At 45.2% G+C, this 60948-nt stretch overlaps 1 protein-coding gene across 1 annotated transcript; it reads right to left on the reverse strand.

Annotated features, from left to right (window-relative positions):
* Positions 1-38018: 38018 nt before the first annotated feature.
* cep76 (centrosomal protein 76) lies at positions 38019-60099 on the reverse strand. Its single transcript, XM_084155612.1, has 12 exons — positions 59868-60099; positions 59390-59545; positions 57537-57624; positions 57207-57431; positions 56354-56539; positions 51815-51912; positions 51561-51689; positions 49253-49447; positions 46209-46375; positions 44133-44466; positions 38757-38974; positions 38019-38546 (listed from the first exon to the last, which is right to left on the reverse strand). The coding sequence occupies exons 1-12, from the start codon at positions 59928-59930 to the stop codon at positions 38408-38410; spliced, it is 1998 nt and encodes a 665-aa protein (XP_084011738.1). The 5' UTR covers positions 59931-60099; the 3' UTR covers positions 38019-38407.
* Positions 60100-60948: the final 849 nt, after the last annotated feature.

Genomic DNA, 60948 nt, shown 5'->3' on the forward strand with positions numbered 1-60948 from the left:
GCGTACTGTAACAGTGTCAGTATCTGGCAGGCTGTGATGACAGCGTACTGTAACAGTGTCAGTATCTGGCAGGCGGTGATGACAGCGTACTGTAACAGTGTCTGGCAGGCGGTGATGACAGCGTACTGTAACAGTGTCAGTGTCTGGCAGGCGGTGATGACAGCATACTGTAGCAGTGTTAGTGTCTGGCAGGCGGTGATGATAGCATACTGTAACAGTGTCTAGCAGGCTGTGATGACAGCATACTGTAACAGTGTCTAGCAGGCTGTGATGACAGCATACTGTAACAGTGTCTTGCAGGCGGTGATGACAGCATACTGTAGCAGTGTCTGGCAGGCGGTGATGACAGCATTCTGTAACAGTGTCAGTGTCTGGCAGGCTGTGATGACAGGGTACTGTAACAGTGTCTAGCAGGCTGTGATGACAGCATACTGTAACAGTGTCTAGCAGGCTGTGATGACAGCATACTGTAGAAGTGTCAGTGTCTGGCAGGCGGTGATGACAGCATACTGTAACAGTGTCAGTGTCTGGCAGGCTGTGATGACAGCATACTGTAGCAGTGTCAGTGTCTGGCAGGCGGTGATGACAGCATACTGTAGCAGTGTCTGACAGGCGGTGATGACAGCGTACTGTAACAGTGTCAGTGTCAGGCAGGCGGTGATGACAGCGTACTGTAACATGTCTGGCAGGCTGTGATGACAGTATACTGTAACAGTGTCAGTGTCTGACAGGCGGTGATGACAGCATACTGTAACAGTGTCAGTGTCTGACAGGCTGTGATGACAGCGTACTGTAGCAGTGTCTGGCAGGCGGTGATGACAGTACACAGTAGCAGTGTCAGTGTCTTGCAGGCGGTGAGGACAGCGTACTGTAGCAGTGTCAGTGTCTGGCAGGCTGTGATGACAGCATACTGTAACAGTGTCAGTGTCTGACAGGCGGAGATGACAGCATACTGTAACAGTGTCTGGCAGGCGGTGATGACAGGACACAGTAGCAGTGTCAGTGTCTGGCAGGCGGTGATGACAGCATACTGTAGCAGTGTCAGTGTCTGGCAGGCTGTGATGACAGCATACTGTAACAGTGTCAGTGTCTTGCAGGCTGTGATGACAGTGTACTGTAGCAGTGTCTGGCAGGCGGTGATGACAGTACACAGTAGCAGTGTCAGTGTCTTGCAGGCAGTGATGACAGCGTACTGTAGCAGTGTCTGTGTTGGCAGGCGGTGATGACAGCGTACTCTAACATTTTGGCAGTGTCTGGCAGGCGGTGATGACAGTTTTCAGCTTTTATCGTCTGGTATGTCCAGCCCGCTGGTGCCCCCACCACTACACTTAGGGAGAGATGCTGTCCTGGCTGGGGACCTGACAGGGGAGAGATGCTGTCCTGGCTGGGGAACTGACAGGGGAGAGGTGCTGTCCTGGCTGGGGAACTGACAGGGGAGATATGCTGTCCTGGCTGGGGAACTGACAGGGTAGAGGTGCTGTCCTGGCTGAGGACCTGACAGGGGAGAGGTGTTTTCCTGGTTGGGGACCTGACAGGGGAGAGATGCTGTCCTGGCTGGGGAACTGACAGGGGAGAGGTGCTGTCCTGGCTGGGGAACTGACAGGGGAGAGGTGCTGTCCTGGCTGGGGACCTGACAGGGGAGAGGTGCTGTCCTGGCTGGGGACCTGGCAGTGGAGAGATGCTGTCCTGGCTAGGGACCTGACAGGGGAGAGGTGTTGTCCTGGCTGGGGACCTGACAGGGGAGAGGTGTTGTCCTGGCTGGGGACCTGACAGTGGAGAGGTGTTGTCCTGGCTGGGGACCTGACAGTGGAGAGGTGCTGTCCTTGCTGGGGACCTGACAGTGGAGAGGTGTTGTCCTGGCTGGGGACCTGACAGTGGAGAGGTGTTGTCCTGGCTGGGGACCTGACAAGGGAGAGGTGTTGTCCTGGCTGCGGACCTGACAGGGGAGAGGTGTTGTCCTGGCTGGGGACCTGACAGTGGAGAGGTGTTGTCCTGGCTGGGGACCTGACAGGGGAGAGATGCTGTCCTGGCTGGGGACCTGACAGGGGAGAGATGCTGTCCTGGCTGGGGAACTGACAGGGGAGAGATGCTGTCCTTGCTGAGGACCTGACAGGGGAGAGATGCTGTCCTGGCTGGGGAACTGACAGGGGAGAGATGCTGTCCTTGCTGAGGACCTGACAGGGGAGAGATGCTGTCCTTGCTGAGGACCTGACAGGGGAGAGATGCCACTATACAGGCCCTGACAGGGACAACACATACACCTCTGGAAGACTGCTGGAGTTGGGTGTGAGTGAGTGAGTGAGAGAGAGAGAGTGAGAGAGAGAGAGAGAGAGAGAGAGAGAGAGAGAGAGAGAAAGAGAGAGAGACTTAAAGGGTGTTTGGAGACAGTATTTTCAAAAGCTTTTCACTACCTCACTGATCGCACCTGTAGTCATGGTAGAACAGTGACTTCAGGGAGTTGCTTTTCCTTGTGATAGCGCAATCCAAAATCCATTCAGCTGTAAAGCTAATGAGAGACAAATAGAACTGCAGGAAACATCTGAGTGGAGCATCTGCTGCTGCTTTCAGGGGAATGTGTTCAGTCCCTCACAGAGCCATGTATAGATACAGCCCTGGTCCCTCCAGATGCACCAAGCCTGCTGGAGGCCCGCCTCCCTCTCCCTGATTGGTCCAGCATGGTGGTATTCTCTCCCTGATGGGTTGTTGTGCAGCTGGGTGACATTAACCAGGTTCCATCAACACTACTTTCTGCTGATTCAACTGAAACTTTATTGAGACAAGGAAGCATGCAATTCTCATTGAGCAACAGTGACTTCTACAGTGCTTGGTACAATGCTAGAGATGTTTAACCTCCCTAACACACACCCACAGCTAGCCAGGACAGTGAAGAGTGACGAGTGGTTACAGTCAGCAGTGATATCCACCAGACAGCAGAATGAGACCCAAACAGCACCCTATTCCCTATATAGTGCAGTACAGAATGAGTCACAAACGTTACCCTATTCCCTATATAGTGAAGTACAGAATGAGTCCCAAACAGCACCCTATTCCCTATATAGTGCAGTACAGGATGAGTCCCAAACGGCACCCTATTCCCTATATAGTGCAGTACAGAATGAGTCCCAAACAGCACCATATTCCCTATATAGTGCAGTACAGGGTGAGTCCCAAATAGTACCCTATTCCCTATATGGTGCAGTACTTTTAGACTACTACTAGTACATGGTGATGAGCAGGTTATGTAGACTACTACTAGTACATGGTGATGAGCAGGTTAGGTAGACTACTACTAGTACATGGTGATGAGCAGGTTAGGTAGACTACTACTAGTACATGGTGATGAACAGGTTAGGTAGACCACTATTAGTACATGGTGATGAGCAGGTTAGGTAGACTACTACTAGTACATGGTGATGAGCAGGTTAGGTAGACTACTAGTACATGGTGATGAGCAGGTTAGGTAGACTACTACTAGTACATGGTGATGAACAGGTTAGGTAGACTACTACTAGTACATGGTGATGAGCAGGTTAGGTAGACTACTACTAGTACATGGTGATGAGCAGGTTAGGTAGACTACTATTAGTACATGGTGATGAGCAGGTTAGGTAGACTACTACTAGTACATGGTGATGAGCAGGTTAGGTAGACTACTACTAGTACCTGGTGATGAGCAGGTTAGGTAGACTACTACTAGTACATGGTGATGAGCAGGTTAGGTAGACTACTACTAGTACATGGTGATGAGCAGGTTAGGTAGACTACTACTAGTACATGGTGATGAGCAGGTTAGGTAGACTACTACTAGTACATGGTGATGAACAGGTTAGGTAGACTACTACTAGTACATGGTGATGAACAGGTTAGGTAGACCACTACTAGTACATGGTGATGAGCAGGTTAGGTAGACTACTACTAGTACATGGTGATGAGCAGGTTAGGTAGACTACTACTAGTACATGGTGATGAGCAGGTTAGGTAGACTACTAGTACATGGTGATGAGCAGGTTAGGTAGACTACTACTAGTACATGGTGATGAGCAGGTTAGGTAGACTACTACTAGTACATGGTGATGAACAGGTTATGTAGACTACTACTAGTACATGGTGATGAGCAGGTTAGGTAGACTACTACTAGTACATGGTGATGAGCAGGTTAGGTAGACCACTACTAGTACATGGTGATGAGCAGGTTAGGTAGACTACTACTAGTACATGGTGATGAGCAGGTTAGGTAGACTACTACTAGTACATGGTGATGAGCAGGTTAGGTAGACTACTACTAGTACATGGTGATGAACAGGTTAGGTAGACTACTACTAGCACATGGTGATGAGCAGGTTAGGTAGACTACTACTAGTACATGGTGATGAGCAGGTTAGGTAGACTACTACTAGTACATGGTGATGAGCAGGTTAAGTAGACTACTACTAGTACATGGTGATGAGCAGGTTAGGTAGACTACTACTAGTACATGGTGATGAGCAGGTTAGGTAGACTACTACTAGTACATGGTGATGAACAGGTTAGGTAGACTACTACTAGTACATGGTGATGAACAGGTTAGGTAGACTACTACTAGTACATGGTGATGAACAGGTTAGGTAGACTACTACTAGTACATGGTGATGAACAGGTTAGGTCGACTACTATTAGTACATGGTGATGAGCAGGTTAGGTAGACTACTACTAGTACATGGTGATGAGCAGGTTAGGTAGACTACTACTAGTACATGGTGATGAGCAGGTTAGGTAGACTACTACTAGTACATGGTGATGAACAGGTTAGGTAGACTACTACTAGTACATGGTGATGAGCAGGTTAGGTAGACCACTACTAGTACATGGTGATGAACAGGTTAGGTAGACTACTACTAGTACCTGGTGATGAGCAGGTTATGTAGACTACTACTAGTACATGGTGATGAGCAGGTTAGGTAGACTACTATTAGTACATGGTGATGAGCAGGTTAGGTAGACTACTATTAGTACATGGTGATGAGCAGGTTAGGTAGACTACTATTAGTACATGGTGATGAGCAGGTTAGGTAGACTACTACTAGTACATGGTGATGAGCAGGTTAGGTAGACTACTATTAGTACATGGTGATGAGCAGGTTAGGTAGACTACTACTAGTACATGGTGATGAGCAGGTTAGGTAGACTACTATTAGTACATGGTGATGAGCAGGTTAGGTAGACTACTACTAGTACATGGTGATGAGCAGGTTAGGTAGACTACTACTAGTACATGGTGATGAGCAGGTTAGGTAGACTACTATTAGTACATGGTGATGAGCAGGTTAGGTAGACTACTACTAGTACGTGGTGATGAGCAGGTTAGGTAGACTACTACTAGTACATGGTGATGAGCAGGTTAGGTAGACTACTACTAGCACATGGTGATGAGCAGGTTAGGTAGACTACTACTAGTACATGGTGATGAGCAGGTTAGGTAGACTACTACTAGTACATGGTGATGAGCAGGTTAGGTAGACTACTACTAGTACATGGTGATGAACAGGTTAGGTAGACTACTACTAGTACATGGTGATGAGCAGGTTAGGTAGACTACTACTAGTACATGGTGATGAGCAGGTTAGGTAGACTACTATTAGTACATGGTGATGAGCAGGTTAGGTAGACTACTACTAGTACGTGGTGATGAGCAGGTTAGGTAGACTACTACTAGTACATGGTGATGAGCAGGTTAGGTAGACTACTACTAGCACATGGTGATGAGCAGGTTAGGTAGACTACTACTAGTACATGGTGATGAGCAGGTTAGGTAGACTACTACTAGTACATGGTGATGAACAGGTTAGGTAGACTACTACTAGTACATGGTGATGAGCAGGTTAGGTAGACTACTACTAGTACATGGTGATGAGCAGGTTAGGTAGACTACTATTAGTACATGGTGATGAGCAGGTTAGGTAGACTACTACTAGTACATGGTGATGAACAGGTTAGGTAGACTACTACTAGTACATGGTGATGAGCAGGTTAGGTAGACTACTACTAGTACATGGTGATGAGCAGGTTAGGTAGACTACTATTAGTACATGGTGATGAGCAGGTTAGGTAGACTACTACTAGTACATGGTGATGAGCAGGTTAGGTAGACTACTACTAGTACATGGTGATGAGCAGGTTAGGTAGACTACTACTAGTACATGGTGATGAGCAGGTTAGGTAGACCACTACTAGTACATGGTGATGAGCAGGTTAGGTAGACTACTACTAGTACATGGTGATGAGCAGGTTAGGTAGACTACTACTAGTACATGGTGATGAGCAGGTTAGGTAGACTACTACTAGTACATGGTGATGAGCAGGTTAGGTAGACTACTACTAGTACATGGTGATGAGCAGGTTAGGTAGACTACTACTAGTACATGGTGATGAACAGGTTAGGTAGACTACTACTAGCACATGGTGATGAGCAGGTTAGGTAGACTACTACTAGTACATGGTGATGAGCAGGTTAGGTAGACTACTACTAGTACATGGTGATGAGCAGGTTAGGTAGACTACTACTAGTACATGGTGATGAGCAGGTTAGGTAGACTACTACTAGTACATGGTGATTAACAGGTTAGGTAGACTACTACTAGTACATGGTGATGAACAGGTTAGGTAGACTACTACTAGTACATGGTGATGAACAGGTTAGGTCGACTACTATTAGTACATGGTGATGAGCAGGTTAGGTAGACTACTACTAGTACATGGTGATGAGCAGGTTAGGTAGACTACTACTAGTACATGGTGATGAGCAGGTTAGGTAGACTACTATTAGTACATGGTAATGAGCAGGTTAGGTGGTTACCTCTGCAGCAGAGGTAACTCTGGGTCTTCTATTCCTGTGGCGGTCCTCATGAGAGCCAGTTTCATCACAGCGCTTGATGGTTTTTGCAACTGCACTTGAAAAAACTTTCAAAGTTCTTAAAATGTTCTGTATTGACTGACCTTCATGTCTTAAAGTAATGATGGACTGTCGTTTCTCTTTGCTTATTTGAGCTGTTCTTGCCACAATATGGACTTGGTATTTTACCAAATAGGGCTATCTTCTGTATATCCCCCTACCTTGTCACAACACAACTGATTGGCTCAAACGCATTAAGAAGGAAAGAAATTCCACAAATTAACTTTTAAGGAGGCACACCTGTTAACTGAAATGCATTTCAGGTGACTACCTCATGAAGCTGGTTGAGAGAATGCCAAGAGTGTGCAAAGCTGTCATCAAGGCAAAGGGTGGCTATTTGAAGAATCTCAAATATGAAATATATTTTGATTTGTTTAACACTTTTTTGGTTACTGCATGATTCCATATGTGTTATTTCATAGTTTTGATGTCTTCACTATTTTTCTACAATGTAGAAAATAGTAAAAATAAAGAAAAACCCTTGAATGAGTAGGTGTTCTAAAACGTTTGACCGGTAGTGTATATGTTTTTGCTGTATATATGTGATGGAATGTATACACATTATGGACAGTATGTGGATAGAATATTTAGTATATCTGGAGAATACATAGGATAGAATAGTATATGTACAGCAATAGTTAAATAGGATGGCATTGACTAGAATACAGTATATACATATGAAATTAGTAAAACAGTATGTAAACATTATTAAAGTGACCAGTGTTCCATTATTAAAGTGGCCAGTGATTCCATGTCTATGTATATAGGGCATCAGCCTCTAAGGTGCAGGGTTGAGTAACTAGTGATGGCTATTTAACAGTCTGATGGCCTTGAGATAGAGGCTGCTTTTCAGTCTCTCGGTCCCAGCTTTGATGCACCTGTACTGTCTCCGCCTTCTGGATGATAGCGGGGTGAACAGGCCGTGGCTCGGGTGGCTGAGGTTCCTGATGATCTTCTTGGCCTTCCTGTGACACCGGGTGCTGTAGATGTCCTGAAGGAAAGCAGTGTGCTCCCGGTGATGCGTTGGGCTGACCACACCACCCTCTGGAGAGCCCTGCGGCTGCGGGCGGTGCAGTTGCCGTACCAGGCGGTGATACAAACCAACAGGATGCTCTCAATGGTGAATCTTTAAAAGTTTGTGAGGGTCTTAGGAGCCAAGCCGAAAAATGCTCAGCCTCCTGAGGTTGAAGAGGCCCTGTTGCGCCTTTTTCACCACACTGTCTGTGTGGGTGAACCATTTCAGATTGCCAGCGATGTGTACGCCGAGGAACTTGAAGCTTTTCTCCTTCTCCACTGCGGCCCCGTCGATGTGGACGGAGGCGTGCTCCCTCCACAGTCAGCTCCTTCGTTTTGTTGACGATGAGGGAGAGGTTATTTTCCTGGCACCACTCCACCAGGGCCATCACCTCCTCCCTGTGAGCTGTCTCATTGTTGTTGGTAATCAAGCTTACCACTGTTGTGTCGTCTGCAAACTTGATGATTGAGTTGGAGGTGTGCGTGGTCACGCAGTCATGGGTGAACAAGGAGTACAGGAGGGGGCTGAGCACGCACCCTTGTGGGGCCCCTGTGTTGAGGATCAGCGTTGTGGAGGTGTTGTTGCCTACCTTCACCACCTGGGGGGCGGCCCGTCAGGAAGTCCAGGATCCAGTTGCACAGGGTGGGGTTTAGACCCAGGGCCCCAAGCTTGATGATGAGCTTGGAGGGTACTATGGTGTTGAAGGCTGAGCTGTATCCAATTAACAGCATTCTTACATAGGTATTCCTCCTGTTCAGATGGGAAAGGGCAGTGTGCAGTGCGATTGCATCATCCGTGGATCTATTGGGGTGGTATGAGAATTGCAGTGGGTCGAGTAAGGTGGAGGTCATATGATCCTTAACTAGCCTCTCAAAGCACTTCATGATGACAGAAGTGAGTGCTACGGGGAGATAGTCCTTTAGTTCAGTTAACTTCGCTTTCTTGGGTACAGGAACGATGGTGGACATCTTGAAGCAAGTGGGGACAGCAGACTGGGATAGGGAGAGATTGAATATGTCCGTAAACACTTCAGCCAGCTGGTCTGTACATGGTCTGAGGACGCGGCTAGGGATGCCATCTGGTCTGTACATGCTCTGAGGACGCGGCTAAGGATGCCGTCTGGTCTGTACATGCTCTGAGGACGCGGCTAGGGATGCCGTCTGGTCTGTACATGCTCTGAGGATGCGGCTAGGGATGCCGTCTGGTCTGCACATGCTCTGAAGACACGGCTAGGGATGCCGTCTGGTCTGTACATGCTCTGAGGATGCGGCTAGGGATGCCGTCTGGTCTATACATGCTCTGGGGACGCGGCTAGGAATGCCGTCTGGGCCGGCAGCCTTGTGAAGGTTAATACGTCTAAATGTCTTACTCACGTCGGCCACGGAGAACAAGAGCTCACAGTCCTTGGAGCGGCCGTGTCGGCGGCACTGAAGGTGGGGAAGGGCCTTGTAGCCATCCCGGAAGGGAAAGTACAATGGTCAAGAGTTTTTGAAGCACAACATAGACAACCTCCTCTACCAGCCAGACAGTTACATAGACAACCTCCTCTACCAGCCAGACAGTTACATAGACAACCTCCTCTACCAGTCAGACAGTTATATAGACAACCTCCTCTACCAGCCAGACAGTTACATAGACAACCTCCTCTACCAGCCAGACAGTTACATAGACAACCTCCTCTACCAGCCAGACAGTTAAATAGACAACCTCCTCTACCAGCCAGACAGTTATAGACAACCTCCTCTACCAGCCAAACAGTTACATAGACAACCTCCTCTACCAGCCAGACAGTTAAATAGACAACCTCCTCTACCAGCCAGACAGTTATAGACAACCTCCTCTACCAGCCAAACAGTTACATGGACAACCTCCTCTACCAGCCAGACAGTTATAGACAACCTCCTCTACCAGCCAAACAGTTACATGGACAACCTCCTCTACCAGCCAGACAGTTACATAGACAACCACCTCTACCAGCCAGACAGTTACATAGACAACCTCCTCCTCTACCAGCCAGACAGTTACATAGACAACCTCCTCCTCTACCAGCCAGACAGTTACATAGACAACCTCCACTACCAGCCAGACAGTTACATAGACAACCTCCTCTACCAGCCAGACAGTTATATAGACAATCTCCTCTACCAGCCAGACAGTTACATAGACAACCTCCTCTACCAGCCAGACAGTTACATAGACAACCTCCTCTACCAGCCAGACAGTTACATAGACAACCTCCTCTACCAGCCAGACAGTTACATAGACAATCTCCACTACCAGCCAGACAGTTATAGACAACCTCCTCTACCAGCTAGACAGTTATATAGACAACCTCCTCTACCAGCGAGACAGTTACATAGACAACCTCCTCTACCAGCCAGACAGTTACATAGACAATCTCCACTACCAGCCAGACAGTTACATAGACAACCTCCTCTACCAGCTAGACAGTTATATAGACAACCTCCTCTACCAGCCAGACAGTTACATAGACAACCTCCTCTACCAGCCAGACAGTTACATAGACAACCTCCTCTACCAGCTAGACAGTTACATAGACAACCTCCTCTACCAGCCAGACAGTTACATAGACAACCTCCTCTACCAGCTAGACAGTTACATAGACAACCTCCTCTACCAGCCAGACAGTTACATAGACAACCTCCTCTACCAGCCAGACAGTTACATAGACAACCTCCTCTACCAGCCAGACAGTTACATAGACAATCTCCACTACCAGCCAGACAGTTACATAGACAACCTCCTCTACCAGCTAGACAGTTATATAGACAACCTCCTCTACCAGCGAGACAGTTACATAGACAACCTCCTCTACCAGCCAGGATCTGAAGACAGATCCTCTGTCCCTATATGAAGTGTATCACAAGTGCACCCCAGCAAATAGCAATTCCTTTTACAATGTCAAATAAATCTTACCATTGGTGATACAGTGCTGTGACAAAGAGATGGAATGATACAGTATACAATATCTCTCTTACTCTGAGTAATACTGTAGAGGGGAGAGGAGAGGGAGCGGAGGAGGAGTGGGAGAGGAGGAGGAGAGGGGAGGAGGAGGAGGAGAGGGGGAGAGGGAGCAGAGAGGGGGGGGGGGGAGGAGAGGAAGAGGAGGAGAAGGAGCTGAGAGGGGAGGAGGAGGAGGAGGATAGGAGGAGAGGGGAGGAGGATAGGGAGAGGGAGAGGAGAGGGGAGGAGGAGGAGAGGGAGAGGAGAGGGGAGGGGAGGGGAGGGGAGGAGGAGGATAGGAGGAGAGGGGAGGAGGAGAGGGAGAGGAGAGGGGAGGAGGAGGAGAGGGGAGGAGGAGGAGGAGAGGGAGAGGAGAGGGGAGAAGGAGGATAGGAGGATAGGGGAGGAGGAGAGGGAGGAGAGGGGAGGTGGAGGATAGGAGGAGAGAAGGAGGAGAGGGGAGGTGGAGGATAGGAGGAGAAGAGGGGAGAAGAAGGAGAGGGCGAGGAGAGGGGAGGAGGAGGATAGGAGGAGAGGGGAGGAGGAGGAGGAGGAGAGGAGGAGAGTAGATGGACAGCTCTATGATCTGAGAGGTCTGTCTGTTACAACAAGACAAAAGTGAATGAGGTCTGAACGTTGCTGCAGCGGAGGCCTTGTCTTCTCATCTCCTCCCTCCCTCCCTCCCTGCGTCCTGCCCTTTATTAACAGCATAATACAGCATGGGCCTTAAGTGTGCAGCTGCAGAGAGAGAGAGAGAGACAGCGAGACAGACAGAGAGAAAGAGAGAGAGAGAGAGAGAGAGAGAGAGAGAGAGAGTGAGAGAGAGAGCGAGAGAGAGAGAGAGAGAGAGAGAGAGAGATAGATGGAGGGCAGTGTCTCCTAGTAATTGGGGTCTGGTTGTAAAGATAGTAATTGGGGTCTGGTTGTAAAGATAGTAATTGGGGGCGTTCCAGCTCCGCTCATTATCCTTCTGTTCTGAACGTCAAGAAGAAGAAACACCCTGTAATCACCTGAGGTAGAAACACACCAGCAGATCTCTAGTGTAGTACAGTTATCCTCCGTCAAGTACAAATAGCAGTCATCCATTCCATCCAGACCCCCTGCTGTCAGTAGACGGTCAGTCTTCATCCTTTCCCTCTACGCGGAGGTGGCCTATATTTCAGGAGAAATATCACTGAAACACAGATATGTAATATATGGCACAGACAGGGGAATCCAGGCAGAGCAGATCAGCCATTTTAGGGCCCATGTTTTTCACATCCAGCACTTGTAGTTCTTGTGTCTAATAAACAAAAGTGAAATAAACAATAAAAAAAGTTCAAAAAGAATAAAGACATTTCAAATGTCATACTATGTGCAAATAGTTAAAGTACAAAAGGGAAAATAAATCAACATAAATATGGCTTGTATTTACAATGGTGTTTGTTCTTCACTGGTTGCGCTTTTCTTGTGGCAACAGGTCACAAATCTTGCTGCTGTGATGGCACACTGTGGTATTTCACCCAATAGATATGGGAGTTTATCAAAATTGGATTTGTTTTCGATTTATTTGTGGGTCTGTGTAATCTGAGGGAAATATGTGTCTCTAATATGGTCATACATTTGGCAGGAGGTTAGGAAGTGCAGCTCAGTTTCCACCTCATGTTGTGAGTAGTGTGCACATAGCCTGTCTTCTCTTGAGAGCCAGGTCTGCCTACGGCGGCCTTTCTCAATAGCAAGGCTATGCTCACTGAGTCTGTACATAGTCAAAGCTTTCCTTAAATTTGGGTCAGTCACAGTGGTCAGGTATTCTGCCACTGTGTACTCTCTGTTTAGTGCAAAATAGCATTCTAGTTTGCTCTGTGTTTTTGTTGATTCTTTCCAATGTGTTAAGTAATTATATTTTTGTTTTCTCATGATTTGGTTGGGTCTAATTGTGTTGCTGTCCTGGGGCTCTGTGGGGTCTGTTTGTGTTTGTGAACAGGACCAGCTTGCTTAGGGGACTCTTCTCCAGGTTCATCTCCCTGTAGGTGATGCCTTTGTTATGGAAGGTTTGGGAATCACTTCCTTGTAGGTGGTTGTAGAATTTATTGGCTCTTTTTCTGGATTTTGATAATTAGCGGATATCGGCCCAATTTAATAATAATTTTAATTTAATATGCCATTTAGCAGACGCTTTTATTCAAAACGACTTACAGTCATGTGTGCATACATTGTTACGTATGGGTGGTCCCGGGGATCGAACCCACTACCCTGGCATTACAAGCGCCATGCTCTACCAATTGAGCTACAGAGGACCACGATTCTGCTCTACGTTGTACACAGAGGATATTTTTGCAAAATTCTGCATGCAGAGTCTAAATATGGTGTTTGTCCCATTTTGTGAATTCTTGGTTGGTGAGTGGACCCCAGACCTCACAACCATAAAGAGCAATAGATTCTATAACTGATTCAAGTATTTTTAGCCAGATCCTAATTTGGTATGTCACATTTTATGTTCCTTTTGATGGCATAGGCCCTTCTTGCCTTGTCTCTCAGATCATTCACAGCTTTGTGGAAGTTATCTGTGGCGTTGATGTTTAGGCCGAGGTATGTATTGTTTTTTGTGTGCTCTAGGGCAATGGGGTCTAGATGGAATTTGTATTTGTGGTCCTGGCAACTGGAACTTTTTTGGAACACCATTATTTTTGTCTTACTGAGATTTACTGTCAGGGCCCAGGTTTGACAGAATCTGTGCAGAAGATCTAGGTGCTGCTGTAGGCCCTCCTTGGTTGGGGACAGAAGCACCAGATCATCAGTAAACAGTAGACATTTGACTTCAGATTCTAGTATGGTGAGGCTGGGTGCTGCAGACTGTTCTAGTGCCCTTGCCAATTCGTTGATATACAGCTCTGGAAAAAATTAAGAGACCACTGCACATTTTTCTTAAATCAGCATCTCTACATGTATGACAGCCATTCCATTCCAGTGTCTGTTGAATTCCTACACAGGCACACCTCATTCTACTGAATTAGGTACTGATTAGGTGATCACCTGAACCAAATCTTATTTAACGAGGGAAAGTATAAAACCCACTGCTGTGGTCATCACTATCCTCTTGCAATAGGACCAGCTGGATGGCAAATACAATGCTGATAGTACCTCAAAAGTAATATTAATAAAAAAATAACTATTGACCATGCCAAAAGAGTTGAAAAAGAAAGTTTTGAGTGAGGAAAAGAAGGGTTCAATTCTGGCTTTACTGGCAGAGGGATACAGTGAGCGTCAGGTTGCTTCCAAACTTAAAATTTCAAAGACGGCGGTTCATAAGAACAAGGTCAAGCAGCAGACATTGGGGACAACAAAGCTACAGACCGGCAGAGGGCAAAAACAACTCTCTACTGATTGGGATGACCACCAACTCATTCTAATGTCACTCAACAACTGTAGGATGACATCAAGTGACCTACAAAAAGAATGGCAAATGGCAGCTGGGGTGAAGTGCATGGCGAGGACAGTTCGAAACAGGCTCCTAGGGGCAGGGCTGAAGTCGTGCAAAGCTAGAAAAAGCCCTTCATCAATGAGAAGCAAAGAAGAGCCAGGCTGAGGTTTGCAAAAGACCATAAGGATTGGATCGTAGAGGACTGGAGTAAGGTCATCTTCTCTGATGAGTCCAATTTTCAGCTTTGCCCAACACCTGGTCGTCTAATGGTTAGACGGAGACCTGGAGAGGCCTACAAGCCACAGTGTCTCGCACCCACTGTGAAATTTGTTGGAGGATTGGTGATGATCTGGGGGTGCTTCAGCAAGGCTGGAATCGGGCAGATTTGTCTTTGTGAAGGACGCATGAATCAAGCCACGTACAAGGTTGTCCTGGAAGAAAACTTGCTTCCTTTTGCTCTGACATTGTTCCCCAACTCTGAGGATTGGTTTTTCCAGCAGGACAATGCACCATGCCACACAGCCAGGTCAATCAAGGTGTGGATGGAGGACCACCAGATCAAGACCCTGTCATGCCCAGCCCAATCTCCAGACCTGAACCCCATTGAAAACTTCTTGAATGTGATCAAGAGGAAGATGGATGGTCACAAGCCATTAAACAAAGCCGAGCTGCTTGAATTTTTGCGCCAGGAGTGGCATAAAGTCACCCAACATCAATGTGAAAGACTGGTGGAGAGCATGCCAAGACGCATGAAAGCTGTGATTGAAAATCAGGGTTATTCCACCAAATATTGATTTCTGAACTCTTCCTAAGTTAAAACATTAGTATTGTGTTGTATAAAAATTAACATGAAGTTATTTTCTTTGCATTATTCGAGGTCTGACAACACTGCATCTTTTTTGTTATTTTGACCAGTTGTCATTTTCTGCAAATAAATGCTCTAAATGACATTACCTTTATTTGGAATTTGGGAGAAATGTTGTCAGTAGTTTATAGAATAAAACAAAAATGTTATTTTCACCCAAACACATACCTATAAATAGTAAAACCAGAGAAACTTATATTTTTGCAGTGGTCTCTTCATTTTTTCCAAAGCTGTATATGTTGAAGAGGGTGAGGCTTATGCTGCTTCCCTGTCTCACCCCACGGTCCTGTGGAAATAAATGTTTTGCCAATTTTAACAGCAGACTTGTTGTTTGTGTACATGGATTTTATAACTTTGTATGTTTTTCCCCCAACACCACTTTCCATCAATTTGTATAGCAGACCCTCATGCCAAATTGAGTCAAAAGCTTTTTTGAAATCAACAAAGCATGAGAAGACTTTGCCTTTGTTTTGGTTTGTTTCTTTGTCAATTAGGGTGTGCAGGGTGAATACGTGGTCTGTCGTACGGTAATTTTGTAAAAAGTCAATTTGACATTTGCTCAGTACATTGTTTTCACTGAGGAAATGTATGATTCCCAAGACGCATATCCCATGGTAGTTATTGGGGTCAAATTTGTCTCCACTTTTGTGGATTGGGGTAATTACATTTACATTTTAGTCATTTAGCAGACGCTCTTATCCAGAGCGACTTACAGTTAGTGCATACATATTTATTTTTTTCATACCTCAGTCCTTGGTTCCAAATATTGGGGAAGATGCCAGAGCTGAGGATGATGTTAAAGTATAGCCAATTGAAATTTGTGGTCTGTATATTTTATCATTTCATTTAGGATACTCTCTCTCTCTCACCCTCTCTCACTCTCTCTCACTCTCTCTTTTTCTCTCTCGTTAGAAGACATTTAGAGAACAGAGGATGGGAAGGGCCCCCTCTGTCTCTCCATCTCCTCCAACAGAACAGAGGATGGGAAGGGTTTCTCCTTGACGGACACAGACCATTTAAGCTTTTATTTTCTTCATTCGATAAATGACAAACTGGGCATTCTTGAATTAGTCAGTAAAGATATAAAGGAGTTGAAAGCGAGCCTCGAGATGAGTGATGACAAAGCTGCGATAATGGAGAAAGAAACAAACAAGGTAAAAGGTCACTAAGATAATAAAGTCAATAAGATAATAAAGTCAATAAGATAATAAGTCAATAAGTCAATAAGATAATAAGTCATTAATATATTAAGTCGATAATATAATAAGTCAATAAGATAATAAAGTCAATAAGATAATAAGTCAATAAGATAATAAGATAATAAAGTCAATAAGATAATAAGTCAATAAGATAAAAAGTCAATAATATAATAATTCAATAAGATAACAGGTCAATAAGGATGTTTATGAACTTAAAAGGAGACTTTTAGTTTTCTACGTTTCTTGTAGTTGGCCACCAGGTTTGCACACATCTCAGGAGGGATTTTGTCCCACTCCTCTTTGCAGATCTTCTCCAAGTCATTAAGGTTTCGAGGCTGACATTTTGCAACTCAAACCATCAGCTCCCTCCACAGATTTTCTATGGGATTAAGGTCTGGAGACTGGCTAGGCCACTCCAGGACCTTAATGTGCTTCTTCTTGAGCCACTCCTTTGTTGCCTTGGCCGTGTGTTTTGGGTCATTGTCATGCTGGAATACCCATCCACGACCCATTTTCAATGCCCTGGCTGAGGGAAGGAGATTCTCACCCAAGATTTGACGCTACATCTCCCCATCCATCGTCCCTTTGATGCGGTGAAGTTGTCCTGTCCCCTTAGCAGAAAAACACCCCCAAAGCATAATGTTTCCACCTCCATGTTTGACGGTGGGGATGGTGCTCTTGGGGTCATAGGCAGCATTCCTCCTCCTCCAAACACGGCGAGTTGAGTTGATGCCAAAGAGCTCGATTTTGGTCTCATCTGACCACAACACTTTCACCCAGGTCTCCTCTGAATCATTCAGATGTTCATTGGCAAACTTCAGACGGCCCTGTATATGTGCTTTCTTGAGCAGGGGGACCTTGCGGGCGCTGCAGGATTTCAGTCCTTCACGGCGTAGTGTGTTACCAATTGTTTTCTTGGTGACTATGGTCCCAGCTGCCTTGAGATCATTGACAAGATCCTCCTGTGTAGTTCTGGGCTGATTCCTCACCGTTCTCATGATCATTGCAACTCCACGAGGTGAGATCTTGCATGGAGCACCAGGCCGAGGGAGATTGACAGTTCTTTTGTGTTTCTTCCATTTGCGAATAATCGCACCAACTGTTGTCACCTTCTCACCAAGCTGCTTGGCGATGGTCTTGTAGCCCATTCCAGCCTTGGGTAGGTCTACAATCTTGTCCCTGACATCCTTGGAGAGCTCTTTGGTCTTGGCCATGGTGGAGAGTTTGGAATCTGATTGATTGATTGCTTCTGTGGACAGGTGTCTTTTATACAGGTAACAAACTGAGATTAGGAGCACTCCCTTTAAGAGTGTGCCCCTAATCTCAGCTCGTTACCTGTATAAAAGACACCTGGGAGCCAGAAATCTTTCTGATTGAGAGGGGGTCAAATACTTATGCCGTGCTTCTACACCTGCATTACTAGCTGTTTGGGGTTTTAGGCTGGGTTTCTGTACAGCACTTCGAGATATTAGCTGATGTAAGAAGGGCTATATAAAATAAAATTGATTGATTGATTGACTTATTTCCCTCATTAAAATGCAAATCAATTTATAACATTTTTGACATGCGTTTTTCTGGATTTTTTTGTTGTTATTCTGTCTCTCACTGTTCAAATAAACCTACCATTAAAATTATAGACTGATCATTTCTTTGTCAGTGGGCAAACGTACAAAATCAGCAGGGGATCAAATACTTTTTTCCCCTCACTGTATACATACAGTGGGGAGAACAAATATTTGATACACTGCCGATTTTGCAGGTTTTCCTACTTACAAAGCATGTAGAGGTTTGTGATTTTTATCATAGGTACACTTCAACTGTGAGAGACGGAATCTAAAACAAAAATCCAGAAAATCACATTGTATGATTTTTAAGTAATTAATTTGCATTTTATTGCATGACATAAGTATTTGATCACCTACCAACCAGTAAGAATTCCGGCTCTCACAGACCTGGTAGTTTTTCTTTAAGAAGCCCTCCTGTTCTCCACTCATTACCTGTATTAACTGCACCTGTTTGAACTCGTTACCTGTATAAAAGACACCTGTCCACACACTCAATCAAACAGACTCCAACCTCTCCACAATGGCCAAGACCAGAGAGTTGTGTAAGGACATCAGGGATAAAATTGTAGACCTGCACAAGGCTGGGATGGGCTACAGGACAATAGGCAAGCAGCTTGGTGAGAAGGCAACAACTGTTGGCGCAATTATTAGAAAATGGAAGAAGTTCAAGATGACGGTCAATCACCCTCGGTCTGGGGCTCCATGCAAGATCTCACCTCGTGGGGCATCAATGATCATGAGGAAGGTGAGGGATCAGCCCAGAACTACACAGCAGGACCTGGTCAATGACCTGAAGAGAGCTGGGACCACAGTCTCAAAGAAAACCATTAGTAACACACTACGCCGTCATGGATTAAAATCCTGCAGCGCACGCAAGGTCCCCCTGCTCAAGCCAGCACATGTCCAGGCCCGTCTGAAGTTTGCCAATGACCATCTGGATGATCCAGAGGAGGAATGGGAGAAGGTCATGTGGTCTGATGAGACAAAAATAGAGCTTTTTGGTCTAAACTCCACTCGCCGTGTTTGGAGGAAGAAGAAGGATGAGTACAACCCCAAGAACACCATCCCAACCGTGAAGCATGGAGGTGGAAACATCATTCTTTGGGGATGCTTTTCTGCAAAGGGGACAGGATGACTGCACCGTATTGAGGGGAGGATGGATGGGGCCATGTATCGTGAGATCTTGGCCAACAACCTCCTTCTCTCAGTAAGAGCATTGAAGATGGGTCGTGGCTGGGTCTTCCAGCATGACAACAACCCGAAACACACAGCCAGGGCAACTAAGGAGTGGCTCCGTAAGAAGCATCTCAAGGTCCTGGAGTGGCCTTGCCAGTCTCCAGACCTGAACCCAATAGAAAATCTTTAGAGGGAGCTGAAAGTCCGTATTGCCCAGCGACAGCCCCGAAACCTGAAGGATCTGGAGAAGGTCTGTATGGAGGAGTGGGCCAAAATCCCTGCTGCAGTGTGTGCAAACCTGGTCAAGACCTACAGGAAACATATGATCTCTGTAATTGCAAACAAAGGTTTCTGTACCAAATATTAAGTTCTGCTTTTCTGATGTATCAAATACTTATGTCATGCAATAAAATGTAAAAGAATTACTTAAAAATCATACAATGTGATTTTCTAGATTTTAGTCTCTCACAGTTGAAGTGTACCTATGATAAAAAATGACAGACCTCTACATGCTTTGTAAGTAGGAGAACCTGCAAAATCGGCAGTGTATCAAATACTTGTTCTCCCCACTGTATATGGGGGATACAACCTTTTCAGCTCTGCAAATTTTGCTGCGAAGAGACATTAGATAATTAATTTTGGTACTGTCCATATGTAGCTTGTTTTTGGTCACAGGTCCAGAAATGGCTGAAGAATTGCAACATTTACCTGGAGCTAACTCTGCAGATAGCAATACTGGGTGATTTGAAAAGTCAGAGTCAATCGATCAATAATATAATAATAGTTTTAGCAAAAATGTTTATCTTTAATTTACCATATGTAGAAACTATGAGAATAGAAAGGTTCAGAACTTTTGTGAAGCATCACAGCACAGTTGAAAAATATATGACAAATAGAAATCAAATATGGATGGTGTTAAGAGATCTATGGGAGGGGTTGAATGGAGCTGAAGGGTGGGACTAATAACAATAAGATAACAAAAGTAAAATATACTGTGAAACAGCACAGTTAAAAATATATGTAAAATAGAAATCAAACTGGATGGACATCAGATATAGATGGGAGAAGTTGAAGGTAGAGGAAGGACAGGACTAAAAACAAACAAAATATAACCATTGTAAAATCAATTGTGTCCGTAAAATCTATATAGTGTGTATAAGCTGGAAGTAAAACCCTTAGTGTTGTTGTTCATTAGTTTACTCCAATTAGGGGAGGGGTGGTAGGGTTAGCGGAAAATAATAAAGGAAAATATATTTTAAAAAGATGTATATATATACACTACCAGTCAAAAGTTTGGACAGACCTACTCATTCTAGGGTTTTTCTTTATTTTTAATTTTTTTTGCATTGTAGAATAATAGTGAAGACATCAAAACTATGAAATAACATATATGGAATCATGTAGTAACCAAAAAAGTGTTAAACAAATCAAAATATATTTTAGATTTTAGATTCTTCAAATAGCCACCCTTTGCCTTGATAGCTTTGCACACTCTTGGCATTCTCTCAACCAGCTTCATGAGGTAGTCACCTGGAATGCATTTCAATTAACAAGTGTGCCTTGTTAAAAGTTAATTTTTGGAATTTATTTCCTTCTTAATGCATTTGAGCCAATCAGTTGTGTTGTGACAAGGTAGGGGGGTATACAGAAGATAACCCTATTTGGTAAAAGACCAAGTCCATATTATGGCAAGAACAGCTCAAATAAGCAAAGAGAAACGACAGTCCATCATTACTTTAAGACATGAAGGTCAGTCAATATGGAACATTTCAAGAACTTTGAAATTTCCTTCAAGTGCAGTCACAAAAACCATTAAGCGCTATGATGAAACTGGCTCTCATGAGGACCACCACAGGAATGGAAGACCCAGAGTTACCTCTGCTGCAGAGGATAAGTTCATTCGAGTTACCAGCCTCAGAAATTGCAGCCCAAATAAATGCTTCACAGAGTTCAAGTAACAGACACATCTCAACATCAACTGTTCAGAGGGGACTGTGTGAATCAGGCCTTCATGGTCGAATTGCTACAAAGAAACCACTACTAAAGGACACCAATAAGAAGAAGAGACCTGCTTGGGCCAAGAAACACGAGCAATGGACATTAGACCGGTGGAAATGTGTCCTTTGGTCTGGAGTCCAAATTGGAGATTTTTGGTTCAAATGGCCGTGTCTTTGTGAGACGCGGTGTGGGTGAACGGATGATCTCCACATGTGTATTTCCCACCGTAAAGCATGGAGGAGGAGGTGTTATGGTGTGGGGGTGCTTTGCTGGTGACACTGTCTGTGATTTATATAGAATTCAAGGCACACTTAACCAGCATGGCTACCACAGCATTCTGCAGCGGTATGCCATCCCATCTGGTTTGGGCTTAGTGGGACTATCATTTGTTTTTCAACAGGACAATGACCCAACATACCTCCAGGCTGTGTAAGGGCTATTTTATCAGGAAGGAGAGTGATGGAGTGCTGCATCAGATGACCTGGCCTCCACAATCCCCCGACCTCAACCCAATTGAGATGGTTTGGGATGAGTCGGACCGCAGGGTGAATGAAAAGCAGCCAACAAGTGCTCAGCATATGTGGGAACTCCTTCAAGACTGTTGGAAAAGCATTCCAGGTGAAGCTGGTTGAGAGAATGCCAAGAGTGTGCAAAGCTGTCATCAAGGCAAAGGGTGGCTATTTGAAGAATCTCAAGTATAAAATATATTTTGATTTGTTTAACACTTTTTTGGTTACTACATGATTCCATATGTGTTATTTCAAAGTTTTGATGTCTTCACTATTATTCTACAATGTAGAAAATAGTAAAAATAAAGAAAAACCCTTGACCGGTAGTGTATATGTGTATGTATTTATATGTATGTATATGTATATTTATATAATTGTGGGTATGTGTGTATATATATATAAAAACTAATATATATTATGGAGATTGGAAATGATGTAGACAATTACATTGAAGGAAACTACGATCTATCTGCAGTATTAAAGCTGATCTCCCCCCTAAAACAAAAATAGAGAGTAGTAGGAGTGGTCTGAATAACCAACAAGGTCTCTGTCACTGCAGACCTTCAAGAGGACATCTCTCTCTCCACTCTCCTCCTCCACCAGCACCACCTCACCATTCATCTCTCTACTCCATGTGTATCACTGCTCTCCCCCTGCAGCACATTAACAGCCATGGCTTGTGTTGTGTGTGATTGATGATCAGAATCATGCATGCTACACCAAACAATGAGTGCTGAACACAAACTAACAGTGTTACCTGGCTGGGCTGCTCTAAGGACAAACTAACAGTGTTACCTGGCTGGGCTGCTTTAAGGACAGGCTGGTGTCTGGACTAATGAATTCACCAAGGCTACAGTCAGGGAACCAGTCAGTACTGGACTAATGAATTCACCAAGGCTACAGTCAGGGAACCAGTCAGTACTGGACTAATGAATTCACCAAGGCTACAGTCAGGGAACCAGTCAGTACTGGACTAATGAATTCACCAAGGCTAAAGTCAGGGAACCAGTCAGTACTGGACTAATTAATTCACCAAGGCTAAAGTCAGGGAACCAGTCAGTACTGGACTAATTAATTCACCAAGGCTACAGTCAGGGAACCAGTCAGTACTGGACTAATGAATTCACCAAGGCTAAAGTCAGGGAACCAGTCAGTACTGGACTAATTAATTCACCAAGGCTACAGTCAGGGAACCAGTCAGTACTGGACTAATGAATTCACCAAGGCTACAGTCAGGGAACCAGTCAGTACTGGACTAATGAATTCACCAAGGCTACAGTCAGGGAACCAGTCAGTACTGGACTAATGAATTCACCAAGGCTACAGTCAGGGAACCAGTCAGTACTGGACTAATGAATTCACCAAGGCTACAGTCAGGGAACCAGTCAGTACTGGACTAATGAATTCACCAAGGCTAAAGTCAGGGAACCAGTCAGTACTGGACTAATGAATTCACCAAGGCTACAGTCAGGGAACCAGTCAGTACTGGACTAATGAATTCACCAAGGCTACAGTCAGGGAACCAGTCAGTACTGGACTAATGAATTCACCAAGGCTACAGTCAGGGAACCAGTCAGTACTGGACTAATGAATTCACCAAGGCTACAGTAAGGGAACCAGTCAGTACTGGACTAATGAATTCACCAAGGCTACAGTCAGGGAACCAGTCAGTACTGGACTGATGAATTCACCAAGGCTACAGTCAGGGAACCAGTCAGTACTGGACTAATGAATTCACCAAGGCTACAGTCAGGGAACCAGTCAGTACTGGACTAATGAATTCACCAAGGCTACAGTCAGGGAACCAGTCAGTACTGGACTAATTAATTCACCAAGGCTACAGTCAGGGAACCAGTCAGTACTGGACTAATTAATTCACCAAGGCTACAGTCAGGGAACCAGTCAGTACTGGACTGATGAGGGGCTGTGGTTGTCTGTAGAGAACCAGTCAGTACTGGACTGATGAGGGGCTGTGGTAGTCTGCAGAGAACCAGTCAGTTCTGGACTGATGAGGGGCTGTGGTAGTCTGTAGAGATTACAGGTCCAGGCGGCAGGCTGGCACGGGTGGCAGAGAGAGAGAGGTAAGCAAAGGTGAAAGGTCAAACTATGATCCTTCAACCAATAAGCCTGTGTTACACTACATCACTGTGATCTGCTCTTTGAGTTTAAACGCTGGGTTTCTGTTTCAGCACTTTGTGACAACTGCTGTCAAAGACAAGAGGTGAGTAGCAGCAGGGTCAAGAGAGAGCTATGAAGACCAATCTGCTACACCTCCCCCCCTTAATACAACCCACCATCACACCTGATACAACCTACACTGACATCCTAGAATCCAGCCCAGCACCCTGCCTGAATGACCTGATACAACCTACACTGACATCTTAGAATCCAGCCCAGCACCCTGCCTGAATGACCTGATACAACAAACACTGCCATCCTAGAATCCAGCCCAGCACCTTGCCTGAATGACCTGATACAACCTACACTGACATCCTAGAATCCAGCCCAGCACCCTGCCTGAATGACCTGATACAACCCCTGACTGACATCCTAGAATCCAGCCCAGCACCCTGCCTGAATGACCTGATACAACCTACACTGCCATCCTAGAATCCAGCCCAGCACCCTGCCTGAACGACCTGATACAACCTACACTGACATCCTAGAATCCAGCCCAGCACCCTGCCTGAATGACCTGATACAACCTACACTGACATCCTAGAATCCAGCCCAGCACCCTGCCTAAATGACCTGATACAACCTACACTGACATCCTAGAATCCAGCCCCCCAGCACCCTGCCTGAATGACCTGATACAACCTACACTGCCATCCTAGAATGGGGGGGTGCCCTCTGAGACTCCACATCCTGTCTGACTAGCGTGCGGGGTGATGGAGCGTCTCACTGTTTGATATGAAGAGCAGCCAAAGGTCCTTGGCTGGAGGTTGATATATGTCAATCAGTTTATAGAGAGCTGTTCAATGCCTGCCTGCCAGCTCCCATCCTCCTCAGCCCTGCAGAGCCCCCAAGCCCTAATACACTGACTGATTGACTGGCTGCCAGCTCCCATCCTCCTCAGCCCTGCAGAGCCCCCCAGCTCTAATACACTGACTGACTGACTGGCTGCCAGCTCCCATCCTCCTCAGCCCTGCAGAGTCCCCCAGCCCTAATACACTGACTGACTGACTGACTGGCTGCCAGCTCCCATCCTCCTCAGCCCTGCAGAGCCCCCCAGCTCTAATACACTGACTGACTGACTGGCTGCCAGCTCCCATCCTCCTCAGCCCTGCAGAGTCCCCCAGCCCTAATACACTGACTGACTGACTGGCTGCCAGCTCCCATCCTCCTCAGCCCTGCAGAGTCCCCCAGCCCTAATACACTGACTGACTGACTGGCTGCCAGCTCCCATCCTCCTCAGCCCTGCAGAGTCCCCCAGCCCTAATACACTGACTGACTGACTGGCTGCCAGCTCCCATCCTCCTCAGCCCTGCAGAGTCCCCCAGCCCTAATACACTGACTGACTGACTGGCTGCCAGCTCCCATCCTCCTCAGCCCTGCAGAGCCCCCCAGCCCTAATACACTGACTGACTGACTGGCTGCCAGCTCCCATCCTCCTCAGCCCTGCAGAGTCCCCCAGCCCTAATACACTGACTGACTGACTGGCTGCCAGCTCCCATCCTCCTCAGCCCTGCAGAGCCCCCCAGCCCTAATACACTGACTGACTGACTGGCTGGCTGCCAGCTCCCATCCTCCTCAGCCCTGCAGAGCCCCTCAGCCCTAATACACTGACTTAACGACTGGCTGCCAGCTCCCATCCTCCTCAGCCCTGCAGAGCCCCCCAGCCCTAATACACGGACTGACTGACTGGCTGCCAGCTCCCATCCTCCTCAGCCCTGCAGAGCCCCCCAGCCCTAATACACTGACTGACTGACTGGCTGGCTGCCAGCTCCCATCCTCCTCAGCCCTGCAGAGCCCCCCAGCCCTAATACACTGACTGACTGGCTGCCAGCTCCCATCCTCCTCAGCCCTGCAGAGCCCCTCAGCCCTAATACACTGACTGACTGACTGGCTGCCAGCTCCCATCCTCCTCAGCCCTGCAGAGCCCCTCAGCCCTAATACACTGACTGACTGACTGGCTGCCAGCTCCCATCCTCCTCAGCCCTGCAGAGTCCCCCAGCCCTAATACACTGACTGACTGACTGGCTGCCAGCTCCCATCCTCCTCAGCCCTGCAGAGCCCCCCAGCCCTAATACACTGACTGACTGACTGGCTGCCAGCTCCCATCCTCCTCAGCCCTGCAGAGCCCCCCAGCCCTAATACACTGACTGACTGACTGACTGGCTGCCAGCTCCCATCCTCCTCAGCCCTGCAGAGCCCCCCAGCCCTAATACACTGACTGACTGACTGGCTGCCAGCTCCCATCCTCCTCAGCCCTGCAGAGCCCCCCAGCCCTAATACACTGACTGACTGACTGGCTGGCAGCTCCCATCCTCCTCAGCCCTGCAGAGCCCCCCAGCCCTAATACACTGACTGACTGACTGGCTGCCAGCTCCCATCCTCCTCAGCCCTGCAGAGCCCCCCAGCCCTAATACACTGACTGACTGACTGGCTGCCAGCTCCCATCCTCCTCAGCCCTGCAGAGTCCCCCAGCCCTAATACACTGACTGACTGACTGGCTGCCAGCTCCCATCCTCCTCAGCCCTGCAGAGCCCCCCAGCCCTAATACACTGACTGACTGACTGGCTGCCAGCTCCCATCCTCCTCAGCCCTGCAGAGTCCCCCAGCCCTAATACACTGACTGACTGACTGGCTGCCAGCTCCCATCCTCCTCAGCCCTGCAGAGCCCCCCAGCCCTAATACACTGACTGACTGACTGGCTGCCAGCTCCCATCCTCCTCAGCCCTGCAGAGTCCCCCAGCCCTAATACACTGACTGACTGACTGGCTGCCAGCTCCCATCCTCCTCAGCCCTGCAGAGCCCCCCAGCCCTAATACACTGACTGACTGACTGGCTGCCAGCTCCCATCCTCCTCAGCCCTGCAGAGCCCCCCAGCCCTAATACACTGACTGACTGACTGGCTGGCTGCCAGCTCCCATCCTCCTCAGCCCTGCAGAGCCCCCCAGCCCTAATACACTGACTGACTGGCTGCCAGCTCCCATCCTCCTCAGCCCTGCAGAGCCCCTCAGCCCTAATACACTGACTGACTGACTGGCTGCCAGCTCCCATCCTCCTCAGCCCTGCAGAGCCCCTCAGCCCTAATACACTGACTGACTGACTGGCTGCCAGCTCCCATCCTCCTCAGCCCTGCAGAGTCCCCCAGCCCTAATACACTGACTGACTGACTGGCTGCCAGCTCCCATCCTCCTCAGCCCTGCAGAGCCCCCCAGCCCTAATACACTGACTGACTGACTGGCTGCCAGCTCCCATCCTCCTCAGCCCTGCAGAGCCCCCCAGCCCTAATACACTGACTGACTGACTGACTGGCTGCCAGCTCCCATCCTCCTCAGCCCTGCAGAGCCCCCCAGCCCTAATACACTGACTGACTGACTGGCTGCCAGCTCCCATCCTCCTCAGCCCTGCAGAGCCCCCCAGCCCTAATACACTGACTGACTGACTGGCTGGCAGCTCCCATCCTCCTCAGCCCTGCAGAGCCCCCCAGCCCTAATACACTGACTGACTGACTGGCTGCCAGCTCCCATCCTCCTCAGCCCTGCAGAGCCCCCCAGCCCTAATACACTGACTGACTGACTGGCTCCCAGCTCCCATCCTCCTCAGCCCTGCAGAGTCCCCCAGCCCTAATACACTGACTGACTGACTGGCTGGCAGCTCCCATCCTCCTCAGCCCTGCAGAGCCCCCCAGCCCTAATACACTGACTGACTGACTGGCTGCCAGCTCCCATCCTCCTCAGCCCTGCAGAGCCCCCCAGCCCTAATACACTGACTGACTGACTGGCTGCCAGCTCCCATCCTCCTCAGCCCTGCAGAGCCCCCCAGCCCTAATACACTGACTGACTGACTGACTGGCTGACTGACTGACTAGCTGACTGACTGACTAGCTGACTGACTGACTGACTGGCTGGCTGATTGACTGACTCACTGACTGACTGACTGGCTGGCTGACTGGTTGACTGGCTGTCTGACTGGCTGTCTGACTGACTGACTGTCTGACTAGCTGACTGACTGACTAGCTGACAGACTGAATGACTGACTGGCTGACTGACTGACTGACTGACTGACTGGCTGGCTGACTGACTGTCTGACTAGCTGACTGACTGACTAGCTGACAGACTGAATGACTGACTGGCTGACTGACACTGACTGACACTGACTGACTGACTGACTGACTGGCTGGCTGACTGACTGGCTAGCTGTCTGACTAGCTGACTGACTGGCTGGCTGTCTGACTGACTAGCAGACTGACTGACTGACTGACTGACTAGCTGACAATGTCTGTTTGACTGACTGGCTGGCTGACTGTCTGTTTGACTGACTGGCTGTCTGTCTGTCTGTCTGTTTGACTGACTGGCTGGCTGCTGGAGGAGAGGAGATTGCCTGACCTTATTGTTTGCCTTCGTTTTCTCTTTGTTCTTCCCAAATCAAGGTTTAGTAATAAACTGAAAGGGCCCATAGAGAGATGAAAGGGGGCAGTGAGGTGTGCTACAATGTGGCAGGAACAGCAGCAGCTCATCAGGAAATAACAAAGGTGCTGCTTGAAGATAAGGCTGCTGTCAGAGATTAATCCAGCTTCTCTGATTGTTTTCTTTAATACCAGTCTTGCTACGGCAAGCGATAAGTTTGCTGAGTAATTTGGTTTTCTGGGGAGGGAAGGGCGCTCAAATAATATTCAGGTGTGCTCCGGTAATTTATTTCCTTTCCTGCAGTTTCCTGCAAAAAAAAGGAAAACAGAAAAAAAGATGAAACTAAAGTGCTTTGACTTGCTTTTCCTCTTTCTGCCTAAACGGTCCCCTTGGACGAAGAAACTAGCTTTGTTCCAGACAATAAAGAGAGGAGAGTGCAGTGCTTGAGAAAGCAGTTTTGTCCTCTCTACTCACAGGCCAATTGTGGAGAGCACTAAAATTAGAGACAGGCAGGCAGGAAGCAGACAGGCAGACAGACAGACAGACAGACAGACAGACAGGCAGACAGACAGACAGGCAGACAGACAGGCAGACAGGCAGGCAGGCAGGCAGGCAGATAGGCAGCAGACAGACAGACAGACAGATAAGCAGAAGACAGACAGACAGACAGATAGGCAGCAGTCAGGCAGACAGACAGACAGACAGACAGACAGACAGACAGACAGACAGACAGACAGACAGACAGACAGACAGACAGACAGACAGACAGGCAGGCAGGCAGGCAGGCAGGCAGGCAGGCAGACAGGCAGCAGACAGACAGACAGACAAACCACGGTGTGACATTTTGATGAGCTTGAAAATTAATGCAAAGAACAATAGATTAAAATCTATTAGTTCACTAATGAAAAGAGGGCATGCAGTCAGACGATGTTAATTTGGTTGCAGAAATGAAATATGTAAATAAGGTTAAGAATGGGTGAAAAGAAATGCTGCTTTGGTCTATCTGAGAAGCCTTTACACTTTCTTCCACAATAATAGTTCTGTCTCTCCTCTTGTGGAGCTCACTAGTAAAGTTTATCCAACTACTATACATATGGGATAACGTGAAGGAGCCTTGGTCTACCATTCAGAACAGAAGGAAAGCCTTGGTCTACCATTCAGAACAGAAGGAAAGCCTTGGTCTACCATTCAGAACAGAAGGAAAGCCTTGGTCTACCATTCAGAACAGAAGAGCATTGGTGTACCATTCAGAACAGAAGGAAAGCCTTGGTTTACCATTCAGAACAGAAGAGCCTTTGGTTTAACATTCAGAACAGAAGAGCCTTGGTTTATCATTCAGAACAGAAGGAAAGCCTTGGTCTACCATTCAGAACAGAAGGAAAGCCTTGGTGTACCATTTCCCGAACAGAAGAGCCTTGGTCTACCATTCAGAACAGAAGGAAAGCCTTGGTCTACCATTTAGAACAGAAGGAAAGCCTTGGTTTACCATTCAGAACAGAGGAGCCTTGATATACCATTCAAAACAGAAGGAAAGCCTTGGTCTACCATTCAGAACAGAAGGAAATTATTGCTGTAAAACAATGACGGTCGCAATGGTTATCTCCTCCATGTCAAGTGGAGAGTACTATGTTTATCTCCTCCATGTCAAGTGGAGAGTACTATGTTTATCTCCTCCATAGCAAGTGGAGAGTACTATGTTTATCTCCTCCATAGCAAGTGGAGAGTACTATGTTTATCTCCTCCATATCAAGTGAAGAGTACTATGTTTATCTCCTCCATAGCAAGTGGAGAGTACTATGTTTATCTCCTCCATAGCAAGTGGAGAGTACTATGTTTATCTCCTCCATAGCAAGTGGAGAGTACTATGTTTATCTCCTCCATAGCAAGTGGAGAGTACTATGTTTATCTCCTCCATAGCAAGTGGAGAGTACTATGTTTATCTCCTCCATAGCAAGTGGAGAGTACTATGTTTATCTCCTCCATAGCAAGTGGAGAGTACTATGTTTATCTCCTCCATATCAAGTGGAGAGTACTATGCATCTTTGGCAACAACACAAATAGCCTACTGAACAGACACACACACTCTCTCACACAAACACAAATACTGAACATACACTCGCTCACACTCTCAAATGATGAATCATGTAGGTAACATTACAGTTCACAGTATGAGGAATCATGTAGGTGACAGTACAGTTCACAGTATGAGGAATCATGTAGGTGACAGTACAGTTAACAGTATGAGGAATCATGTAGGTGACAGAACAGTTCACAGTATGAGGAATCATGTAGGTGACAGTACAGTTCACAGTATGAGGAATCATCTAGGTGACAGAACAGTTCACAGTATGAGGAATTATGTAGGTGACAGAACAGTTCACAGTATGAGGAATCATGTAGGTGACAGAACAGTTCACAGTATGAGGAATCATGTAGTCTGTTTCATCCTGGCTGTACTCCAGGGTTGTTTTCCAGTTACAGACAGGCCTTTTCAAGGAAGGTCATTACAATTACAGATCCATTTAGCTTTTCACAGAAAAGCACCAAATAATGTTTTGTGATTGTGGTCTGGAACTGCTGTAAAGTCAATGTGTCACTCAAGTGTCTCCATTATAGTTGCTCCCCGAATGGCACCCTATACCCTCCATAGTGCACTACTTTATAACAGAGCCCTATGGACCCGGGACCAAAGTAGTGCACTACGAATAGGGTGCCATTTGGGACACACTTATGACTGTGGCCTGCCTGCATTAACGGGGTTTTAGATTGGGCAGTGCATCACTACTTTCTGCAGAGAGGAAAATACATCTGAAATAGATCCCTGATTTAGCAGATGCTCTTATCCAGAGCAACAGATTTTTCACCTTATCGGCTCAGAGATTCGAACCAGCAACCTTTCAGTTACTGGCCCAACGCTCTTAACAGCTAGGCAACCTTTCAGTTACTTTTTGTACATAGTCCCCCCCATTCTAGGGGACCAAAAATATTGGGACAAATTCACTTAAATGTGTATTAAAGTAGTAAAAAGTATTTGGACCCATATTCATAGAACGCAATGACTACATCAAGCTTGTGACTCAAGTAAACATTTGTTGGATGCATTTGCAGTTTGTTTTGGTTGTGTTTCAGGTTATTTTGTGCCCGATAGAAATTAATGGTACATAATGTATTGTCAGTTTGGAGTCACTTTTATTGTAAATAAGAATATTCACTTCTACATTAATGTGGATGCTACCATGATTATGGATAATGCTGAATGAATCGTGAATAATGAGTGAGAAAGTGACAAACCAGGTTTCCAGCCAACCTTTTTTATGCAAGTAAAGTACATGTCGGATAAAAAATGCAATGAGAGGCCTGAGTGAAACAGAACATGTTTCGTAAACTTTCCAAATGTCTACAAAACATAATACGCTTGACAAGGTGGGATCTTTTTGTGTCGGAAAAATGAATTATGCGAGAAACGCTTTTAATGCGCAAATATTGATGTAATAACCATCATATTGAAGTAAACTTGGAGTCACACGATGACATGGTGTGTGGTCCTCCCACTATGACTAGTCAGGAAACCATGCAGTTTATTAGGCTACAGATCAGGGGCGGTGTGTTCAATAGGGCGATATGGGCGACGCACTGCCAAACGGGAAAAGGAAGGGATTTTTTTTCTAATCAATTATATCACGGCAACAGTAGTTATCAGTGTTCTAATCTGATCTGACTGCCACTAAATGTCCAATCAGGCTAAAGTCGTGCTTCAAATGCCCCCCCCCCCCCCTTTTGGGGCGATTTCAGTCAGGTTGAAAATCGCCCAGAAGTCTGTCATAGACTCCCATGTAAAATCAATTTTTTTCAAATTTCAGAGCTTTCAATACAATCTCTATGGGTTTCTGAGGGCTTGCACTTACGCGCTTTCGTCATACGTAACGTAACCATGAACGTAACTAAGAAAATAGCGGGTAGCAGCGTCTCTGTTGCGACCTGCAGTGTGGCGTTATCTTATGTTTTTAATTTGTACACTTAGTGGCGTTATTTTATGTTTTTAATTTGTACACTTAGTTTACAAACATTCTGCCAACCATGGATTTCCAGTGGTGGGTTTTGGACTGATCTTGTTGATCGTGTACATACCCGCTACGAACGGACTAAATAATGAAAACGCTGCTGGCAGCGGAATCCAATACAGCAGAACAAACTTCCCTTACCCACCACCTTGCTGATTAATGCCCAGTCACTGAGGGGGAAAGCGGATGAGTTGTCAGCGAATCTGCGCTTCCAACACGAATATCGGGAGGCCTGTTTGCTGGCATTTACTGAGACTTGGCTGGATGACAGAGTCCCGGACAGAGAAGTGGAGCCGGCCGGCTTCACCCTGGTCAGAGCGGACCGCGATCTGACAGTCACAGGGAAAATCGATCCTGGTAAGAGAGCGACTCTGTACCCCCGACATTGAACTGCTTTCTGTGTCACTGCGACCTTACTATCTGCCCCGTGAGTTCCCCCAATTGTTTGTTACCGTTGTGTACATTCAACCAAAAGCTAATATAACAAAGGCATCAGAGATTATTTATAATCTGTCACAGAAACTGGAATCCATCTCCCCAGATCAGTCAATAAATGCTTCTGGTATTGACTTATATGCTGCCCCTGTCTTCATGTTGTTGCTGACAATCTTCACTTTAACCTCAGTCATTAGGTCATTTCAAATCCAAAGTGCTGGAGTACAGAGCCAAAACAACAAGACATTTTTTGTAGGGGTTGATAAATTTTTTCGTTAGGGCAAATGAGGTCTGAAATTTTAAAGTGGAAATTACAAACTTTAGAAGCCTTTTTAAACATTGTATATATCACAAGTTAGCATTTGCAGCAACAACAGGATGATCAAATGAAAATACGGCATCTGTATATAACAACAGGATGATCAAATGAAGATACGGCATCTGGATATAACAACAGGATGATCAAATTAAGATACAGCATCTGGATATAACAACAGGATGATCAAATGAAGATACGGCATCTGTATATAACAACAGGATGATCAAATGAAGATACGGCATCTGGATATAACAACAGGATGATCAAATGAAGATACGGCATCTGGATATAACAACAGGATGAAACAAATGAAGATACGGCATCTGTATATAACAGGATGATCAAATGAAGATACGGCATCTATATATAACAACAGGATGATCAAATGAAGATACGGCATCTGGATATAACAACAGGATGATCAAATGAAGATACGGCATCTGTATATAAAAACAGGATGATCAAATGAAAATACGGCATCTATATATAACAACAGGATGATCAAATGAAGATACGGCATCTGTATATAACAACAGGATGATCAACTGAAGATACGGCATCTGTATATAACAGGATGATCAAATGAAGATACGGCATCTGGATATAACAACAGGATGATCAAATGAAGATACGGCATCTGGACATAACAACAGGATGATCAAATGAAGATACAACATCTGTATATAACAGGATGATCAAATGAAGATACGGCATCTGGATATAACAACAGGATGATCAAATGAAGATACGGCATCTGTATATAATAACAGGATGATCAAATTAAGATACGGCATCTGGATATAACAGGATGATCAAATGAAGATACGGCATCTGTATATAACAACAGGATGATCAAATGAAGATACGGCATCTGTATATAACAACAGGATGATCAAATGAAGATACGGCATCTGTATATAACAACAGGATGATCAAATGAAGATACGGCATCTGTATATAACAACAGGATGATCAAATGAAGATACGGCATCTGTATATAACAACAGGATGATCAAATGAAGATACGGCATCTGGATATAACAACAGGATGATCAAATGAAGATACGGCATCTGTATATAACAACAGGATGATCAAATGAAGATACGGCATCTGTATATAACAACAGGATGATCAAATGAAGATACGGCATCTGTATATAACAGGATGATCAAATGAAGATACGGCATCTGGATATAACAACAGGATGATCAAATGAAGATACGGCATCTGTATATAACAACAGGATGATCAAATGAAGATACGGCATCTGTATATAACAACAGGATGATCAAATGAAGATACGGCATCTGGATATAACAACAGGATGATCAAATGAAAGATACGGCATCTGTATATAACAACAGGATGATCAAATGAAGATACGGCATCTGTATATAACAACAGGATGATCAAATGAAGATACGGCATCTGTATATAACAACAGGATGATCAAATGAAGATACGGCATCTGTATATAACAACAGGATGATCAAATGAAGATACGGCATCTGTATATAACAGGATGATCAAATGAAGATACGGCATCTGGATATAACAACAGGATGATCAAATGAAGATACGGCATCTGGACATAACAACAGGATGATCAAATGAAGATACAACATCTGTATATAACAGGATGATCAAATGAAGATACGGCATCTGGATATAACAACAGGATGATCAAATGAAGATACGGCATCTGTATATAATAACAGGATGATCAAATTAAGATACAGCATCTGGATATAACAGGATGATCAAATGAAGATACGGCATCTGTATATAACAACAGGATGATCAAATGAAGATACGGCATCTGTATATAACAACAGGATGATCAAATGAAGATACGGCATCTGTATATAACAACAGGATGATCAAATGAAGATACGGCATCTGTATATAACAACAGGATGATGAAATGAAGATACGGCATCTGTATATAACAACAGGATGATCAAATGAAGATACGGCATCTGGATATAACAACAGGATGATCAAATGAAGATACGGCATCTGTATATAACAGGATGATCAAATGAAGATACGGCATCTGGATATAACAACAGGATGATCAAATGAAGATACGGCATCTGTATATAACAACAGGATGATCAAATGAAGATACGGCATCTGTATATAACAACAGGATGATAAAATGAAGATACGGCATCTGTATATAACAACAGGATGATCAAATGAAGATACGGCATCTGGATATAACAACAGGAGCAGGAAGTTCACACGAGACGGTCGATGTGCTGCTCGGTTCACACCAGATGGTGTAGGGAACAATCAGAACAATCCTCCTTCACAGCTCTGGAAAAATACTAATTGGTTTGAAGTAAATCGATATGGGCTGGCAGCTACCCACAGTCCATCAGGCTCATTCTGCTATTAGCTCATTGATTGGTCAGTACTAATTGAAGTCCCTACACCCAAACGAGGGCACTGCGTTCATCCATCTCTGGCCTGCTGGCTCCCCTACCTCTGCGGAAGCATAGTTCCCGCTCAGCCCAGTCAAAACTGTTCGCTGCCCTGGCACCCCAATGGTGGAACAAGCTCCCTCACGACGCCAGGACAGCGGAGTCACTCACCACCTTCCGGAGACATTTGAAACCCCACCTCTTTAAAGAATACCTGGGATAGGATAAAGTAATCCTTCTACCCCCCCCCCCCCAGTGGTTATCCCACTGGCTATAAGGTGAATGCACCTATTTGTATGTCGCTCTGGATAAGAGCGTCTGCTAAATGACGTAAATGTAAATTGAAGGCCATTGATTCGCAAGAGCTAATTGAAGGTATGGTTATTACAGGGTCCAGTTAGTCTCCACAGCAGCAGAGGTCAGGATGTAAATCAGAGGTAATGTATATACGGATGTGATGTGGTGGTGTTGAAGGAGTCAGGCGCAGGAGGGTAAATCACAGAAGAACCGGCTTTAATCCGCAAAATACAGGTTTACACAGAACTGCATCAAACACACTCCAGGGCAAAAAACAGGTGCACTGGAAAATACAAGGCACACGGGAAAATACTCCCGTCGATACAAAATACACGAGCTCCACTAACCTTCACAAAAGCTTAATTAACCTTCACAAATAATCACCCACAAGGACAAGGGGGCAGAGGGAACACTTATACACAGACTAATTAGGGGAATAGAACCAGGTGTGTGTGATAACGAGACAAGACAATTGTGATGATGATTGGGGCGGCAGTGGTTAGTACTCTGGTGACGACGAACGCCGAAGCCTGCCCGAACAAGGAGGGGAGGAGGCAGCCTCGGCCGAAGCCTGCCCGAACAAGGAGGGGAGGAGGCAGCCTCGGCCGAAGTCGTGACAACGGAGCAATCCCTGGTCTCTTTAAAGCTGAACTTATAGATCATCTACCTGATTTCCATATGAACCTAGAGAAGATAACATGGTGTATGTGTTGCACTTTGTTTTAATAGTTGTGAGATTAATTAGAGATGGTGGGGATATTGAGCATCTATGAACTGTCTATAAAGCCTAAATGAAGTGTCTTTGAAGGTCTATAAAGCTTATGTTAGGCTCTACAGAGATATATATAGAGGTATGATGGAGAGCCCTTTAACCAGAAGGGTTTTTATAAAATAATCATGTCGGTATGGTTTAATGTGTTATTGTGATCATTATTTCATGAACTATAAAATCTAATTCAAACACAAGTTTTTTGAGAAAAAAAATGATTCATTATGATTTTGGTAATAATAGCATATAACATTTATTTCAGTGATTATTAATCCACATTCTACATTTACGTGAAAATATCAGCCTATTTATTTCCACTAGCGTTTATTAGCCTTCATTCATTGGTCCTAACAGTTTTGACAGCTAAGTTAAACGCCTGGCATTGAGCCAGGGAACTCTCTTAGTTCATCTTCTGACCACAGATAACTGAGAGGAACCAGTTAACATCTAACTGTTATAATACATTAAGATCTGTACCAACACCAATGAGCCAATGAGACTCACTCATCACAGTTTAATTGAGGACTGATAACAGCCAGTAGAGCCAATGAGACTCACTCATCACAGTTTAATTGAGGACTGATAAAAGCCAGTAGAGCCAACGAGACTCACTCATTACAGTTTAATTGAGGACTGATAACAGCCAGTAGAGCCAATGAGACTCACTCATTACAGTTTAATTGAGGACTGATAACAGCCAGAAGAGCCAATGAGACTCACTCATCACAGTTTAATTGAGGGCTGATAACAGCCAGTAGAGCCAATGAGACTCACTCATCACAGTTTAATTGAGGACTGATAACAGCCAGTAGAGCCAATGAGACTCACTCATTACAGTTTAATTGAGGACTGATAACAGCCAGAAGAGCCAATGAGACTCACTCATCACAGTTTAATTGAGGGCTGATAACAGCCAGTAGAGCCAATGAGACTCACTCATTACAGTTTAATTGAGGGCTGATAAGATAATGAAATAGTAATTACAGAACCGTTCAGAGTGCATTACTTTCCTCTTATTGAAATATTCCTTTTATGAAAGAGACAGGCTCTGGAGATGCCAACTGTCTTCGGAAACTATTAGGAAGGACAGTAACAGCTACTGGAAGTCATAAGATCCCTCAGTTATTATTTGTGGTTTGAATCATAAAGTCCTTTGCTATACCATTGACTTAGTTCTAATAGTGTTTAAATAGGTGTTTTTGAATCAGCCACATGTTTGTTAGTGCGGTAGATGTGAATGTGAAGAGGATGAGTGTTGATATTCTCTAGACAGTGATTACACTGAACAGCTCCTGGAGGAATGGAGCCTTTAGTTCAGTCATTTCAAACTTCACTGTCTCTGCTGGTCTTCACTCGCCATCTAGTGGTGTAACAATGTGTTACACATCCACTGTTTATTACAAACCTTCCAGGGCTTACACTAGACTAATTACACCCGATTTACTAGATAACAGGAAAATAATCTAATGAATCAATTTCATTCAAATTCCAATTCAAACTCACTCAATTTAAAAAGTCATTAATTTATTTACAAAAAATATATGTAGCTATAAATACAATCTCATATAGTAAACAAAGTCTTTAAGACTACAAATATAAAACCTTTCAATATTGTAGTGTTGGGGGGAAAAAAATCGATAGTTACATATCGGGATAGTATATGTTATTATATGTTTGGACAATGTAAATCGCAATAAAATCACATTATCGAATTGCAATTCTTATATAATGGTGAGAATCACAATACATATCGTATCGGCACCTAAGTATGGTGATAATACTGGATGGTGAGGTCCCTGGTCATTCCCAGCCCTACAATATTGTACAAAAGAGGAAGGTGTAAAGGTGTTGCTCCTATGGCCTTAGACAGCGGTGGGGGGGGGTGTCAGAGGTTAGAGGTCAGAGTACAGAACGATACTTGCAGGCGAACATCACCCAGACAGCACAGGCAGACTCAGGGTACGCAAACACCCGGACACGCACCGCCAGCCTCACGTGGTCCCCACGGCAACACACTATCTCATCACAGAACGGAGACCTGCCCAGACAACAACAGTTACATTTACATTACATTACATTTGAGTTACAACACCACTTCTGTATCCATGACAACACACACCACTTCTGTATCCATGACAACGCACACCTCTCCTGTTCTTCAGCTCGTAACTTATCTGAACAACTTATAAAACTGTGACGTGTCTATAAGCTGGAAACATTAGGTGTTGCGATGCGTTGCTATAGTAACCTGAGGCAGGTAGCGAAGGCTCTGCGTGCGTTGTGATGCAGGAAGTGGATGGGGAAACCTTTGAAGGTGTGTCCGTCCGGCACCGCCCTCCGCACAGCGTCCTGGAACTCCTCGTTACCGCAGGAAGTCCCCGTGCAGCGCTCCAGCTCGTACGCCGCCAGGGCAGAGGACAGCACGTAAGACAGGTGGTCCTCCCACACCGTGGCCAGGCCCAGGTCCTGGCGAGAGACACACACAGAGAACTACTATAATACAGCTTCTACAAACACAATTGCAAGAGACTTCACATTTTTTTCTCGACTGTCAAGAGGCGGTCGCTAAAATGTTTTCTCGCAAGTTAGGGGGAGGGGCAACAACATGTTGGGCTCCCAAAGGGCTAGGGCCAAGGGCCCACAAAAGGCTAGGGCCAAGGGCCCCCAAAAGGCTAGGGCCAAGGGCCCCCAAAAGGCTAAAGACAAGGGCCCCCAAAAGGCTAGGGACAAGGGCCCCCAAAAGGCTAGGGCCAAGGGCCCCCAAAAGGCTAGGGCCAAGGGCCCCCAAAAGGCTAAAGACAAGGGCCCCCAAAAGGCTAGGGACAAGGGCCCCCAAAAGGCTAAGGCCGGCTCTGACTGCATGTGTGGGTATGGATGTGTGTACGCAGACCCTCATGATGAGATCAGACCCGCGAGCCACTGCGGCCCCTCATGATGAGGTCAGACCCGCAAAACACTGCGGCCCCTAATGATGAGGTCAGACCCGCAAAACACTGCTGCCTCTCATGATGAGGTCAGACCCGCAAAACACTGCGGCCTCTCATGATGAGATCAGATGTTTTGTGGCCCCCACCCCCTTCAAAGTTCCCCATCCCTGCAGCAGATAAACAGATACACAACATGACTATACACAGAGACCATGTTAATATCCTGTACTGTAGATACACAACATGACTATACACATAAAGGCCATGTTAATATCCTGTATTGTAGATACACAACATGACTATACACATAAAGGCCATGTTAATATCCTGTACTGTAGATACACAACATGACTATACACAGAGGCCATGTTAATATCCTGTACTGTAGATACACAACATGACTATACACATAAAGGCCATGTTAATATCCTGTACTGTAGATACACAACATGACTATACACAGAGGCCATGTTAATATCCTGTACTGTAGATACACAACATGACTATACACATAAAGGCCATGTTAATATCCTGTACTGTAGATACACTACATGACTATACACATAAAGGCCATGTTAATATCCTGTACTGTAGATACACAACATGACTATACACATAAAGGCCATGTTAATATCCTGTACTGTAGATACACAACATGACTATACACAGAGACCATGTTAATATCCTGTACTGTAGATACACAACATGACTATACACATAAAGGCCATGTTAATATCCTGTATTGTAGATACACAACATGACTATACACATAAAGGCCATGTTAATATCCTGTACTGTAGATACACAACATGACTATACACAGAGGCCATGTTAATATCCTGTACTGTAGATACACAACATGACTATACACATAAAGGCCATGTTAATATCCTGTACTGTAGATACACAACATGACTATACACAGAGGCCATGTTAATATCCTGTACTGTAGATACACAACATGACTATACACAGAGGCCATGTTAATATCCTGTACTGTAGATACACTACATGACTATACACATAAAGGCCATGTTAATATCCTGTAAGGTAGATACACAACATGACTATACACAGAGGCCATGTTAATATCCTGTACTGTAGATACACAACATGACTATACACAGAGGCCATGTTAATATCCTGTACTGTAGATACACAACATGACTATACACATAAAGGCCATGTTAATATCCTGTACTGTAGATACACAACATGACTATACACATAAAGGCCATGTTAATATCCTGTACTGTAGATACACAACATGACTATACACATAAAGGCCATGTTAATATCCTGTACTGTAGATACACAACATGACTATACACATAAAGGCCATGTTAATATCCTGTACTGTAGATACACAAGATGACTATACACATAAAGGCCATGTTAATATCCTGTACTGTAGATACACAACATGACTATACACAGAGGCCATGTTAATATCCTGTACTGTAGATACACAACATGACTATACACAGAGGCCATGTTAATATCCTGTACTGTAGATACACAACATGACTATACACATAAAGGCCATGTTAATATCCTGTACTGTAGATACACAACATGACTATACACAGAGGCCATGTTAATATCCTGTACTGTAGATACACAACATGACTATACACATAGTGACCATGTTAATATATTGTACTGTAGATACACAACATGACTATACACACAGAGGCCATGTTAATATCCTGTACTGTAGATACACAACATGACTATACACAGAGGCCATGTTAATATCCTGTACTGTAGATACACAACATGACTATACACATAAAGGCCATGTTAATATCCTGTACTGTAGATACACAACATGACTATACACAGAGACCATGTTAATGTCCTGTACTGTAGATACACAACATGACTATACACACAGAGGCCATGTTAATATCCTGTACTGTAGATACACAACATGACTATACACAGAGGCCATGTTAATATCCTGTACTGTAGATACACAACATGACTATACACATAAAGGCCATGTTAATATCCTGTACTGTAGATACACAACATGACTATACACATAAAGGCCATGTTAATATCCTGTACTGTAGATACACAACATGACTATACACATAAAGGCCATGTTAATATCCTGTACTGTAGATACACAACATGACTATACACATAAAGGCCATGTTAATAGCCTGTACTGTAGATACACAACATGACTATACACATAAAGGCCATGTTAATATCCTGTACTGTAGATACACAACATGACTATACACATAAAGGCCATGTTAATATCCTGTACTGTAGATACACAACATGACTATACACATAAAGGCCATGTTAATATCCTGTACTGTAGATAGATACACAACATGACTATACACATAAAGGCCATGTTAATATCCTGTACTGTAGATAGATACACAACATGACTATACACATAAAGGCCATGTTAATATCCTGAACTGTAGATACACAACATGACTATACACATAGAGACCATGTTAATATCCTGTACTGTAGATACACAACATGAATATACACATAAAGGCCATGTTAATATCCTGTACTGTAGATACACAACATGACTATACACAGAGACCATGTTAATATCCAGTACTGTAGATACACAACATGACAATACACAGAGGCCATGTTAATATCCTGTACTGTAGATACACAACATGACTATACACATAAAGGCCATGTTAATATCCTGTACTGTAGATACACAACATGACTATACACAGAGGCCATGTTAATATCCTGTACTGTAGATACACAACATGACTATACACACAGAGGCCATGTTAATATCCTGTACTGTTGATACACAACATGACTATGCACAGAGGCCATGTTAATATCCTGTACTGTAGATACACAACATGACTATACACATAAAGGCCATGTTAATATCCAGTACTGTAGATACACAACATGACTATACACATAAAGGCCATGTTAATATCCTGTACTGTAGATACACAACATGACTATACACATAAAGGCCATGTTAATATCCAGTACTGTAGATACACAACATGACTATACACAGAGACCATGTTAATATCCTGTACTGTAGATACACAACATGATTATACACACAGAGGCCATGTTAATATCCTGTACTGTAGATACACAACATGACTATACACAGAGGCCATGTTAATATCCTGTACTGTAGATACACAACATGACTATACACATAAAGGCCATGTTAATATCCTGTACTGTAGATACACAACATGACTATACACAGAGACCATGTTAATGTCCTGTACTGTAGATACACAACATGACTATACACACAGAGGCCATGTTAATATCCTGTACTGTAGATACACAACATGACTATACACAGAGGCCATGTTAATATCCTGTACTGTAGATACACAACATGACTATACACATAAAGGCCATGTTAATATTCTGTACTGTAGATACACAACATGACTATACACATAAAGGCCATGTTAATATCCTGTACTGTAGATACACAACATGACTATACACATAAAGGCCATGTTAATATCCTGTACTGTAGATACACAACATGACTATACACATAAAGGCCATGTTAATAGCCTGTACTGTAGATACACAACATGACTATACACATAAAGGCCATGTTAATATCCTGTACTGTAGATACACAACATGACTATACACATAAAGGCCATGTTAATATCCTGTACTGTAGATACACAACATGACTATACACATAAAGGCCATGTTAATATCCTGTACTGTAGATACACAACATGACTATACACATAAAGGCCATGTTAATATCCTGTACTGTAGATACACAACATGACTATACACAGAGGCCATGTTAATATCCTGTACTGTAGATACACAACATGACTATACACACAGAGGCCATGTTAATATCCTGTACTGTTGATACACAACATGACTATGCACAGAGGCCATGTTAATATCCTGTACTGTAGATACACAACATGACTATACACATAAAGGCCATGTTAATATCCAGTACTGTAGATACACAACATGACTATACACATAAAGGCCATGTTAATATCCTGTACTGTAGATACACAACATGACTATACACACAGAGGCCATGTTAATATCCTGTACTGTTGATACACAACATGACTATGCACAGAGGCCATGTTAATATCCTGTACTGTAGATACACAACATGACTATACACATAAAGGCCATGTTAATATCCAGTACTGTAGATACACAACATGACTATACACATAAAGGCCATGTTAATATCCTGTACTGTAGATACACAACATGACTATACACAGAGGCCATGTTAATATCTTGTACTGTAGATACACAACATGACTATACACATAAAGGCCATGTTAAAATCCTGTACTGTAGATACACAACATGACTATACACATAAAGGCCATGTTAATATCCTGTACTGTAGATACACAACATGACTATATACATAAAGGCCATGTTAATATCCTGTACTGTAGATACACAACATGACTATACACAGAGGCCATGTTAATATCCTGTACTGTAGATACACAACATGACTATACACATAAAGGCCATGTTAATATCCTGTACTGTAGATACACAACATGACTATACACAGAGGCCATGTTAATATCTTGTACTGTAGATACACAACACAACATGGCTGACAGATATGGGCTCTGACAGGTGATTCAGTTTTAACTAAGCCAACCTGTAAGCTGTGTTTCTACTCTCACCTTCCTGTGTTCCACCACCAGGTACCTCAGCTCCAGTTCCAGCTGGTTGGAGGCAGCGCTGGGCTCCAGGGAGGGACCACAGAGAGGAGGTAGAGGGGGCAGAGAGGTGGTGCTGCCCGGGGAGCACACTGAGCCAACAGCCTCCTCACTCATAGCCTTCCACTGGGACTGGTTGTGGAAGTCAAACACGCAGAGTTCCACGGCGTCCGTCGGCTGGCAGTTGGCCAGGAAGGCCTTGTGGTTGAACACACAGCCGATGGTCGTGTAGGGATAGGAGGGGCGGGGCTGGGGGGCCAGGGGAGGGGCATCTGGGTCAATGGCCTGGTGGAGGTACCTAAAACAACATGGTTGAACAGATATAATAATAATAATAATAATAATAATATGCCATTTAGCAGACGCTTTTATCCAAAGCGACTTACAGTCATGCGTGCATACATTTTTGTGTATGGGTGGTCCCAGGGATCGAACCCACTACCTTGGCGTTACAAGCGCCGTGCTCTACCAGCTGAGCTACAAGATAGAAAAATATTGTGTAGAACAGACATGCCACTGACGTATAGACTAGAGGAAGGGATCATGACAGGTCTATTCACAACATTGCTGCACCCTGGTGAAGGGGACTCAGTTAACCCATTAGAAACTCTCAGCCAGAGAGACAGAGGACAAATTGTTGCAGGTGTGTTAAGCCCAGTTCACATCTAAAACACCAGACGCGTTTATACAGTTATAGAGCAAAATTTGTTTGATCTGAACAGTCTAGTTTTAGATCATCTCATGTTGGCTGCAAATCTTAGCTAAAAACTTGCTACTTCCTTTAGCCAATCAGAGAACAGTGCGCTGACGTTCTGTGTTCAGCCAAGCAGCTAATTAGTTAGTCAAGCAGACAGCGATCTAGCTGTTTTATTGCAGTAACAGCTAGATTAGCTTGTTGATATTTCTCTGACGAGTCGTCATGTTTCTGGTGCATGTATTTCATGAAAGTTGTTTGCTACAACACCTAGCTGCTGCTACAACACCTAGCCGCTGCTACAACACCTAGCCGCTGCTACAACACCTAGCCGCTGCTACAACACCTAGCCGCTGCTACACACCTAGCCGCTGCTACAACACCTAGCCGCTGCTACAACACCTAGCCGCTGCTACAACACCTAGCCGCTGCTACAACACCTAGCCGCTGCTACAACACCTAGCCGCTGCTACAACACCTAGCCGCTGCTACACACCTAGCCGCTGCTACAACACCTAGCCGCTGCTACAACACCTAGCCGCTGCTACAACACCTAGCCGCTGCTACAACACCTAGCCGCTGCTACAACACCTAGCCGCTGCTACAACACCTAGCCGCTGCTACAACACCTAGCCGCTGCTACAACACCTAGCCGCTGCTACAACACCTAGCCGCTGCTACAACACCTAGCTGCTGCTACAACACCTAGCCGCTGCTACAACACCTAGCCGCTGCTACAACACCTAGCCGCTGCTACAACACCTAGCTGCAACAAGTGGCAACTTTGTTTCAAAGAAATCATGTCATTGTAAAGAGGCAGCGTTACCGTGGAAACGGTCTGAACTGTGTCTGGTCAATTTTAATTTTAATCCCCCCCCAATTTCAATCTTGTCTCATCGCTGCAACTACCCAACGGGCTCGGGAGGCGAAAGTCGAGTCATGTGTCCTCTGAAACATGACCCGCCAAACCGCACTTCTTAACACCCGCCCGCTTAACCCGGAAGCCAGCTGCACCAATGTGTCAGAGGAAACACTGTTCAACTGACGAACGAAGTCAGCCTGCAGGCACCCGGCCTGCCACAAGGAGTCGCTAGAGCATGATGAGCCAATTGTGCGCTGCCCTATGGGATTCACGGTCACAGCCGGGTGTGACACAGCCTGGGATCGAACCCGGGCCTGTAGTGATGCCTCAAGCACTGCGATGAAGTGACTTAGACAGCTGCGCCACTCGGGAGGCCCCGTCTCTGGTCTTTAGACCGTCTGCTCTACAACACAACATTCTGAAACAGTCTAGTTCTGTCTGATCTCATGTCGGCTGTTGAATCTGAACCAGGCTTTAGTCTCACCTGTGTGCGGTCAGGCTCTCCCAGAAGGTGATGGTACTGTCAGTGCCCCTGGTCATCACCCAGGTGTGTGCCAAGCCCTTGGGCTTAGTGCCAACACACACGTAGGCATCCAGGCCAAACCCCAGCAGCAGACTGCACAGCAGGGTGGCATGGTCCTCACAGTCGCCCTGGAAACACACAACCAATCAGATCAGAGAGATGTCACAGTCTCCCTGGAAACACCAAAAACACCATGTCTCAGTCTGGCCTCATTTCCTAACCCAGAGTTTCCCAAACTCGGTCCTCTGGACCCCAAGGAGTGCATGTTTAGTTTTTTGCCCTAGCTTTGATCATTTCAATCTGCTGTGTACTGTTAGGGCAGAAACCAAAACATGCACCCCTTGGGGTCGCGAGGGCCGAGTTTGAGAAACGCTGTCCTAACCCTAACTCTAACCCATAGGGCTGGTCATCATTTCTCAGTCTGGTCTCAGTTCCTAACCCTAACTCTAACCCATAAGGATGGTCATCATGTCTCAGTCTGGTCTCAGTTCCTAACCCTAACTCTAACCCATAGGGCTGGTCATCATGTCACAGTCTGGTCTCAGTTCCTAACCCTAACTCTAACCCATAGGGCTGGTCATCATGTCTCAGTCTGGTCTCAGTTCCTAACCCTAACTCTAACCCATAAGGATGGTCATCATGTCTCAGTCTGGTCTCAGTTCCTAACCCTAACTCTAACCCATAGGGCTGGTCATCATGTCACAGTCTGGTCTCAGTTCCTAACCCTAACTCTAACCCATAGGGCTGGTCATCATGTCTCAGTCTGGTCTCAGTTCCTAACCCTAACTCTAACCCATAAGGATGGTCATCATGTCTCAGTCTGGTCTCAGTTCCTAACCCTAACTCTAACCCATAAGGATGGTCATCATGTCTCAGTCTGGTCTCAGTTCCTAACCCTAACTCTAACCCATAAGGATGGTCATCATGTCACAGTCTGGTCTCAGTTCCTAACCCTAACACTAACCCATAGGGCTGGTCATCATGTCTCAGTTCCTAACCCTAACACTAACCCATAAGGATGGTCATCATGTCACAGTCTGGTCTCAGTTCCTAACCCTAACTCTAACCCATAGGGCTGGTCATCATGTCTCAGTTCCTAACCCTAACTCTAACCCATAAGGATGGTCATCATGTCACAGTCTGGTCTCAGTTCCTAACCCTAACTCTAACCCATAGGGCTGGTCATCATGTCTCAGTCTGGTCTCAGTTCCTAACCCTAACTCTAACCCATAAGGATGGTCATCATGTCTCAGTCTGGTCTCAGTTCCTAACTCTAACCCATAGAGCTGGTCATCATGTCTCAGTCTGGTCTCAGTTCCTAACCCTAACTCTAACCCATAAGGATGGTCATCATGTCTCAGTCTGGTCTCAGTTCCTAACCCTAACTCTAATCCATAAGGATGGTCATCATGTCTCAGTCTGGTCTCAGTTCCTAACCCTAACTCTAACCCATAGGGCTGTTCATCATGTCTCAGTCTGTTTTTTTTTATTTTTTATTGATTTTTGTTATTTTTTTTAAATTTTTTTTTTTTTTATTTTTTTTTTTTTTATTATTTTTTTTGTCATTTAGCAGACGCTCTTATCCAGAGCGACTTACAGTTAGTGAGTGCATACATAATTATTTTTTATTTTTCATACTGGCCCCCCGTGGGAATCAAACCCACAACCCTGGCGTTGCAAACGCCATGCTCTACCAACTGAGCTAAATCCCTGCCGGCCATTCCCTCCCCTACCCTGGACGACGCTGGGCCAATTGTGCGCCGCCCCATGGGTCTCCCGGTCGCGGCCGGCTACCACAGAGCCTGGATTTGAACCAGGATCTCTAGTGGCACAGCTAGCACTGCGATGCAGTGCCTTAGACCACTGCGCCACTCGGGTGACAGGGTCTCAGTTCCTAACTCTAACCCATAGAGCTGGTCATCATGTCTCAGTCTGGTCTCAGTTCCTAACTCTAACCCATAGAGCTGGTCATCATGTCTCAGTCAGGGGAGGGGAGGGGAGAGGAGGAGGAGAGGAGGGGAGGGGAGAGGAGGGGAGGGGAGAGGAGAAGAGGGGAGAGGAGGAGAGGGGAGAGGAGGAGGATAGGCATTTATTCATTCTGCTGCACTGGGGGAAAATCCCAGATCCGTCCATCAGGATAAAAACACATCTTCTCATAATAGACAGTTTAACAGTTTTATAAATCAATTATTGTCCAATTCCACCACTGAGGATTACAACAGAGAGAGAGAGATAAGTTGTCAGAGGTTAAAGACTTAATAGTATTACAGCTGTCTAAATGGTTATGGCTGTGTGTGTTGTGAGGGGAGAGGAGGAGAGGGGAGGGGAGAGGAGGAGGAGAGGAGGAGGAGAGGAGGGGAGGGGAGAGGAGGAGAGGAAGAGGAGAGGAGGAGGAGAGGAGGAGGGGTGAGAGGAGAGGTGGGGAGGAGAGGAGAAGAGAGGAGAAGAGAGGAGAGGAGAGGAGAGGAGAGGAGAGGAGAGGAGAGGAGAGGAGAGGAGAGGAGAGGAGAGGAGAGGAGAGGAGAGGAGAGGAGAGGAGAGGAGAGGAGAGGAGAGGAGGAGGGGGGAGAGGAGAGGAGGAGGAGAGGAGAGGAGGAGAGGAGGAGTGGAGGGGAGAGGAGGAGGAGAGGAGGGGAGGGGAGAGGTGGGGAGGGGAGAGGAGGAGAGGAGAGAGGAGGAGGAGAGGCATTTATTCATTCTGCTGCACTGGGGGAAAATCCCAGAACTGTCCATCAGGATAAAAACACATCTTCTCATAATAGACAGTTTAAATAACAGTTTTATAAATCAATTATTGTACAATTCCACCACTGAGGATTACAACAGAGAGAGAGAGATAAGTTGTCAGAGGTTAAAGACTTAATAGTATTACAACTGTCTAAATGGTTATGGCTGTGTGTGTTGTGTGGTTTTTGAGCAGGCCTTGCCTAGTCTTTTTCAACAGCCACAGTGTCTACAACACATGCAGTATAAACAGTGTGGTACAGAACAGAGCCAGTCCTTACCTTGCCTCTACAGAGGAAGGCGAGGAGAGAGCACCACTGCTCCTGTTTGCCCCCTCCTCCTCCCCCCACCACAGGGGCTTTCTCCAGGCCCAGAAGGCTAACGAAGCGAGCTGCCTGACGGGGACTCTCCAGGAGACGACCAGCACGCAGGACACGCACGTAGGAACACACCGGCCTGTTGACGCCGTTCTCATCCTGCAAGCAAGACAGCAGAGTTCAAATACAGCAGAGTTCAAATACAGCACAGCTAACACACACCCAGCTAACACACACCCAGCTAACACACACATCACAGCTAACACACACCCAGCTAACACACACCCAGCTAACACACACCCAGCTAACACACACCCAGCTAACACACATCACAGCTAACACACACCCAGCTAACACATATCACAGCTAACACACACCCAGCTAACACACATCACAGCTAACACACACCCAGCTAACACACACCCAGCTAACACACATCACAGCTAACACACACCCAGCTAACACACAGCACAGCTAACACACAGCACAGCTAACACACACCCAGCTAACGCACATCACAGCTAACACACACCCAGCTAACACACACCCAACTAACACACACCCAGCTAACACACAGCACAGCTAACACACAGCACAGCTAACACACATCACAGCTAACACACACCCAACTAACACACACCCAGCTAACACACACCCAGCTAACACACAGCACAGCTAACACACAGCACAGCTAACACACACCCAGCTAACACACATCACAGCTAACACACACCCAGCTAACACACACCCAGCTAACACACATCACAGCTAACACACACCCAGCTAACACACAGCACAGCTAACACACAGCACAGCTAACACACACCCAGCTAACGCACATCACAGCTAACACACATCACAGCTAACACACACCCAGCTAACACACACCCAACTAACACACACCCAGCTAACACACAGCACAGCTAACACACAGCACAGCTAACACACATCACAGCTAACACACACCCAACTAACACACACCCAGCTAACACACACCCAGCTAACACACAGCACAGCTAACACACAGCACAGCTAACACACACCCAGCTAACACACATCACAGCTAACACACACCCAGCTAACACACACCCAGCTAACACACATCACAGCTAACACACACCCAGCTAACACACAGCACAGCTAACACACAGCACAGCTAACACACACCCAGCTAACGCACATCACAGCTAACACACACCCAGCTAACACACACCCAACTAACACACACCCAGCTAACACACAGCACAGCTAACACACAGCACAGCTAACACACATCACAGCTAACACACACCCAACTAACACACACCCAGCTAACACACACCCAGCTAACACACAGCACAGCTAACACACAGCACAGCTAACACACACCCAGCTAACACACATCACAGCTAACACACACCCAGCTAACACACACCCAGCTAACACACATCACAGCTAACACACACCCAGCTAACACACAGCACAGCTAACACACAGCACAGCTAACACACACCCAGCTAACGCACATCACAGCTAACACACACCCAGCTAACACACACCCAACTAACACACACCCAGCTAACACACAGCACAGCTAACACACAGCACAGCTAACACACATCACAGCTAACACACACCCAACTAACACACACCCAGCTAACACACACCCAGCTAACACACAGCACAGCTAACACACAGCACAGCTAACACACACCCAGCTAACACACATCACAGCTAACACACACCCAGCTAACACACACCCAGCTAACACACATCACAGCTAACACACACCCAGCTAACACACAGCACAGCTAACACACATCACAGCTAACACACACCCAGCTAACACACAGCACAGCTAACACACAGCACAGCTAACACACACCCAGCTAACGCACATCACAGCTAACACACACCCAGCTAACACACACCCAACTAACACACACCCAGCTAACACACAGCACAGCTAACACACAGCACAGCTAACACACATCACAGCTAACACACACCCAACTAACACACACCCAGCTAACACACACCCAGCTAACACACAGCACAGCTAACACACAGCACAGCTAACACACACCCTGCTAACACACATCACAGCTAACACACACCCAAGCTAACACACACCCAGCTAACACACAGCACAGCTAACTCGGCCCATTACAAACTCGACACCATTCTCATCCTAAAAACACACACAACAATGGTTTTTAATATTATTAAACACTAATACATCAGTATTATATTAATACACAAGTATTACAACAAAAGCAAACATTGTGAGGACCTGTGCAAAGATCTTGACCAGTTTGGCTTGGTTTGACTGTCTGATCTCTAGAAACTCTCTCCACCACTGTTTAGCATAGAAGAGAAACAACCTCTCCTTCTCCGCTGTCTTCTGGCGCTCCAGGGATTGCTGCAAATAATAACAATCATTATAAATGGCTGCCTCTTAGGAAGGAACGATACAAATGTTAGTGAATCATAGCATGACAACGTGACAGAGCATAGTAGCATAGCATAGCGTGACCAGTCTCTGACCTGTGTGGTGATGATGTCAGGTGACAGGGCCTCTGTCAGAGGAGGATAGAGTTCCAGACTCACATTGAGAACACCAGCTGATACCTTAAATTCACTACCTACAGTTAGGACAGAGCAGACATCAGATACACATACTGAACACATGGGTAGGGATGGGGAAAAAATGACTAAATACTATTACAACATACCATAAAGACCAATGTATCAAAATAAACTACGAAATAAATACTTGTATTTTGAAATGTATTTAATGAAAATACATGTATTTAGTATTTTTAAAATACAGAGATACATTTGCAAGTAGCCAGCCGAACAGCAACAACATTGTCAGTAACGGTGACAGAAACGTTTTATTGTGGTATGATGTCGTTTATCCATCTTAGTAGAATGCACTGACTGGAAGTCACTCTGGATAACACTGTCCGCTAAATGACCAAATGTAAATGTATATGTGAAAATGAACACACCAAAATGAACTGCAAAGCAAACTGGGTATTATTAGCAGCCTTGTTTCAGGGTCATGCCTAGATGGGTTACAGCTTAACCTGATTATCCTAACCTGCTACGTTAATTATCCTAACCTGCTGTGTAAGCTCTCCTACACCTGCTAGAAAAAGTCAATTTTGACAAAAGCTGTACCCCTTCTAGACAAAACCTTGGTTCGGGGCAGAGCTCATTAGAATAATACTCAGCATGCTTTGCAATTGTCAATTTTTACATACACATTTAGTTAATTTAGCAGGCACTCTTATCACACCATAGTGCCATCAGACTTCTAATAAAATATGCAGGGTGAAAGGGAGCCACAAAATGGTGAACCGCTATAAACAATGGTATAGAAAAGTAATTAGTAAATACAAATTACAGCTCTGGAAAGTATCTTGCTACAAACACATTGGAGTGTAGTTCAGCCCAGTGTGATACAAATGACTAAATACTCAAAAGTAATTGAAATACTGCCCATCTCTGCACATGCTCAACTAGCTGGTAGCCTACAATCACTACCTGTTAGGACAGAACAGAAACACATACACTCACTACCGACAGTCAGGACAGAACAGAAACACATACACTCCCTACCGACAGTCAGGACAGAACAGAAACACCTACACTCACTACCGACAGTCAGGACAGAACAGAAACACCTACACTCACTACCTGGAGATAGGACAGAACAGAAACACCTACACTCACTACCAACAGTCAGGACAGAACAGAAACACCTACACTCACTACCAACAGTCAGGACAGAACAGAAACACATACACTCACTACCAACAGTCAGGACAGAACAGAAACACCTACACTCACTACCAACAGTCAGGACAGAACAGAAACACCTACACTCACTACCTGGAGTTAGGACAAAACAGAAACACCTACACTCACTACCTGGAGTTAGGACAGAACAGAAACACCTACACTCACTACCTGGAGTTAGGACAGAACAGAAACACCTACACTCACTACAGACAGTAAGGACAGAACAGAAACACCTACACTCACTACCTGGAGTTAGGACAGAACAGAAACACCTACACTCACTACAGACAGTAAGGACAGAACAGAAACACCTACACTCCCTACCGACAGTTAGGACAGAACAGAAACACCTACACTCACTACCGACAGTAAGGACAGAACAGAAACACCTACACTCACTACCTGGAGTTAGGATAGAACAGTACACATACACTCACTACCGACAGTTATGACAGAACAGAAACACCTACACTCACTACAGACAGTAAGGACAGAACAGAAACACCTACACTCACTACCTGGAGTTAGGACAGAACAGAAACACCTACACTCACTACAGACAGTAAGGACAGAACAGAAACACCTACACTCACTACCGACAGTTAGGACAGAACAGAAACACCTACACTCACTACTGACAGTAAGGACAGAACAGAAACACCTACACTCACTACTGACAGTAAGGACAGAACAGAAACACCTACACTCCCTACCGACAGTAAGGACAGAACAGAAACACCTACACTCACTACAGACAGTTAGGACAGAACAGAAACACCTACACTCCCTACCGACAGTAAGGACAGAACAGAAACACCTACACTCACTACAGACAGTAAGGACAGAACAGAAACACCTACACTCACTACCTGGAGTTAGGATAGAACAGTACACATACACTCACTACCGACAGTTATGACAGAACAGAAACACCTACACTCACTACCGACAGTTAGGACAGAACAGAAACACCTACACTCACTACCGACAGTTAGGACAGAACAGAAACACCTACACTCACTACCGACAGTTAGGACAGAACAGAAACACCTACACTCACTACCGACAGTTAGGACAGAACAGAAACACCTACACTCACTACCGACAGTTAGGACAGAACAGAAACACCTACACTCCCTACCGACAGTAAGGACAGAACAGAAACACCTACACTCACTACAGACAGTAAGGACATAACAGAAACACCTACACTCACTACAGACAGTAAGGACAGAACAGAAACACCTACACTCACTACCGACAGTCAGGACAGAACAGAAACACCTACACTCCCTACCGACAGTAAGGACAGAACAGAAACACCTACACTCACTACCGACAGTCAGGACAGAACAGAAACACCTACAATCACTACCTGTTAGGACAGAACAGAAACACATACACTCACTACCGACAGTCAGGACAGAACAGAAACACATACACTCCCTACCGACAGTCAGGACAGAACAGAAACACATACACTCCCTACCGACAGTCAGGACAGAACAGAAACACATACACTCACTACCGACAGTTAGGACAGAACAGAAACACCTACACTCACTACCGACAGTTAGGACAGAACAGAAACACCTACACTCACTACCAACAGTCAGGACAGAACAGAAACACCTACACTCACTACCAACAGTCAGGACAGAACAGAAACACATACACTCACTACCAACAGTCAGGACAGAACAGAAACACCTACACTCACTACCAACAGTCAGGACAGAACAGAAACACCTACACTCACTACCTGGAGTTAGGACAAAACAGAAACACCTACACTCACTACCTGGAGTTAGGACAGAACAGAAACACCTACACTCACTACAGACAGTAAGGACAGAACAGAAACACCTACACTCACTACCTGGAGTTAGGACAGAACAGAAACACCTACACTCACTACAGACAGTAAGGACAGAACAGAAACACCTACACTCACTACCTGGAGTTAGGATAGAACAGTACACATACACTCACTACCGACAGTTATGACAGAACAGAAACACCTACACTCACTACCGACAGTTAGGACAGAACAGAAACACCTACACTCACTACCGACAGTTAGGACAGAACAGAAACACCTACACTCACTACCGACAGTTAGGACAGAACAGAAACACCTACACTCACTACCGACAGTTAGGACAGAACAGAAACACCTACACTCACTACCGACAGTTAGGACAGAACAGAAACACCTACACTCCCTACCGACAGTAAGGACAGAACAGAAACACCTACACTCACTACAGACAGTAAGGACATAACAGAAACACCTACACTCACTACAGACAGTAAGGACAGAACAGAAACACCTACACTCACTACCGACAGTCAGGACAGAACAGAAACACCTACACTCCCTACCGACAGTAAGGACAGAACAGAAACACCTACACTCACTACAGACAGTAAGGACAGAACAGAAACACCTACACTCACTACCTGGAGTTAGGACAGAACAGAAACACCTACACTCACTACCGACAGTTAGGACAGAACAGAAACACCTACACTCCCTACCGACAGTAAGGACAGAACAGAAACACCTACACTCCCTACCGACAGTCAGGACAGAACAGAAACACCTACACTCACTACCGACAGTTAGGACAGAACAGAAACACCTACACTCACTACCGACAGTTAGGACAGAACAGAAACACCTACACTCACTACTGACAGTAAGGACAGAACAGAAACACCTACACTCACTACCGACAGTTAGGACAGAACAGAAACACCTACACTCACTACCGACAGTTAGGACAGAACAGAAACACCTACACTCACTACCGACAGTTAGGACAGAACAGAAACACCTACACTCACTACTGACAGTAAGGACAGAACAGAAACACCTACACTCCCTACCGACAGTCAGGACAGAACAGAAACACCTACACTCACTACCGACAGTTAGGACAGAACAGAAACACCTACACTCTCTACCGACAGTTAGGACAGAACAGAAACACCTACACTCACTACCGACAGTTAGGACAGAACAGAAACACCTACACTCACTACTGACAGTAAGGACAGAACAGAAACACCTACACTCACTACCGACAGTTAGGACAGAACAGAAACACCTACACTCACTACCTGACAGAACACAGCAGACAGAATTTTTCCCTCTTTTATCTTAACTTTCTATGTATTTTACTGGGTGTTAATCAGGCAAATGAATAGAAAATGCAGGTTACTTTCCTTCAGAAAATGTAACCTCAAATAGTTCAACCCCAGGGTCCTTACCGACTCCAAGCAGCTCTACAGCAATGCTGGTCTTCCCAGAGGGAGAGGAGAGGACGGTCCTCCAGTCCAGGAAGTAAGAGGAGACCAGGGTGGTCTCACTGGACGTGTCTCTCTTTATCAACACCAGGTGGACTGGGTCACAGATAGACAACATCGTGGTGGCATCCGCCATCTTACTGCCATCACCTGTAAGACACAGAGAAAAAGGAAAGTCATGACCAAGAAGCCTGTTCAGAGATGATCAATTGATACTTTTAATTTTTTTGGTATTTTACCCCCTTTTTCTCCGCAATTTTGATCTTGTCTCATCACTGCAACTCCCCAACGGGCTCGGGAGGCGAAGGTCGAGTCATGCGTCCTCCGAAACATGACCCGCCAAATCGCGCTTCTTAACACCCACCCGCTTAACCCGGAAGCCAGCCGCACCAATTTGTCGGAGGAAACACCGTTCAACTGATGACCGAGGTCAGCCTGCAGGGGTGAACCCGGGTCTGTAGTGGCGCCTCTAGTACTGCGATGCAGTGCCTTAGACCGCTGCGCCACTCGGGAGGCCCCAATACTTTTGTTGTCCGAGAGTAAGCTCAATCTAGGCCTGTAAAACTGACCATAAAATATAAATCCACTATTGTACAACGAGGATCAATGAGAGAAGCTAAATTAAAGGAGGCAATGTTGTTACTATCCAAAGTTAACACTTGTGGAACAACAGACAGGTGAGGTAAACAGGTCAACTAGTAAACAGGACTACTTTACAACGGGGATCAAAGATAAATGGTAAATTAAAGGAGGCAATGTTGTCTACAGTAAACCGTTTGTGTAATATCAGGCAGTCAGGAAGTAAACCAGTCTGTACCCAGTCCCTCTCTGTGTATCTCCAGCAGGAAGCCCTCCTGTAGGTCTGGCTCACAGGCACAGGGGACAGGCTTGGAGCGGAAGCGCTGGTTCCTGAAGTGCAGGTAGAGGGTGAAGGTGGAGCAGACCTGCCCAGGTAGGGGCTCTGGCTCCTGGAGGTGCTCTAGAAAGGCCTTACCCCCCAGGACCTGGAGGTACAGGTACCTCCTCGCTGGGTCCATGTTGACTGGGAGGACAGAAATATAATCATTTGACACTGAACAGTAGTAAGGGTACTTTAGGTGCTACAGGAGACTGCTCGTTCAATCTCCCCGCTAACAGCTTTTCTTACTTTTCTTGAGCTTTGTCAGGTCCTTGTCAATATAGTGAGTTGCAGGCTTTGGAGTGCTCTGGAGTCCTAACTCTGTGTCAGGCACTTCCTATCAAAACAGTGTCAACGTTAAAAAGAAAGGTACGGAAGTCCAGAGGAGGACATATGAAAAAATAGATTATGTCGAGATCACAACTTATTTATGTCATGATCACTACATAACAAAAGTTGTTTTGTTGAAATCACGAGATAAACTCTATAAATAGGAGTGGACGTATTGATGATAGATTGCCAGTATGGCTGAGGCGGCAGAGCCCACGGTGGATCAGTGCATACGTTTTTATTGACTGATACACTAAGGGATGGTACATTTCATGCTGACATCATGCTTTCATTTGTGTTTGGAGCTCCTTATCAGTTTATAAGTTAGAATGTTAGCAAGCTAAATGTCCCTTTAGAGCTCATGGGGCATCTATGCCCTCATGGGGTTATTTACGCCCTTAACTATGCCTGACAGGCAGCACTGTCTCCCAGGCTGTGTGCCACCCCCGAGACCACAGCCAATTGCATACAAGCAACAATGTAGCTAACTTGGCTAGTCTTGTGAGCGAGCGAGCTAGCTAGCTAGCTAGCTAGCTAGCAAGGTAGTCTTGTTAGCTAGCTAGCTTGTTATCTGTGCTGGTTGTTAGCTTGCATAACTGATATGTGTATAATTGTAAGGGACACTGCATGTTTTATGGATAATATTTAAATGTACAGAGTGGGTGAGCTCCATTCCTGACAGGCTGATCAGATTCAATAGCAGCCTCAGAGCTAGATCAGATTCAAATCAAATCAAATCAAATTTTATTGGTCACATGCGCCGAATACAACAGGTGCAGACATTACAGTGAAATGCTTACTTACAATTCAATAGCAGCCTCAGAGCTAGATCAGATTCAATAGCAGCCTCAGAGCTAGATCAGATTCAATAGCAGCCTCAGAGCTAGATCAGATTCAATAGCAGCCTCAGAGCTAGATCAGATTCAAAAGCAGCCTCAGAGCTAGATCAGATTCAATAGCAGCCTCAGAGCTAGATCAGATTCAATAGCAGCTTGAAAGGCTCCTTGCAGACAACCTACAGGCAGCATCCTGATTTATCAGCCTCTGAGGCTGCTATTGAATCTGATCAGCCTGCCAGGAATAGAGCACAACTACTCTGGATTATATGCATCAACCTATAAAGCACTGACAGCTAATCTGCCTGCAAGGAGCTTTACCCATGAAACAGCCTATAAGGCAGCATCCTGATTTATCAGCCTTTGAGGCTGAAATTGAATCTGATCAGCCTGTCAGGAATGGAGTTCACCCACTGTAAATGTAAATATTATCCACAAAGCATGAAGTGTCCATTATAATTAAACACATATCAGTTATGGAAGCTAACAACCAGCACAGATAACTTTCCAGTAAGACTACCTAGCTAACTGGCTCACAAGACTTGCCAAGTTAGCTGCGTTGTTCCTTGCATGCAATTGGCTGTGGTCTTTGGGGCGGCACACAGCCTGGGAGACAGTGCTGCCTGTCAGGCATTGTGCAGGGCTTAAATGCCCCACGAGCGCATTGCGATCAATACAGCCACAGGGCTCCTTGATGAGGTGGTTATCGTGCATGGTGCATCTGAACAAATGATTGGATGATGCGTGGTACTTTCAATTATCTTGTGATCTCAATAAAACAACTTTTGTTATGTAGCGATCATGAGATACGTCGTGATCTCGACATAACAAGGGAATTATTTTGTGTATTCATGTCCTCTCTGGACTTCTGTAGAAAGGTGCATTCAACCTCCAATAATAATGTGTAGTCTGAACAGAAGATTCTCCATAACTCACCTTAGAGAAATGTAGATCCTTCATGACATCGTCTACGATTCCCCTGCGTTGCAGAGCCCTGAGGAAGTCCTCCTCAGAGAGAGAGCCATGTCCAGGGTCCAGATCCTCTCTCACTGTCTCTGCCAACACATCCCTGATCTTCTCATGGATGTTTATCTGACAAAACACACCTTATTACTCACAAAATCTCAGAACAGAATGGTTCAAGCCCCACTCTGGCTGTTCTCCCTCAATGGCTTAGTGGCATAAGTGGGATAATCCAACAGTCTCTCAGGCCTTTAACTAGAAGTGTTTCCCTGTACATAGCTAGCTATGTCTATTCATGTGTTAGCTAATGTTCTCTATCAGTAACAGAAAGTCGTAGTACCAACTCCAAGTAGCTAGCTCCATTGTATTGAACACATAGCTATCAGATTGGTAATGTATTAATCTTGAAAATAGCTTTTATTAATTGTTTTATGCTTAGGTTGCTAGCTACCTTGATCAGATGGTTGTGTATGATCTGCTTCAGTTCAGAAGCTTTCTCCGGTGGCAGAGACATCTTGGCAGATTTCCACCCGCGTTTTGCCTGTTTTCCTAAATGAACACTACACTAGACGTGTGGTAAGAAGTGCTATATGTAAATGGTTTATAGTTTTCTTATCTTATTTGCCTGAATAACACGAAGGATCAGAAATTCCATCTGCAAAACTTAAATCCCAGACCTCCACAACAATAACAACCGTCAGTTTAAACTGTGTGGCGGAAAGGAAAGCGGGAATGTGCCTTCATCATTGCCTGAAGTGGTTCGTCTAATAAAAGTCTTAAATAAACGACGAAACCATTCCATTAAATAACAATAATCACACGAAGTATTACACAAAACCATCACTTTGAAAACGGAGTCTTGTTTTAAGTGTATTTGCTTTCTTTTCATTAAATATTTTACATTTCTATAAATTGTCAGCGATAAACTACTCGGTTATAGGACCCACAAGGACCAGTTTGTAGTTTGAGAACTGATTGTAGTTTTCTCAGAAATACTTTTCAGGAGATGTGAAACGTTGCCCATGCGTCGTCGATGCATTCTTGGCGATCCTGGAACAAGGACAGTTACCACAGCCACAAAGTCATAAACCCGGCCTATTTCTTCAATTTCTCTTCTTGAAATTTGATTTGAACCCTAACCGCTAACCACACTACTAACCTTATGCCTAACCTTCAATTAAGACCAAAAAACAAATGTTAGTTTTCACGAATCTAGCCAATTCTGATTTTGAGGCTGTGGTAACTAGTGAAAACCAGAGAGCACTCTTTCAATGAGTGAACGGGTCAATGAGTGAATGGGTGGTAAGGCGAAAGCAACCGACTGAAAACGAAAGTCGAGGGGAGTGAAGTCGGGGGAGGTGTATCTGCAACAGGTGAAAGTCGCACACTAATATGGTTTTTCGACAGCAAGTCTCAGATCAACATGGCACTGTTGCCATTGCTTATGAACGTTTATAAATAAACATAGCTCCAACCCCCATATCACACCCTCACAAATTGAAATCATATGTGTGTACATTATACAATCAATC

This window comes from Coregonus lavaretus (genome assembly GCF_964263955.1).
Source record: "Coregonus lavaretus genome assembly, chromosome: 3".
Classification (NCBI taxonomy): domain Eukaryota; kingdom Metazoa; phylum Chordata; class Actinopteri; order Salmoniformes; family Salmonidae; genus Coregonus; species Coregonus lavaretus.

Bases quoted from the DNA above. Each gene is read 5' to 3' on its own strand.
- cep76 (XM_084155612.1), bottom strand. From the start codon at position 59,930: ATGTCTCTGCCACCGGAGAAAGCTTCTGAACTGAAGCAGATCATACAC. The intron at 57,432-57,536 runs GTAAGAAAAGCT...CTGTCCTCCCAG, and splicing joins CCTGACAAAGCTCAAGAAAA to TCAACATGGACCCAGCGAGG. The intron at 38,975-44,132 runs GTGAGAGTAGAA...GTCTCTCGCCAG, and splicing joins TGGTGGTGGAACACAGGAAG to GACCTGGGCCTGGCCACGGT.